This window comes from Diceros bicornis, chromosome 19, assembly GCF_020826845.1.
Source record: "Diceros bicornis minor isolate mBicDic1 chromosome 19, mDicBic1.mat.cur, whole genome shotgun sequence".
In the NCBI taxonomy this organism is placed as follows: Eukaryota; Metazoa; Chordata; class Mammalia; order Perissodactyla; family Rhinocerotidae; genus Diceros; species Diceros bicornis.
The window spans coordinates 29,627,277-29,698,794 of record NC_080758.1 but is presented as its reverse complement, the minus strand read 5'-3'; the positions used below and the strand labels follow the sequence as shown (position 1 = coordinate 29,698,794).

Genomic DNA, 71,518 nt, shown 5'->3' with positions numbered 1-71,518 from the left:
GTGCACCTAATTCAACCACTACGCCACAGGGCTGGCTCCAATACAGGTCTTTTGACATAAATATACATTAGAGAAAGAAGTAGGCAAGGAGGTAGCTCATCCTGTTCATAGCATCCTGCCTCCTGCTTTCTTCACCTAACAATGATTACATCACCATCCATGTCAGCCCACCTCCATCCTCCTTGCCATTTCTAACCTCTGCCTAGTCTCTTTTCCATCCTAGACTTTTCCATCCACTTCAGTAATGTCACCCCAGCACACGCCTGCACCTCCTACTCTGTGAAATTCTGGAAAAAGAGCCCTGAGGACATGGGGTGTGAGTCTGGACCAGTCACCTTGGTGACCCTGAGTGGTCACAGTACAGGCCTCCTTTGTTCCCTGATTTGTGACAATGGACCAGCAATAATCACAACCACTAGGGCACCTTTAGTATACGCAAATTCCAGTTCCTCTATGATCTCCTTTCCTGCTTCAACCACCCTGAGAGTTTGGAGTTTTACAGAAGAGACTTGGGGAGCAATGGGGGCGATATTGTTGAAAACATTTTGCCATTAGACCAGGTCATTGGACTAAACTAATCATGGTGATTCTGAGACCCTGATGACAGGGACCACCAGCCTGTACAGGACATATGTGCTAATTAGAGACACGTTCCCCTCAGCTGGCCATTGTCCCAAAGACCTACAGAGTCCCTCTTTCTATGAAGAAAATATGTCTTATTTCTCTCTCAGGTAACATCAGAAGAGAGTCGGGTCAGGTTTCCAGGAGTCTTTATGCCAGAAGACGATTCAAAGGGCCTGTCCCTTCCCACATGCCCTGTGGTGTTGTCCTCATCTGCTGGGTCCACCCACGACACTGCGTGTCCACGACCTTGCCTGGTAGAAAAGCGAAAATAGGAAATTATCTAATTTCCCTTAAAACAAAAGACATAACTGAAGTTGCATAATTGTGTCCACTAATAACTTAGTCTTGTAGGCACATCCAGGTGCAAATGGAGTTCACTACTGTGTGGTCATATGATTAAAGACATTGGTTTTTCTACAAAACCAATACCATTACACGCTTAATACAATTAACAATAATTCCTTAATACCATCTAAAATGGAGTATATATTCACATTTTCCCAAATTTCTTTTATAGCTGTTTTTGTCTCCCAACATTGGTTTTAATTCATCCATAAATGCTTGGTAGAATATTCCTGTGAAACCCTCTGGACCTGGAGAATCCTTTTTCAGATTTGAAAAAGAATTTGAAGAGGTTGGGGCTCTTTAAATTATTTCATTTCCTATGGGGTGAATTGTGGCAGGTTGTGCTTTTTGAGGAATTTAATCCATTTTCTCTTGTTTCTTGAGGCAGGAACTTAGATGACTGATGATACACTTCTCCTTTGTCTAATGCCATCCTGGTGTCCTCCTGTGCTGGGCAGTCAGGAGAGTGGGATCTAGACCCCTGGCCGCTGTGTTCTCCCTCCAGTCCTCAGAGCCCAGCCAGTCTGCTTCCTCTTCCTCCTGTCAGCGTCCTCCTGTGCTTGTACCTCCCATTGTTTCTAGGAGTCAGATTGTACTGAAGGGGGAGAGCAGGGAGAGGCGGGTCCACACCATCCTGTCTGGACCAGCCTGGGTTTGCTCCTTAGTCTCCATCTCCCGCGAGGCTCAGACCAGGGCTGTTACTTCTGGGTGCTCTCAGTGTGCCTGACCGAGCACCCTCGCTAATGTACTGAGGCGGGAAACGGTTTTTGTGTTGTCCGTGTGGGCGGGCTGGAGCAAAGTGCAAGATGCCTCTATGACCCTGCTGCAGCAGGATGTCCAGCCTGCCTCAGGCGTCTGAGGGCTCCAGCCACTGCAGTCCTGGGTCCAAGGGGTCTGGCGTGAGGATGCACATCTTTGTGTTCATTTCTACGGTGTTGGAGCACTTTACAATATTCCTGGCTTAATGGCCCTCTCTTCTCTTGGTACAGCATAATCCAGGCATGTTAATGGAGTTTGGGTTGGTTGTGGCCCCTCTAATGGCTCCTCCTGTCCCTTGATTTTCAGGTGAAGAGCTGTCTACTGTCCCTCTGGTAGTCCTCCTCCTAAGCACAAAGCTGCTGCTGGCCATCGGAGTCTCTGCCATCTACGTCCACAGGAAGTGGAGGGCCTGACTGTAAGTCGCGGGGCTGGGAGGGCAGGCCAAGGTCTGTCCCGTAAAGGGGAAGGTCGGTAACAGGGGCCATCCCACAGGTCACAAAGGGTCAGGACCCACGTGGAGTTAAGACAAGGTGACACACCTCCCTCAATACGCTCAGGAGTATTGTGGATCCCTCTCAGAGGTTCTCCATCCCAGGAACTGTGTGGGGTCCTGCAGGAGGAGGGCTGGATCAAGGGTTTTCAAAGGGTGTCCACAGAGTCCTTGTGGTTCTGTGGAGGAAGTGGGCAGTGGGAGGCTGAATGAAGGGGAGCTGAGTGAGTGATTCCCTTGGAGACCTTCTGTAGATTACTTGAACTCTGGGGCTCATGGGGCAAAAGGAACCCACACATTAGAGTAATGTTGAGAAGTCCTTGATGCTGCTCTGAGGGCTGTTCCTGCTCTGACCCTCTGAGTGACAGAGTGGAAGGGATGGGGAAGGAGAATCAGGCCTCGGGGAGGAAGGCTGAGGTAGCAGAGTCCTATCGCAGGGTCAACCTGTCGTCTCATGACAGTTCTCCCAGGAGAACAGCACTGGGGACATAGGAGGCACACAGGGAACGTTTCTGTAATGATGAGCAGATAATTAAATGTGGACATGTTTCCGACAACTCCTTCCTTCCTTCCCTACTATGTGCCACCCGCAATCTCTGCTGTCTCGTTCCTTAGCTGAGGGGCCCTGCCTAAGGGAAGGATCCTACCAGAAGCTTCCATGACTCTGCTCCAAATGCCTCCCCTCCCCAGAGACCTGCCTGCTCACACACTCCTGCTGCTCCATCTCCCAGTCCTTGATGCCCCCAGAGCTGGGTTTGCAAACATGGTCCTGAGGAGGGGCCATGGGACTTAGCTCTGGGGACTGACTCACAACACCCCCCAGAATGTGAGAAACTACTCAAGTCTACATCTATCAGGATATCTCTCATCCATTGCCTTGGGACTTGGCCATGAACTACACACTCATGTCCATGCATCAAGAGTTATTCTGTCTTCTGGATTCCTGTCTTGCCCAACTCCCCAGCCTCATTGGGTTGCTCTATTGCCTCTTGAGTACAAATGAACTCCCATTCTGATTTTCTTTTTTTTTTTTTTTCAGGAAGATCAGCCCTCAGCTAACATCCATGCCCATCCTCCTCTTTTTGCTGAGGAAGACTGGCCCTGACCTAACATCTATTGCTAATCCTCCTTTTTTTTTTTCTTTCTCTTTTTCTACCCAAAGCCCCAGTAGATAGTTGTATGTCATAGTTGCCCATCCTTCTAGTTGTTGTATGTGGGACGCCACCTCAGTATGACTGGACAAGCAGTGTGTCGGTGTGCCCCCAAGATCCGAACCCAGGCTGCCAGTAGCAGAGCACGGACACTTAACTGCTAAGCCATGGGTCCGGACTCCTCCCATTTGGATTTTAAGAAGAAAAATTATTCTCCTTCTTCTGTGCCTCAATGTCCTACTCCTCAAACCCAGAAAGAAGTTTTTCCTAATCTGCCTGTGATGAAAGTACTAATTCTACTATCATCTTGCATCCTTCTCAACCCTGTTGCTCATGGTACACATGGCATCAGTCCAAAAGCCGTGGAGTCATCCTTGATTTCTCTTTCTCTTATATCCTGTATTTAATTCTGCCTTCAATAGGCATATATCCAGAGGCGAGATGGCAATTGTTTGACAATTGATTCTCCAAAAGAAAAAAAAAAAGCCTCATTTGTAATGCCTTCCAATTTTTGTGGTGTAAACACTCCCAAGGTGGCCAGTTTCAAGCTACCAACAGTTTAACAACCAGCTTCCATAACTCCTGAAAATGTAGCAGTCAGCTCCCCTGAGCCTGTCCAAACCTTCCCCTGCACAGCACTGAGTTATCTCCATAATCAGCACACTTCTCCCCCACCACTGCTCCCTGATCCCAGCCACCATCATCTCTTCCTGGGCCACTGCAGGAGTCTCTAGCTGGCTTTCTTGTTTCAACCACAGTGGTTCTTTGGAAATATGAGTCAAATTGTATCACTCCTCTGCTTCTTCCCCCACCATATCCACATGGTTTACTCTCTCCTTTCTGTCAAGTCTCTGCTCAAATGTCACTCTAGTAAAGGCACCTTCCATAAACCACCCTACATAAAATATAAATTCCTCTCTCACCTGGCATTCCAATTCCTCTTGACCTGATTAATTTGTTTCCTTAGCACTTATTATTACCTGACATACTAAATATAGGAAGTGCTCACTTTGCTTGGCAGTGCAGGAGTGTAATAATGAGCGTGCAAACTGAAACCATGGAAAGTGATGTCAATAATCAATGAGATTACTAATAATTGTGCTGGGACCTTTAAAATTTTTTTCAAAACATTGGAAACTGTCAGTTTTAAATGTAGAGGAAAAAGAAAAAATAGAAAAACTAATATTTACGTAGCACACTGTCATTTGAAGATTAGCAACACTGAGAATTAAAGTGTTTTATATCTTTGTAAAAACTTATCAAGAGCAGTTTGAACAGTGTTTGCCGTCTTCTTATTGCATAATTTACGATACAGATCAAGGATCTTTTCTATGCCTTGGTGAATCATCATACTCGTTTCTAAGTTTGGACCAGCTTCCAATATTTTTATCCCTTGTGCTCTCAATGTTGTGAAATCTTTACAGAATTTCCTTTAATTTGAAGTGTTTGCTGGTGTCACTGCCTCCGGGACATTTCCACCCTTTTCCTCACCACCACTTTCCTCATTTATGTGGTAAGTTTGCCATCACTAAGTTCCTCTGGCTGCACATCTGGAATCTTTCTAACAGCAGCAGTGTTGTCATACCCACAGGGAGCTGTTTCTTCTATGACTCCACTTACATCTATTTGCATTTCACTTCCAGCTTTATCACTTTTCGTTTCTCCATTGCACTTTCATCTCTGCTGCCCATTCCCTTTTGCAATATCTCATTCTTGTAATATGTGATATGGGTTCATCACTGGGACACAAGGAGACAACACGACTACATGCTTTGCTGTCTGTGCATAAACTGAGTAACAGAGTCACAGTGATCAATCGCTGCAGACTGTGAAAGAAAGCATATAATTGGTTACTGATCATGATGAGTATCCATCAGTTACATGGTGATTTGTGGCCTGAAGAAGAGCTAGCAGCAAAGTTTGTACTTCTGCAATTGCTCACAGTAAATTTACTGTGGTAATTGGAATTTGAACCATGTGATGGGGCCTGATGTTATTTAACTGAGCCATGTTAACTAAAATTCATGCATATCAGCACCATGCAAAGTGAATCCTGCCTGTGTGTGTGTGTGTCTTCCTCAAATAGGATATCAGTTCTAGCAGAGAAGGGACTATCTGCATCCTCAGTTGTCAGAACAGTGACTGCCATATAGTAGATCATCATATTTTAGAAAAAATAAATGAATGACTACTTCAGTGAGGACATTAGTTTCTACTAGATGTTGGCTTTCGAAATAAAGTTTCTCTTCATTTCACCATCTGATTCTTGTCTTCCGAAGCCCTTTTGTTAAAGACTACTCTCTCTTCTTTGTGCTTAAAACGTCCCATCAAAAATTCCGCATCATCTTGGGGCGGGCCCGGTGGCATAGTGGTTAAGTTCACGTGCTCCACTTCACCCACCTGGGCTTCGCAGGTTCCGATTCCTGGCACGGACCCATGCACCGCTTGTCAAGCCATGCTGTGGCAGTCGTCCCACATATAAAGTGGAGGAAGATGGGCACAGATGTTAGCCCAGGGCCAATCTTCCTCAGCAAAATAGGAGGATTGGCAACAGACGTTAGCTCAGCGCTAATCTTCCTCAAAAAAAAAAAATTCTATATCACCTAGAAAATAAGGACGTACCAAAGGAAAAAAAAAAAACAACTCATTGATTGGAGTAGGTCAAAGTGGTGCAGGAACCAACTGAAAGAGCTCCCGAAGGCCAAATCTGGAACAATCTGAGCAACAAAAAAAATTGAATTATGCTGTGGTCTGAATGTTGTGTCCCCCTGAAATTCACATGTTAGAATCCTAAAGCCCAATGTGATCATGTTGGAAGGTGAGGCCTTGGAAGGTGATTAGTTCATGAGGGCTCCATCCTCATCAATGGGATTAGTGCTCCTATAGAAGAGACCCCACAGAGATTCCTAACCCCTTCCACCTTGTGAGGACACCATGAGAAATCTGTGAGCAGAGGAGGCCCTCACCCATTCATGCTGGTGCCCTGATTTTGGACTTGCAGCCTCCAGAGCTGAGAGAAATAAATTTCATTGTTTAGAGGGTTTTGTTATAGTACCCCAGCTCAAACAACATCTAAATAAACTATGGACTTTGGTTAATAATAATGTGCCAATATAGGTTCATTATTTGAAATAAATGTACCACACTAATATAAGGTATTAATAATAGGGGAAACTGTGTGCAGCAGTACATGGAACTCTGTATTATCATCCCAATTTTTCTGTAAATCTAAAATTGCTAAAAGGAATAAATCTATTAAAAAAATTCAACCTCCCCTCAGCTGGATCTCTGCTTCTTGCACCCTCTAGGGAAACAACACAAGGAATGGATAGTAGGAAGACTTCTATGTTAATATACCGAAGTTTCATCTCACTTCCCAGGTTTGAGGTTACCTTCTCTTCCTTCCTCTGTCCTCTGTCAGAGCTCACCCCAGACCCAGGCACTCACAGAACCCAGAGGAAGCTGCTTCTCAGTCCCCCAGGATATTCATCTTAAACTTCTCCAGTTAGTAAAGTCCAGTTCAGACCAAGTGGGGTCAGAGAACCTTGGGTTACATGGATGAGGTGAGGTAGCTCTGAGGATCTAACTGGAGGTGTTACTAGATGTCCTGAGTCCAAGGATTCCCAGGTGGAAGACATTCTGAAGTGCCTGGTGAATGCTGTGATGCACCAGGCTGGAGAAGATGGCCCTCAGCTGTCAGCCCTCTTTGGAATTGCCTCAGCTGAGGAGAGCCTCCTTACCCAAGGTCATGCCTGATAACATGCCACATCCAATGACTCATCAACATGGTGATGTAAAGGCCCAGGCTTCTCACTCCAGCTCAGGACACTCTGAAGGAACATCCTAGCACCAGAGCTCCATGGGAGGTCAGCTGAGGTCTTCGCTGAGACTTCATTGCAGCTCAACTTCTCCTTCTACCCAATCCTGCTTCCCTCTCCTCCCTTCCACAGATATTGGTCTTAAATGTACTCCCTCAAAAATGATCTGCTTGTTAATCTTCGATTCAAAGTCTGTTTCCCAGGGAACCCAACCTGGGACAAAGAGGCTGTGTTGAGAACCAGACAAAGTGGGCATCCGTTTGTCTCTAGGGGCCAAGCAGTCATGAAAGGAGGGATTGTTTATACTACCATATATCACAGACCATATAGTCTTACTATACTAAGAGCAAGGAGAGTCCACAAAAGTGTTTATGCAAAAAATGGATGTGATCAGACCCGTGTTGTCAAAGAGCACTTGGGTGAAGGAGGAGGAAGAGATGACAGAGGGCACAAGAAGAAGAAGGTTAGCCTAGGTAAGAGGTCATTGTTTTCTTCAGGCAATAGATAATGCTGGAGATGGAGAAATAGATTCAAGAGGTATTCAGGAGGTAAAACTAACAGGGTCTGGTAGGAGACAGATATGGATGGATGACTGAGGGTGTAGAACATGGGTCCCTTCTTGGTTTCACCCCATGAGCAGATGATGGGCCTCAAACTGAACAGGGTGGGGTGTGAGAAGTTATCTTTGAGTGCATATTATGAACTCTGTTTTGAATATTCGAGGCACACAAATGAACATTTCAAGGTCAAACAATATATAGGTCTGCGTGAGGAGCTCAAGATGACTCTGCTACTAGGATATGGAATTAAGATTTGAACCTAGATTGTATCTTGACATCGAGTTGGTGTCTGAAGAGGAGGCAGGCGTCACAAGGAAGCAATGGGGAAACGGCCATAGCAGCCAGTTCCTGGCTATGGAGGCTTGGACATTAAAGGGTCATCAGCTCAGTTGGGCCAAAGGTTCTTTTAAACAACAATTGTGCTTGAGTAGAGTCCATTCCAGAGGTGAAAAAGAAGGAGGTCCACATGCTGGTTCCTCTCTCTGAGAGTGTTTCTCCTGCTCCTCTACTCCCTTCCTCCAGAGCTGGCCCCAGACCCAGGACAGACAGGAAAGGCAGTCCTCACCTAACCAGGTGTATTTCCAGGTGTGTTGCTTTCCCTCTTGGAGAGTGTTCTCCCAGGCCCACCTTCCCTGGAAGCCCCCTCTATCCTCTAAAGCACAAAACATCACCATCTCCAAAACTCTAACCTCTCTCCCAGTCAAACACAATTCCTCTGCAGGAAGGAGAAAGAGGCAGCTTCCTGTATAGTATGCAGGCATCCATAGCAAACCCAAAAGCTCACAGCAGACGTTGCATCAGGACTCATTTTTACCTCTGACACCTCTGGAGTGGAGTAAGGGGTCTCTTGTCAAGTTCAACTCTATTTCCAAGAATGTGAGGCCATAGAGATCCAGCCTCCTCCCTGCAGCTTTGCTGCTCACTGAGGTCAGATGTTGGGCTCATGCAGAAGCTGGACCACACCTGCCCATCATGAGGTTCTAGAAGCCCCTGGCTCAGACCATGGCTCCAGGGCTCCTAGATAGGCAAGGACTATGGGGGTGGGGAGAACCTCAGATGGAATGAGGCTCGAGAAGAAGCACAAATCTGCAGAAGTTGTGTCCCTCCGCCTTGGAAACCCGGACATTTCCAGCAGCAACTTCTGAGCCTGTAGCAACCTTATCTCTCCAATTTATGATCACAAAAAATATGTGTCACAGTGCCACGGCCTTTCCTCTTATCACAGTCCCCTTCCTCTGACATCATGGAGGCAGGAACTGTCCTCTGTCCTCAGAGTACAGAGTCCTTGGCCTCTTCTGGACCAGATTAAACAGAGCAGGCTCCAACGGTCACCAGGACACCTGTCCCTGCCTCCTCCCCCTACCCACCTCTGCCATCCCTGCTGCTACCTATGCTGCTGGGACTCACAGGTGAGTGGGACCTCAGGTGTGCATGGTGAGGACTCCCTCTGCCTGTTTATTGTGTTCTCCCCACTGATTCCTCCAGAATTTCTTTTGGGAATGTTTTCTCTGTCCGTATTTCAGAACAGGTGGAATTTAGATAACTAGACTGGGATGGCCCCCAGCTCACAAAATCTCCCAGTGGCCGTGTCTGTTCCAGAACCTTTGTGCAGGTAATGGACTCACCCCCATGGTCACACGGCTGAGCACAGCACACATCACAGCTCTCATCCCTCAGCCCCTGGGAACTGAGGATCTGTCTTTTAAACTTATTACCACCACACAGATGCTACCTGCTCAGTGGAGAAAAACACGTTGAAGAACATGAAATTGTAAACCAAGAGAAGAACCCACAATGCCTCCTTCCAGAGATAATCACTGTTAAAATTTGTGGAGGTTTGAGTGCTCATGGAACACTGGCCAGAAGTGGTCACTAGAGACCCGTCTCTCTGGGTCAGTGGTGGAAGCTGAGCCCCGCAGGCTCCCCACAGAACTGCACGGTTCTGCCTCTACACCGTGAAGAGCTGAGCAGCCATGGGGAGCCCACTCCCCAAGGCCATTGGTCTATTGGCAGAGGCTGTGAGTCCCAATTGCCACAGCAGATGGCTTGAGGGTGTCAGACCAGATGAAAGAGGAAGGAAGATTATCTGATTAGGAGGAAGGAGGAGGAAGGCTTGGAGGTTTGAGGAGAAAATAAAATATATGAGACATCCAGGCCCACTGGAGAATTTTAGCAAACATTTAAAGAAGAATTAACACCAATTTTATACAATCTCTTCCAGAAAATAGAAGAAGAGGGACTACCTCCTTACTCATTTTATGAAGCCATTATTACCTTGATAGCAAAAACAGATACAGACTCTACCAAAAACAAAACAAACCTACAGCCCAATATCTCTTACGAACTTAGACACAAAAATCTTCAACAGAATATGGGCAAATAGAATTTAACAATGTGTAAAGCTATGTACCATGACTAAGTCATATTTATTCCAGGCGTGCAAAGCTGATTCTGAAAATCAATCACTGTAATCTACCACATCCACAGGTTAAAGAAGAACAATTGCGTGATATATCAATTGATGCAGAAAAAGCATTTGACAAAATCCAACACCCATTCATGACGAATGCTCGCAGAAAATTAAAAACAGTGGGGAACTTCCTAAATTTGATAAAGAAAATCTACAGGTATCGTTATAATTAATGGTGAAAGACTGGAGGTTTTCTCCCTAAGAGAAGGAACAAGGCAAGGATGTCCATTCTCAACCCCTATTCAACATAGTCCTGGAAGTTGTAGGACAGAGAGAGGGAGAAAGAGAGACGAAGTAGGGAAGGAAAGAAGGAAGGAAGGAAGGAAGGAAGGAAGGAAGGAAGGAAGGAAGGAAGGAAGGAAGGAAGGTAGGAAAGGGGGAAGGAAGGAAGGGATGAAGGAAAGAAGGAAGGATTGGAGAGAAGGAGGGAGGAAGGAAGAAAAGTGTGGAAATTAATAAAAGAAACTTAAATAAATTGGCACAGGGAAGGCCCGTAGGGGGAGCTCTCATGCCCTATCATACATTGTGGATTACTCCAAACACTAAGAGACTTACCTTTGTACTTTGCACAGGAAGTAAAACTACTTTACTTCTTCTTCTTCTTTTTACTTTGTGTGAGGAAGACCAGCCCTGAGCTAACATCCCCTGTCAATCCTCCTCTTTTTGCTGGGAAAGATTGGCCCTGGGCTAACTTCTGTGCCCATCTTCCTCTATTTTATATGGGATGTCCCCACAGCATGGCTTGACAAGTGGTGCGATGGTCCATGCCCAGGACCTCAACCTGCGAACCCCGGGCCCCCGAAGCAGAGCGAGCGAACTTAACCCCTAAACAACCGGGCGGGCCCCTACTTTACTTCTGCTGGAAGATTTCTCTCCCACCCAGCAACAGCCCAGCCAATGAGAAACTCCACAGCTCAGCCAAAGATAAAACATTGCCACCCCGAACTGTTACTTTCCCACAACAGACTTTAAAACATCCCCTCCCTGTTCTCCATTTTTCTCTATAAAACCAGCTCCCCTCCTTTATTTTCTGGATTTGTCTATGATTCTCCACGGCATGCACATCCAAAATTGCAATTCTTTTGTCTATTCAAATAAACTCATTTTGAGGACAAATTAACAAGTGAATTTGTTTTCAAGCTGAAATATATGGTGTCAGAAAACTGAGATCCAAAGGAGGAGACCCTGTAGAGACTATGACCCCAAGAATCAAGTGAGGTACCCCCACCGAGCCCCTTGTGCTCCTCGCTTCTGACAGTTACTCCCTGCTTTCAATTTGATGAGTGTCAACTCAGATTCTGAGCTCTGCTCTCCTTGTGTTTTGAGCTCTCAGACTTTATTCAGGATCTGAAGAGGCTTTGTCCTCTCTGGGGAGGACATTTGTCCTCCCAGTTCAAGCCTCTGTCCTTGGGCTCGAGGCATCGTCTTGGTGAGTACTCAGTTGTTTTCTGAAGGTAGCACAGTTCCTTTTGGGGCTCAGCCTTGCTAAATAACCAGGAGATTTTCTTTTTTCTATTGAATTTATTTTATTGAGGTTACATTGTTAATAACATTATATAAATTTCAGGTGGACATAATTATATTTTGACTTCTGTATAGACTGTATCTTGTTCACCACCAAGAGTGTAGTTTCCATCGGCCACCATACAATGTGCCCCTTTACCCCTTTCGCCCTCCCCCCACCCCCTTCCCCTCTGGTAACCACCAATGCGTTCTCCATTTCTACGTGTTTGTTGTTAGTTTATCTTTACACATATGAGTGAAGTCATATGGTAATTGTTTTTCTCTGTCTGACTTATTTCACTCAGCATAATACCCTCAAGTTTCATCCACGTTATTGCAAATGGGACAATTTCATCTTTTTTATGGCTGAGTAGTATTCCATTGTGTGTGTGTGTGTGTGTGTGTGTGTGTGTGTGTGTGTGTGTGTGTGCATGTATCCCTCTTCTCTATTCATTCATCCATTGATGGGCACTTAGGTTGCTTCCAAATCTTGGCTACTGTGAATAATGCTGCAATGAACGTAAGGGTGCATATATCTTTTCAAATTACTGTTTTCATATTCTTTGGATAAATACCCAAAAGTAGAATAGTTGGGTCAAACGGTATTTCTATTTTCCATTTCTTGAGAAATCACTGAACTTTTTTCCGTAGTGGCTGCACCAATTTGATTCCCACCAGCAGTGTATGAGGGTTCTTTTTTCTCCACATCCTCTCCAACACTTGTTATTTCCTGTCTTTTTAATAATAGCCATTCTGATGGGTGTGGTGATATCTCACTGTAAATTTGATGTGCATTTCCCTAATAATTAGTGATGTTGAACATCTTTTCATTGTCCCTGTTGGCCATCTGTATGTCTTCTTCGGGACAGTGTTCATCACTTCTGACCATTTTTTGATCAGCTTGTTTGTTGTTTTGTTGTTGAGTTGTATGAGTTCTTTACATATTTTGGATGTTAACCTTGTATCGGATATATGATTTGGAAATATTTTCTCCCAGTTGGTGGGTTGTAACTTTTCATTTTGTTGATGGTATCCTTTGCCGTACAGAAGCTTTTTAGTTTGAGGTAGTCCCTTTTTAAAATTTTTTCTTTTGTTTCCCTTGCCTGAGGAGATATGATATTCAAAAAGATACTGCTAAGACCAATATCAAGGGCATACTGCCTATGTTTTCTTCCAGGAGTTTTATAGTTTCAGGTCTTACATTCAAGTCTTTAATCCATTTGGACTTAATTTTTGGGTAGGGAGTTAGATAATGGTCTACTTTCCTTCTTTTGCATGTGGCTGTCTAGTTTTGCCAACACCATTTATTGAAGAGACTTTCCATTCTCCATTGTATGTTCTGGGCTCCTTTGTTGAAAATCAGCTGTCCTTAGATGTGTGGGTTTATTTCTGGGCTATCAGTTCTGTTCCATTGATCTGTGTGTCTGTTTTTGTGCCAGTACCATGCTGTTTTGATTACTATAGCTTTGTAATATATTTTGAAATCAGGGAGTGCAATACCTCCAGCTGTGTTCTTTCTTCTCAGCTTTGTCTGTTCAGGGTCTTTTGTTCCTCTATATACATTTTAAGATTCTTTGTTCTATTTCCATGAAAAGCATCATTGGGATTCTGATTGGGATCACATTGAATCTGTCAATTACTTTAGGTAGTATGGACATTTTAACTACGTTTATTCTTCCAATCTATGAGCACAGAATATCTCCATTTCTTTAGGTCTTCTTCAATATATTTCAAAAATGTCTTATAGTTTTCAGGGTATAGTCTTTCACCTCCTTGGTTAAATTTATTCCTAGGTATATTATTCTCTTTGTTGCAATTGTCAATGAGATTGTATTCTTGATTTCTCTCTCTCTTCCTTCGTGATTATTGTATAGAAATGCAACTGATTTTTGTATGTTGAGTTTGTACCCTGCAAGTTTACTGTATTTGTTAATTATTTCTAATAGCTTTTTGATGAATTCTTAAGGGTTTTCTATATACAGAATCATGTCATTTGCAAATAGTGACAGTTTTACTTCTTCTTTTCCCATACGGATACCCTTTTCTTGCCTAATCGCTCTAGCTAGGACTTCCAATACTATGTTGAATAAGAAAGGTGACAGTGGGCATCATTTCATTGTTCCTGTTCTTAGAGAAATAGTTTTCAATTTTTCACCAATCACTATGATATTGGCTATGGGTTTGTTATATATGGCCTTTATTATGTTGAGATACTTTCCTTCTATACCCATTTTATTGAGAGTTTTTATCATAAATTGATGTTGGATCTTATCAAATACCTTCTCTGCATCTAGTGAGATGCTCATGTGATTTTTATTCTTTGTTTCTTTATGTGCTCTATCACATTGATTGATTTGTGGATGTAGAACCATTGTTGCATCCCTGGAATAAATCTCATTTGGTCGTGGTGTATGATACTTATAATGTACTGTTATATTCAATTGGCTAATACTTTGTTGAGGATTTTTGCATCTAGGTCAGCAGTGATATTTGCCCACAATTTTCTTTTTTTTGTGTTGTCCTCGTCTGGTTTTGGTATCAGGGTGATGTTGGCCTCATATAGTGAGTTAGGAAGTGTCTCGTCCTCTCAATTTTTTTGAAGAGTTTGAGAAGGATAGGCATTAAATCTTTGAATGTTTGGGAGAATTCACCAGAGAAGCAGTCTGGGACCTGGACTTTTGTTTTTGGGGAGGTTTTTTATGACTATTTCAATCTGTTTAGTTGTGATTGGTCTGTTCAGATTCTCTCTTTATCTTTTTTTTTTTTAATTGTGGTAACACGGTGTATAATGTTATATAAATTACGAGTGTACATCATGTTTGATTTCTTTGTAGATTACATCATGTTCACCACCCAGAGACTAATTACAATCCATCACCATACACATGTGCCTAATCATCTCTTTCACCCACCCCCTCATCCCTTCCCCTCTGGTAACCACCAATCCAATAACTGTCTCTACGTGTTTGTTTGTTGTTGTTTTTATCTTCTATTTATGAGTGAGATCATATGATATTTGACTTTGCCCCTCTGACTTATTTCACTCAGCATATTACCCTCAACGTCCATCCATGTTGTCACAAATGACCATATTTCATCTTATTTTATGGCTGAGTAGTTTTCCATTGTGTGTATATACCCCATCTTCTTTATCCATTCGTCCCTTGATGGGCACTTAGGTTGCTTCCAAGTCTTGGCTATTGTGAATAACGCTGCAGTGAATAGAGGGGTGCATATATCTTTACACATTCGTGTTTTCACGTTATTTGGATAAATACCCAACAGTGGAAGAGCTGGATCGTATGGTAGTTCTATTATTAATGTTTTGAGGAATCTCCATACTGTTTTCCATAGTGGCTGCAGCAGTTTGCACTCCCACCAGCAGTGTATGAGAGTTCTCTTTTCTCCACATCCTCTCCAACGCTTACTATTTTCTATCTTTTTCTTGTCATAAGGACGGGAGTAATGAGCTTCGAGCTCTTTCTTGTCAGAGTTGAAAACAGAAGGCCCTGTTGTGGCCATTTTCATAGCATCTAACTACAGCCAGTGAGAGACATTAAGGGTCATGAAGTCAAAGGACTATAATCTTCTTGAAATCACAAAGACTTTGACACATAGACTCAGTCTTCAACGGGGAGTCAGAAATTCTAAGAATAAAACTTCCCCAGATTGAAACTCTCCATGGCGCTCTCCAGCTTACAAGATGACATCACATAAAGCCTTTTTGATTGTCTGGCCTGTTCCACCTCTCCAGCCTCATTTCTCACCACCTATGTCACCCCACCCCCATCCTGTCCCCACTGCCCCTCCCCCTAGAAAACAAACTCCGTGTCACACTCAGGGTTCCCGCCGTGTCCTAAACGCATTGAGATCCCCTGATGCGCCTTGAACATTGCCTAGAATGTGGCAAACCTCCATGATAATTTGTGGAACTAGTTAATGAATAAAAGTATAAAGCTCTTATCATAGCGTGTAGCACACAGAAGTATCAAAAGTGGCCAATCTCTGTCGTGCACCTGATTTGTGCCTGAAACTCTTCTGAGCCCTTCACAGGTATTGATTTATTTTATTTTCATAACCTTATGTGGTAGGTACTATTATTATTCCATTATAAACATGAGGAAACTGAGGCACAGAGAGGTTAGCAACTTGCACAAGGTTACCCAGATGGTAAGTGGCAGAGCTGGGAGTCAAACACAGGGCAACCTCATCAAAGAGTTGTAATTAGTATGAGGCTCCTACTATTTGCCAGGCACTGTGCTAGTGCTAGATGCATTACATCCGTGATCTCTAATTTCATGATAACTGCCATTTAATACATGAAGAAATGGAGGCCCAGAGATGTTAGGCAACTTGTCCAGGGTCACATAGCCAGGAAGAGCTAGAACTAATGATCAAGCCAGATCTGCCTGCTGTAAATCCCACACTCTCTCCTATTTTCAGCATGGCTTCTGGGCTGTCACTTAAGGAAAGGAAGCCATCAAACTCCTACTCTTCCTTTAAGATACAGCTCAAGGGTCCTTTCTGCGGTGACACTTCCCCTGACCTCTTCCTCACCCAACCCCAGTGCCCCAGTCAGTCCCTTCCTACTTGAGCCTCCACACTCCCAACCCCTGCCCTTCACACAGTGGTCTAGTGGTTAAGAATACTGCTCTGTGCACACGTGGTCTCGGGTTCAAATCATGGTTTCCCTGGGGAACATTGACTAACCCTGTGTGTGATCCCTTAAGGGTGATTATTTTCTCATATGCAGAATGGTGCTAAGAAAAGCACCTCCCTCACAGGGTGTGGTGAAATATGCACCAATCTTAGCCCAGGGCTGTGAAGCCCTTACCCCACTGTGCTGTAATTGTCTGTTTCAGTGTCTGTCTCCATCACTGACTTGATGGCAGGAACTGATTCTGATGATCTCTCTGCCCCTAGCACCCACCCTGGCTGAGAAGGGGTATTAAATAAATGTGAAGTAAATGAATGAAAAAGAAATAACTGAATCTTAGAATCCTGGTCTCACAATTTCATACATAAAATCTAAGAACCTGGCATCACGTAACTGCAAAGTTGAAAGAATCTTAGAGACCAACTTCCCGCGGATTTCAATCATTTTGACTATCACCCACAGTTAGTAACGCACTTTATGTTCCCATCCAGTGCAAACACACAAATACACACACACACACACACACACACACACACACACTGACAGTTTCAAGAAACAGTACCTTCCCTTACTGTGTGGAATAAACTAGGATATTTAGTTCCTCTTCTCGTCTCTTCTTTTCTTTCTCTTCTCTTCTTCTCTTCTCTTCTTTCTCTTCTCTTCTCTTCTCTTCTCTTCTCTTCTCTTCTCTTCTTTCTCTTCTCTTCTCTTCTCTTCTTTCTCTTCTCTTCTCTTCTCTTCTCATCTCTTCTCTTCTCTTCTTTCCTCTCTTTTCCAATTTTAACAGGCGCGGCTTTAGGTCCACGAAATTGATTGTGACCACGATTGTGTTGTGGCCTCTGGTTTGAAAAACACTTCTCCAGTCCAGCTGCTCAGCCTGCGCCTTCCTCCAGCGTCCCTGACCTGAGCCTGTACTTGCACACCCCTGGATAGGGAAGTGGCCCACAGAAGGTGAGAGTTTCATTGTGGGACAGCAGGAATTGTTAGAAAGTCCTTTCTCTGAAGTCAAAACGAGCCTGCGGTAACTTCCCGGTTGGTGCCGTCTGGCTTGCTGGTCTCTTTGGCTGCGTCTTCTGGAGCAGGTCACTTCCTCTCGCTGGGGTCACTTTCCTCCCCTGCCCCCACCCATGAGCCCCACCGAAGTGCGTTGTGCCTAAAAGCCCATCATCAAAGCCAGTCTTTGGGGTTAAGGCTTTGATCTTCACCCACCATCTCCCATTGTTGTGTTTGTGGGGGTCACTGGAGCCAATCCATCCGTAGTGGCTGAGTCTTCAGTTCCTGTACAGAGAAGTGTGGGGACTGCTGAGGTATCAGAGTCTGAAGGGTGGTGGGAGGGTGTTGCTGGTGATGTCAGAGACCCGGATGCCACAAAGGGGCCCTGCAGGGTCCTGGGTCCTGCCACACAGCAACCTGAGGTGGCTCCTACCCCCCGCATCAGACCTGCTCCCTCTGGAGTAGTTTGCCTCTCCTCACCTCAGAAAGGCAAGGGCAGGAGGCAGCACAAACCACATAATTAGCAGAACCTGGTGCAAACTGAGAACGCAGAGCTCTTGTTCAAAAATCAGGAAGTGTTTCAATACAGTGAGAGCAGAGCAGTAAATCAAGCACGAGCCCCTCTGAGTGTGGGCCCTGGGCAACTGCAGGGTCGGATACCCATGATGCTGACCCCGGCCCTGTGCCTGGGAGGCAGGCTCAGCGGCCGCGTGCGAGTGAGGCCTGGGACCCCCGAGTGCAGGAGAGGAAACCAGGCCCGTGAATATTCGGGGAAGAGGGTCCTTACAGACCTCCTGGGCCAAACCCTCCATGTCCAGTTGTAGAATCTGAGGCCCAGAGAGATGGCCCAAGGTCACCCTGCAAATTGGTGGCAGAGCCAGATCACAGCCCTGGACCCTCCCTCTGTTTCCTCTCCATTCCTTCTGGAGTTGGTCTCATCCCTTGCAGTATCTTTAGAAACCGTTCACATGATGACAATTTGCAAATGTCTATTCCCCCTCCCCACCACCCATCTCTCTCCTCACAAGCTCCAGACTCCCGTGTCCAGCTGTCCACACCTGCAGGGGCCTCAGGCTTCCTTTCCTCCCCCAGCTTCCTCCCTGACCCTGCCACCCACTCCCCCACAGCCACCAGAGTGAGTTACTAATTTATAAATTTATCCTGCCACACCTCTGCTCTCAGCCCACCGATGCGTTGCACACACGTCACAATTCAACCTCTTTACCACGGCCTACAAGACCAGGCCCTGTGGTTTCTCCCATGATTGTCTGCCTCCCTCCCCTCTGCTCCCAGACAGTGACCTTGCTGGTGCTCCGAAGCCCCAGCTCACGCCTACCCTGCGTGCCGCCTTCCTTCTCTGGAGCTCTTCCCCCAGATCTCCCCGTGGCTCCTTCATTCATTCAGGGCTCAGCTCACGTGTCTCTTCCCCCAGAGGTCTTCCTATGCACCCTGTCCCAAATACACCCCCGCACTCTCTCTCCCCTGCCTCCTTTATTTTCCTTCATACAGTTAACCCCTCCTTGAAATGACATTGCACATTTGTTCCTTTATTTTCAGTCTTCCCTCTACAATGTAGCTTCCTCAAGGGTCGAAATCTGTCTTGCTCTCTGCTCAGTTGCTCAGTGCCTTGAGTGGTGCCTGGCATATAATTAATGGTCTATCAAGAGCTGTTGTAGGAGTGAAGAAACTGATAATGAAATGAATTCATTTAGCAAAGCTGTTCAGAGGCTATTCTGTGTCAGGTGCTGTGGTGGGTCCCGAGGACTCAGACATGGAGCAAGTGGGCAGGAAAGGCTCCCTGCCCTCCAGGAGTTGGGTCGTCGTCTTGGGGAGAGATACGTCTTTGTTTGGGGAGCAGCAGAGTGACAGGAGTGGCCTGTCTAAGCTGGGGTAAGCCTGTCTAAGACGATGGGGTGAGGGTGAAAGATAATGGGTCCCTGCAGCAAAGCTTGGATTTTAGGGACAATCAATGTCCCTTTTTTGAAGAGCTAAGGCCTCTCTGTCCCTCTCTGTTCCTTCAGCCCATGAGGCCAGGGCTGGGGCCCACACTCATGATGAGGGATCTTGGGGCCCCTGACCCCGTAGGAGCTGGGGCTTACAGACTGGGTGAGACCCATTTCCTGCTGGCGCTGGAATCAGATAGAAGAATGGCTTGGCTCCACCCAGAGGAGATGAGCCTCCCCCAGTGTGCACGGGGCCCAGCCTGAGGGAGCCTGTGGGCACCTTGTCCCACCTCAGACCACCCCAAGAGGACTCCAATCTCCCCACTTCTCCCCAAGCCATCCAGCCTCACAGAGCAGGCCGCCCGTGGCTACCCAGCCCCTGTAGCCCCACCCTGGTGTGGTCACTCTCCTCCTTCCCTGCAGATGGGGTGACTGAAGCCCAAGGGCAGATGTGAGGGCCCTTGAAAGTAAAGTCACTACCTCTAAGTCTTCTCTGCTTTCTCATTGGTAGTGTTTGCTCCTTTTCCTTAACCCCATAGCACGCGTACCCTCTCTTGTTTATTTATCCATCCATCCATCCATCCATCCATCTATCCATCCATCCATCCATCTATCCATCCATTCAACAAACATTCATTGAGCACTTACTACGCTCCCGGCACTTACTTACAGTAGTGAATGAGAGCTTGGTCCCTGCCCTCACGTGCTTAGAGTCTAATGAGGGGAAGAGTCATATTGCAGACACAGTCATGCACTGCATAACAATATTTCCTTCAATGATGGTTGACATAAATGATGGTGGTCCCATAAGATTTTAATGGAGCTGAAAAGTTCCTATTGCCTAGTACCATCGTTGTCATAGTAACACCGTAGTGCAACACATAACTCACATGTTTGTAGTGATGCTGGTGTAAAGAAACCTACTACTCTGCCAGTCTTATAAAAGTAAATCACATACAATTATGTACAGTACATGATACTTGATAACGGTAATAAATGACTATGTTACTTGTTTATGTATTTACTACATTGTACTTTGTGTCATTATTTTAGAGTGTACTTTTCTACTTATAAAAAAAGTTTACGGTAAAAGAATGTGCCATATAACACTGCCAGCAGCCTCACACATCTCCTGTTTACTGCGTCTCTTGATTGCATCATTTTCTCTTGTGCTTGATTTAATCTCATGTTGTCTTGTTCATTATGTCCCCCAAGATTACAAAATCCACTGCCTCTGTTGCCAGTAAGAGGCCACATTGATGACTGACCTGGAAACAAAACTAAAAGGGATTAAGGACTACAAAGGTGGAAAATCAGTGATAATTATTGTTCACCAGTCAAGCACGTCCCATTCCACCCTAGCTACGACCTTCAAGAACAAGAACAAAGTGATGGAAGCTGTTAAAGGATCTGCTTCATTGAAGGCAGTGAGACTAACAAAAATTCATGAACGGTCTATATCAGACATGGAGAAACTTCTAGTGACCTGGATTGAAGACCAGTCACAGAAGCGTATCTCTCTCAGCACAGTGACAATCACAAAGAAAAAATTTTGTGATGTTGAAAGAAAAAGCTGGACCTGACTATAGTGTTGAATTTACTGCTAGCTCTGGGTGGTTTAAATGACTCAAGAATCATTCTTCATGACATAATGTGAGTGAGTGGTGAGTGTGCGAGTGCTGATGTGAAGGCAGCTGAAGAATTTTTGGAAACTCCAGATGAGCTGATTGGGGAGGAAAATTACTTTCCTGAGCAAATATTCGATATGGATAAAACTTCGCTATTCTGGGAAGGGAGGACAAAAGGACTTTCATCCATGAGGAGGTCAAGTCAATGTCAGGGTTCAAAGCTTTTAAGGACAAGATAACACTCTTTCTTGGGGGCAATGTCGCAGTTACAAATTGAAACTGTTTGTGATCTGGCACAGTGACAACCCCAGGGCCTTCAAGCATATCAGTAAATACACACTGCCAGTGTAACTGTACTACAGGAGCAGTAAGAAGTCATGGATGACCCAGCTCCTCTTCCAAGATGCCCTCCTCAATTGCTATCGCTGAAATGGAGAAGTACTGTTTGGAGAATAACATACCTTTCAAGATTTTGCTTATTGTTGACAATGCTCCTGGGCAACTTCCTTGTATTGGTGATCTTCGTCCCAAGGTCAAATTGGTGTTTCTCCCTCCAAACACCACCTCTTTGATCCAACCAATGGATCAAGGAGTTATAGCAGCTTTTAAGGCCTACTACTTGAGAAGGACCTTTGCCCAGGCTATTACTGCAACTGAGGAAGACACTGATGCAATTCTGGAAGGAATACAACCTTTATGACTACATCAAGAATCTTGCTTGGGCTTGGGGTGATGTCACTGAGGAGTGTATGAATGGCATCTGGAATAAAATACTCAAGAGGTTCATCCATGATTTCAAAGGATTTCCCAAAGATGAGGAGGTTGCAAAAATAGACAAGGCTGTAGTCGAGATGCCAAACAACTTTAATCAGGGTGTGGATGAGGATGACATTGAGGAGCTCCTAGAGGTGGTTCCGGAAGAATGGACTAATGAGGAGTTGTTGGAACTGGAACAGGAATGTACAGCTGAAGAAAAAGCAAGAGAAAAGGAAACTGCAGAAGAAGAGAAAGAAGAAACCCCAAGAAAATTCACAGTGAGGAGTTTAGCAGAAGCTTTGCAGACCTCAACCAGCTCCTTAAAAAGTTTGAAACCATGGACCCCAATACCAAAAGCTTTTCATTGATAGAAAGGAATGTTCATGGTGCGTTATCTGCTTACAAGCGAATCTATGATGAAAAAAGAAACAAACCAAGCTAACCACCACAGACATACTGCTGGAAAGAGAGACACTTCCTCAAGGAGAGCCTCAGGCAGGTCTTTCCGGAGGTGTTCCAGAAGAAGGCATTGTTATCACAGGAGATGACAGCTCCATGCGTGTTGTTGCCCCTGAAGACCTTCCAGTGGGACAAGATGTGGAGGGGGACGCCAGTGATATTGATGATCCTGACCCCGTGTAGGCCTAGGCTAATGTATGTTTCTCTCTTAGTTTTAATAAAAAGTTTAAAAAGTAAAAAACAATAAAAACTTTTAAAAATAGTGAAAAGCTTATAGAATAAGGATATAAAGAAAGAAAATATTTTTATACAGCTGTACAATGTGTTTGTGTTTTAAGCCGTGTTGATACGAAAGAGTCAAAAAGTTAAAAAATTTAAAAAGTTTATAAAGTAAAAAAGTTACAGTAAGATAAGGTTAATTACTGAATAAGGAAAAAATATATATATATTTTGTGTGTGTGTGAGGAAGATGAGCCCCCAGCTAACATCTATGCTAATCTTCCTCTTTTTGCTGAGGAAGACCAACTCTGAGCTAACATCTATTGCCAATCCTCCTCCTTTTTTTCCCACAAAGTCCCAGTAGATAGTTGTATGTCATAGTTGCACATCCTTCTAGTTGCTGTGTGGGACATGACCTCAGCATGGCCAGAGAAGCGGTGTGTCAGTGCATGCTCGGGATCTGAACCCGGGCCGCCAGTAGTGGAGTGCGTGCACTTAACCGCTAAGCCACGGGGCCGGCCCTAAAGAAAATATTTTTTATAAATTTAATGTAGCCTAGTGTACAGTGTTTATAGAGTCTATAGTCGTGTACAGTAATGTCCTAGGCCTTTACCTTCACTTACAACTCACTCACTGAATCACCCAGAGCAACTTCCATCCTGCAGGCTCCATTTGTGGCAAGTGCCTTATACGAGTATACCATATTTTACCTTTTATACTGTATTTTTAGTGTACCTTTTCCATGTTGAGATACACAAATACTTACCATTGTGTTACAATTGCCTATGGTATTTAGTACAGTAACATGCTCTGCACGTTTGTAGCCTAGGAACAATAGGCTGTACCATAGCCCAGGTGTGTAGTAGGCTATAACATCTAGGTCTGTGTAAGGACACTCCAGGATGTTCACACAATGATGAAATTGCCAAAGACATTTCTCAGAACGTATCCCCATCAGTAAGTGTCACACAACAGTAATTGCAAATTAAAAATTAAATACAGCCGTGATAACTGCTATGGAAGAGAAGTATCTGAACCCCTGGGGGCGTCAGGGTGGGGAAGGCTTTCCTGAGGGAGAAACTTTCACCCAAGACCGTGCTGTCCAATACGGCAGACACTGGCCACACGTGGTTATTGAGCACTCGAAATGTGGCTGGGGCCACAGAGGAGCTAAATTTTTAATTGTATATATTCTTAATTAATTGAATTTAAATTTAATAACTGAAGCAGTGTAACATAGATATATAGTTTTTGTTAAACACAACTTTATTGTTTTGGTAGGAGTACATTTCACTTTGTTGAAAATTTCAAACACTAAAGGAAAAAATAATGTGAAATAGCACAATATTTTTTATATTGTTTACATGTTGATGATATGATTTCAGATATTGGGTTAAAGAAAATATATTAGTTGAAATTAATTTCACCTCTTTCTTTTTACTTTTTCAGTGTGGACACTAGGAAATCTAAACTCCCTCTGTGGCTCACACTGTGTTTCTATGGATAGAGCTGAGCTAAGAGCAGAAGGGTGTGGGAGGAGTTAACACACAGCAGCAGCGTGAAGGGTACGGGGGGCACGTCACATTTCTTAGGGTGGAAACTCACATTTATTTGGCTCCTGTTTTATGCTCAGGACTTTAGACTTCATATGCACAAGACCCAGTCACGGTAGATGTCACTAGCCTCTTGTGACAGATGGGGAAACTGAGGCTCGGGCTTGACCAAGGTCCGGTGGCTGGTGTGACCGCTTCATTGAACTGTCTGCACTGTGCAGGGGGTCAACCTGACCTGGTTCATTGGTCTCTGAGCGCTGCTTTCACCTCGGCTCTGTCAACTTTCCCCTTCCTGCCTCTCTCTGGTCTCTCAGGCAGAGCCCACGTCTCTGGACACCTGCAGAATGGGACCACGGATGAATCATTTTATCAAACTTTTCTGAAAAAGCTATTCTGTGTCAGGCCCTGTTTAAAGGCCAGTCCAAACCAGGCTGGTTCCCAATGTCAACATCACGTCCAGTGCAGAGTCAATTCCACACCCTCCTTCCCTCACCACAGCCAGCGCTGCCCTCAAGTCCCCACCGAGGGATCTGGAAGGGGTGGAGGCGAAGCGTTCTTCTGTTCCCCCTCCCTTCCCTGAATTGGGTCACAGGTGTGGATCCTTTGGCGGGCCGTGTGTGTGTGTGTGCATGTGTGTGCATGTGTGTGTGCATGTGCTGTGTGTGTTGTAGGGCTGCCTGCTGCACAGCTCTCTCGTGCGTGATCTGATCCAGCTCCACAGCTCCAGCCCCTGGAGTCCATGCTGCCATCTTGATGGGCTGTCGACCATATGCTCTGAGCTCTCCGAGGACCTCGCCCCCTGCCACTCTGCATGGGGGAAGTTCAGGCTGCTCCCCTGCCACCCCATCCCTCTGCCCTGCCCTCTCTCTTCAGTTCCTTTCTCTCGTGCTCGGGGCAGCAAGACCACTGTCTTCCTCAGAAGACACCTGGGGGTGAGAGGCTGGCCTCCTCCTCCTGCAGGCACCCCGATCTCTAGGATTTATCTTCTCGGGGTGCCTTGCTTGGCTGAGGCAGCAGTGGGGGTTGTGAGGGAAGAGATTCCATAGCAGTCTCGCCCAGGCAGACTAGTCCCCCCACAGTTAGCTGAGTCTACAGAGCAGGGGGGCAGATGGGATGGCTGGGGGTGCAGGCCAGACTTTGCTGCTTTTTATCAGCCCTGAGAACATACCTGGTCTCAAAGGTTCATTCATTATGACTCAGTACCTACTCTGTGCCCAGCACAGAGCTGGGTGCTGGTTACAACAATGAATGAAAGACAGCAATCCTCATGGCCAATCATTTTTCATGGGGAAACAGATAAAACAAAGAGGTGTGTATGTCAGCTCTGGCCATTGGGGAAGTCAAATTGAGCAGAGTAAGGGGATGGAGAGGCCAGCGCAAGGGCTGCTGCGTTTAACATTCATCTTCCCCTAACTCAGAGCCTGGTAGACAGTTCTGGGCAACAGGAGCAGCCCTGGCCGACGCTCTGCAATCCTAGTAAAGTGGTGGGGCAGGGGCTGGGTTTCCAAGTTTATGCTCTGTCTTTGTTTTATTTGGTCGTATATGCCCGGGCCACTTCACCAACTCTTCCTAGACCACATCCCATCCACTCTGTGGTCTCAGAAGCCCTCCCTGGGCATGGGCCAGAGCAGGCTCTCCATCACATCTGTTCATCATGAAGGAGGCTCACCACATCAGAGGGAGCTCTGTTGCTTGAAGCTGTAGGTGGATCCCAGCCCTTGCCATTGTGGCTTGTGGGGCATCAGAGACAGTCAGCACCCAGTCCAAAGGCAACAGACGCATCCCAGGCTGAAGACATCCGGCCTGAAGTTTTGGGGTATAGAAGGAAGCCTGGGCCACAGTGACCACTTCTCTCACTGTGGCTCCAACCACTGCTCCAGGCCTGGGGGTGGATGGATGGCCAGGAAGCACGTGGCCCTCCCCAGGCTGTCAGGAGAACAGGCAGTGCCCCGGGCTCATGTAGAGCCTCATCAGGGGGTTGGTGCGCATGGCCCTCCTGGGCTTCTACCCCGTCTCCCTGACATCAGCTCTGGTCTGGGTGGCTACCAGATCTAGGTCAGAAAGGGCATGAGGGTGGGAAGACAGAGGGAGAGAGGAACCCCCTGAGTGATGACCCTAAGTCAGTTAGACCTGCTTAACATCCCTTCTGAGCCACTGACAGGTCATGGTGTGACCTTGTGCAAGTCCTTAAAACTTTCTGAGTCTCTGTTTCTTCTTCTGGTAAGTGGGGACAATAAGACCAGCCTCCCATGGTTGAGATGCAGATGAAAATGAGCACCCACACTTGAAAGTGCTTTATAAATCACAGGTGCTATGTAGGGGTGGGGTGATGGTTACCAGAGGAGGGGAGAGCACGATGCAGAAGGTACCAGAGCTGTGTGCTAAGAGGCCATGCTCCCTTGGCCTCCAGAGCTGCCCTCATCACCCGTGACTCTGTGTTGTCAATGCTGGTTTATTCCCCACACACCTGACCAGATGCTCCTCAAGGGCAGGGGTCCCATCTCACACATCTCTGTGTCTCCAGCACTCAACTCCCATACTGGCTCAGAGCAGGTGCTCAGGAGATGCAGTGAAGACTTGGAGAGGTCCCTGCTGTCAGAACTCTGTCCTTAGGAGAATGGAAGAGTCTAGTCCTGCAGTTGTCTTGGGATGACTCCAGAAGACAGATCCTAGGGGAGCAGAAGAGGTACTTTGTCATAGTCCCAGCTTTGTGAGGATGGAGGAAGCTGCCTCAGGTGGAGAGCTCCCCGTCACTGGAGGTGAGAAAGCAGAGGATGGAGGCCTGATGAGTTGTTGATGGGAAGGACCTGATTAGGAAGGACAACCATCAGGGTCTGCAGTGCTTCTTGACTTCACACTTATGTCCAAAGTGGAAACCTTGATTCCTCAGCACACCTCTCCTATCCCAAAAGGGTCTAGTTTTCCCCATCTCAAAAACTAGAACCACTGTCCACCCAGATGCTCAAGAGAAGAACCTAAGAATTATTTACCCATAATTATTGCGTCCCTCGTCCCACAACCAGTCTATCACCAAGTCCTGTTGGGTGTATCTTCCAAATGTCTCTAGGGTTCCTCCATGTCTCACCACCCTAGTCCAGGCACCATCACCTCACACCTGGACGTCTGCGCCAGCCTTCCCACTGGTCTCCGTTCTCCCATCCTGCCAGCCTCCTTTCCACTCTCCACAAGGTAACCCCATTTATGTCACCAAACATGTCAATGAGATCCCCTTGCCCCTCTGTTTAAAGTCTCTGATGGCTTCCCATCACACCCAGAATAGAGTCAAGAGTGTCACCATGTCCCACAAGGCTCTTCTTGATCTGGACCTCTTTGCCCACGATGCTGGAGTCCTGGAGACCTGTCAGTTTCCAAGTCCACCAAGCTCTTCCTATCCGAGATGCTTCTCATCTGCTGTTCCCCCTTTCTAGAATGTTCTTTGCCTGCCCCTTCCCATGGCTGCCATTCCTCAGTTTCAGCTCAAAATGTTACCTCCTGCAGGAATGCTTCTTCCCCCACGCTTCTAGAATAAGTCCCCCAGCATTTTCCATCTCTACACTCTTTGGGTTTCCCCGAAGCCGTTGAGATCCAGATGTAATGATTTATTTGCTCGTTTGCTTGTTATCATCTGTTCATACACTATTCAAGGCTGGAGGCAGACACGGCACACAGTAAGTCCACAGGGCCCGACCCGCCATGGGAATCTCGTACAGGCTGTTGGTGTTGGATGTGTCCCACTCTGTGCAGTCACAAGTGCCCTCTTTCGTAGCTGGTCAGCCCTTCATCTCTCTGACGGGCACGTCTCGGAGGACAACCCCTGGACATTCGGTGCCTTTCAAGAGCACTGCTGGCCCCTTCAGCTCCAGGGATTTCAATATCGACTGGATGAAGGACAGACATGAGCATCAGCCTCAGCTCAGCACCTGGTGACTGACAACAAAGGCAATTACTCCATCACATCCCTAGCAAGGTGTGAGTGACACTGGCCTGACGAGATGTCTCATCAGAGGTGACCTATGAAGTCACTCGCAGGCTCTGGCAGAGCCCGTCCCAAGTGCTCTAAGGTGAGCAGGTGGTGTGGTGGGGTGGGGTGCGTCGTTTCCCTGGCAGCATTGGCTTTCAGAGTCTTTCGCCCGAAGCCCCATCTTACAAATGGGATACAGGAGTTCCTCATTGCCGTGGCTGATCTCGTAGGACAGCGGTGAAGGCACAGCTTCCAGAGCCGACCACCTGGTTCAATCCTGGCTGCCCCACTTCACAACTCGTGTGATCTTGGGTAAGTTACTTAACCTTTCTGTGCCTCAGTTTCCTGTTAGAGTGGGGAAAAAATTAAGACCTACCTCATAGGTTTCACGAGAGGATTAAAAGAGTTATTCCTTATAAGATGCCTAGAACACTGCCTGGCAACAGGGAGTTCTTTATGAATGTTTGATCCTATTATCATTATTATCTGGCTCTGATCTTCCATTCCAGGAATCTTTATTCTATTAATATCACTATTAGTTTTTAATTTTAAATATTTATCATTTATTCAACATACAATGAATATCTACCGTGTGCCAGGCACTATTCTAGGTGCTGGGGATACAGCAATGACTAAAATTAAGTCCCTGTCCTCACGGGCATCATATTTTAGTAATTCTTGAGGGTATATTTCATGATATGAAATATTTCAAACATACAGAAAATAAGATACCAGACACCCGTGTACCAGGATCCATATTAATGAATATTAACATTTAGCTCTATTTGCCTTACACTGAGCATAGAAGAAAAAGTTATTTCTTTCTTTAAAGAAAAGGTAACTGATGAGAGAGTGAGAGATCTTGTGCTGGTTCCTGAGAGAGGAAAACTTAGGGGCAGGCGGGCAGGGGTAATTTCATCAGCTGTTTCTTTCTGTCCCTCTGTCTAGTTGGCCCCACCCTGAAGATCACCAGGCCCTCAGGGACACACGTCCATGTGCATCAGAGAGTGAATCACACTCGCCACACGAGCCGCTTCTATCCCTCGTCCCTGCACCTCACCTGGATGGAGAACAGACACAAGATTCAGACCGTGGAGTCCCCCCAGGTCATGATAAACGAGACGGGTTTGCTCTCTGGCACACGTGCCAGGCAGAGGCCATGCTGGACGGGAGCGAGTTTGCCTTCTGGGTGGTCCAGGATGAGCAGCCCCCAGTTCAGGCCAACATCACCCTGCTCAGGCATCAGGCTGGGGAAAGGTGAGTGCGGCCTCTCACCCAGCCCCTCTGGCAGCATGGCTGGCAGGGTCAGGGTGGAAACCCGAGGCTTCTGCCTGGGGTGTAGACAGCTGTAGGTCAGGGACTCAGGGCAGCACTGGATGAAGGGGAAGGGAGGGAGGATGCCCTAGGCTGGAGATAAAACTCTCAGGCATTCCCTCCTAAATTCCACTCCTCCCTCCCTCCCCCAGACCCTCACTTAGAAGAAGGAGCGGCACCTCCCTTCCCCAATTCCATGCACTCTTCAGGTTGAAAGATCTCCACCTTAACACTTGACTGCAGGAAATGGCAGAGAGTAAGGACTTTTGGGCACCACAGTGCCTTCTGGGAGGGCTAGTAATGAAGACTGGTTCAGCTGGAAGTTCCGGGAAGTCTATTTTAAAGAGAGACCAGAATTCCTGACTCAGCCAGGAACAGGGTGGGTGCAGGTGCAGGATTTTCATTCTTCTACTGCTAAGTGTGCTCTCTCTCCCTCTCCTTTCTCTGCCCTTTTTTTCTCAGCTCCTCCTACTCTTCCCCCTCCTCATCCTCTTTCTCCCCCTCCACCACCCGGGTCCTAATCCTCTTTCTCTTCCTCTCTCTCACCCTTTGTGGCCTCAGATGACTTTCTCCACTAGGGGGAGCTGCTGGCTAGCAGTTCAGACCCAGAGGCGCGCACTGCTTGGTTCAGCAGGATCGGCTGGAGAGAAAGAATGACTGGCTGGGAGGAGAGTGGGTGGAGAAGGGAGGGTTATGATTGGCCAGGCCTGGGCGACAGGGGTAAGCCAAGTGTGGACTGACAGCTCTCCAGAACCACCTGAAGTGGGGAAGGACAGCTTCCCACAGGAATGTGAGCTTCTGTGCCTGCCTGTGTGTTTTATAGCCCATGTCACTACCAGTGAGAGGGTGAGGGGAATGCCAGGCTGGCAGAACCACATATCTTCACAACAGGGGCTCTGACCTGCATTCTGTCTGTCCCTGAGAGAGCTGGCCTTCAGCTGCCTGCTGTAAGAATTCTCAGGGGATGATCCCACTTACCACTCAATTTCTCTATGCCCTTTTTTTTTTGTTGTCCAGCAGAAATAATAAAAACGTTCACCCAGCGGGATATGCAGATCTGGGTGAAAACCTCCAAAGTGGTCCTTTCTGATGGGAAGCAAGCTACATTATTTCTGCAGTGGCAGTGCCCCAGTCTTTACCCTCCTTGGCTTTGGTGGCTATTACCTACCACGTGCAGAGATTCTATCCACAGAGTGTGCATCTCGCGTGGCTGAGAAGTGCCATATGTTCAAGATAGCTGAGCAACCCACGTCCAAGCAGAATAGCGATGGGACCTCCACCCTGGAAGGCTTGCAGTTGGTGAGTTTCTTGGTGCAGGGATCTGAGCGGTGCTAGAATGTAAGGTGCATTATGAGGCATAGACTCCCATTCAGGCCAACCTCACACTGTCTGCAGCAGCCTACACACACACAAGCCCATTGGGAGCCCAGGTAAGCTCGCGTCTACTCCTGTGATCAGCTGGTTCCCCTCTGTCTCCTGAGTGGAGTGAGATATTTATTAGTTATCTATTTATTTTTTAAACTTTTTTTTAACTTTTTTTGTTTCTTTATTGCAGTAACATTGGTTTATAACATTGTATAAATTTCAGGTGTACATCATTATACTTCTATTTCTGCATGGATTACGTCATGGTCACCACCCAAATACTAATTACAACCCATCACCACACACATGTGCCTAATTATCCCTTTCGCCCTCCTCCCTCCCCCCTTCCCCTCTGGTAACCACCAATCCAATCTCTGTCTCTATGTGTTTGTTTGTTGTTGTTATTATCTACTACTTAATGAGGGAGATCATATGGTATTTGACCTTCTCCCTCTGACTTATTTCACTTTGCATAATACCCTCAATGTCCATCCATGTTGTCACAAACGGCTGGATTTCATCATTTCTTATGGCTGAGTAGTATTCCATTGTGTATATATACCACATCTTCTGTATTCATTCGTCCCTTGATGGGCACTTAGGTTGCTTCCAAGTCTTAGCTATTGTGAATAACGCTGCAATGAACACAGGGGTGCCCGTATCTTTACGCATTGGTGTTTTCAAGTTCTTTGGATAAATACCCAGCAGTGGAATATCTGGACCATATGATAGTTCTATCCTTAATATTTTGAGGAATCTCCACACTGTTTTCCATAGTGGCTGCACCAGTTTGCACTCCCACCAGCAGTGTATGAGAGTTCCCTTCTCTCCACATCCTCTCCAACACATGTTGTTTCCTGTCTTGTTAATTATAGCCATTCTGATGGGCATGAGGTGATATCTGGAGAGAGATATTTAAACTCACAGAGCCCCATTTGGTGTCTCCTTCTGCCCATTGGTATGAGATCCAGAGATGTCTGCACTTATCTTTGCTCCTGGACTTCAAGGTGCTGCTGGGTTAGGGTTAGGGTACCTACAAGTGTGATCCAGCCTCAAGAAAAGGTGGTGAACACTCATAGTTTCTCCAAATGTCTCTTGGAATTCTCAGAGGCTTCCAAACTCATGCATGGTGTAGTGCCCTGGAATTTCAAGATTTTCAAATGAAGGTGGGAATCCAAGATATGCAAGTGGGGTGAAGGTTAAAGTTTTGAAAGCCAAACTCCAGAGTCCCCCCGGCCCATAAATTGTTACATAATTCAGTTTTCATGTGATATATCTTTGGATTGGATAAAGAAAGTATCACTAAAATCAACTCATAGAACCTATCTCACGGACTTGGAGGCACTGACTTGTGGCAAAGTGAATATGGTCTTGGGGAAGAGGGAGAATCCCCCTCTGCCCTTTCCCTTAAGGTTCTTATGGCTGGCCAAATGATTAAGACAGGTTAGCAGGGAAAACCAGGGAAACTGAGTTTCTCAACACAATAGCAGCGATTTTCATCTTAAATACCATCTTCAGCTAAAGACAAAGGAGGATGTTGGAGGGGGGTAGGTTGGGATTTCAGAGGGGAAAAAGATAATTTACATGGAGAGGGAAATGTAAATGTTTGTCAGACAATTCTTTGCAGGGCCACCTGTAAAGAATGTGGCCGGAGAGACAAAAATTATAGTAATCAAGAGTATGTAGACTTAAGGCTTCTCCTTCTGTCCTGATAAGAGTTTCCACAGATAAGGTCATCCCCACCTCTTCTCAGAAGACAGAGGAAGATACCTTTACAAATGAAGAGTTCCCTTCTAAATGTAAATGTTTAGTAAACAAAACTTTGTTAAAAATGGGCTTAGCGAGAACCCTGCTAATCTGTCTATACCCAGAGTTAACTTCCTTTAGACAGTTAATGGGAGAGGTCAAATGTCCGTCAGAAAAAATAATTAAAATAAAAAAAAACATATTTCAGCGTGGCCAATTTTGATCTCAGACAATGGGTATGGGAGAGAGTTCAGAACTCAGAGAGAGGTGTTGGGGTGTCATGAGTAGGGTCCTTATTTCTGATCTGCTCCATGAACCCAGGAGAAACAGAGTGCCTGCCACATAGTAGGTGCTCAATAAATATTCATGGATGACTGAATGAATGAATGAATGCCTGTTTTTCCCTACGGCTCCTGCATGCCCTGCGATGCATTGCCTCCTGCCCTCCCCAAGGGACTCAAGCAGGGACAAGAAGCTGCAAGGACCTGTAGGTTTCCCCAGACCCCTGCCCTTCACTCTGTCACCCCCACCTCCACCACAGACACGCTTCCTCCACACACCCTCCCCGTGTTCCTTCTCTCTGGCACTTGGAGCTGAGTCAAGGATGGACTTTGGTCATGGGGCCTCGGGGATGTCTGGACCCTGATGCACTGAGCTTCAGACTGGCCCTGCCTCCACCCAAAGAGAATCAAGCACGTGAAGAAAACATGTCTCCATCCTGCCCCTGATCATGACCAACCCTTCATTTTCAGAGCAGTTTGTACTTTTATCCAGAGCTTTTGTTGTATGATTTCTTTTTAACACATATGCATTTTGAAATCACTAAGTTGCAGAAGCATTTTTCTCTCCTGAAATATGTAAAGAATAATATAAAAAATATCCATGGGCCTACCATCCTGTCTTTGCAAAATATTAACATTTTCCCATTATGTTCTTCTGTTTCTTTTAAAAACACTGTCCTGAATTGGTGTTTATCATTCTCAAGCATGATTTTATACTTTCACAACATGTATAAATCCTTAAGCAATATTTGATATTACTTTGCTTGTTTTAAATTTTATATAATTGCAGTTATACTGTCTACAGCCTTCTGGAACTTGATTTTAATTTTTATGCTTAGTAGTTTGTGGCATTTATTCATGTTTACATATGAAGCTCCACTTTCTACTGTAAGGATATGCCACTGCTCTGTAGGTTTCTATTGTAAGAATATGCCATGATTTATCTATTCTTCTCATGATGGATATTGAGGCTTTATCTAGTATTTTCCTAGGACAACTTTGCAACAAACATTCTTACCTTTGTTTCCTTGGGCACATACGGGGGAGTCCCTCTTATTCCTGTAGCGTGGTCCCCAGTGCAGCAGTGTTGGTATCATTTGGGAGTTTTTGTTACAGAAAAAGGAGTTTTTAATTTTTGGTCAAGTTTTGTTCTTTCCATTTATACCTTTGATCTAGTTATACTTTTCAGCTATGTGTGTCTGTGTGTTATAGGTGGAAGAGGTCTTATTTTTTCTTCCACAAGGATAAATTATCCAGCACTCACTGATCTGTACTCCCACTTTTGCTATATATCAAGTTTCTGTAAATTTGTGGGTTTTTTTAATGAGGTCTTTGTTCCATTGAGCTTCTTGTTTATCTCCCTGTCAAGACTACACTCTATTAATTAGAATCGCTTTATGATAAATTTTGATTCTTCTTTTGGGAAAGTCTTCCCACATTTTCTTGTTTTCAAAACTATTGTGGCTATTCTTGGCCCAAATGCTTTTTTTTTTTTTTTTTTTGGTGAGGAAGATTGACCATGAGCTAACAGCTATTGCCAATCCTCCTCTTTTTGCTGAGGAAGATTGGCCCTGGGCTAACATCTGTGCCCATCTTTACATGGGATGCCGCCACAGCATAGCTTGATGAGTGGTTCATAGCTTGATCCAAACCAATGAATCCCAGTCCACCGAAGCGGAGCATGGGAACTTAACCACTATGCCATTGGGCCGGCCCCCCAAATGCTTTTTTGAATCACTTTGTCAAGTTTCATGAAAACGCTTTTCAAATTATTATTTGACTGCATTGAATTTATATATTAATTCAGGCAAACTGACATCTTTCCAATATTGAGGATTCCCTTTCATGGATATGATATACCTCTATTTATTTAGGTTTGATTTTGAGCTGTTCAACTCACAATTTTCTAGTTTTTTCCCCCCATAATGGTCTTATGCATCCCTAGTTATAGCTGTCTTTAATGTTTCCTCATTTATGGAATCTTTAAAAATTATTATTACTGTTTTCAGTGGTTTTTGATTAGTAAATAGAATTGTAATTGAGTTTTAAACATCAATCTTAGATCCAGCAAAATTATAACATTCTCTTACTGGTGTTAATAGGATGGGCATTCTTTTCATGTGTCACTCTGCTAACATTAATCTAATTAACTAAAATGAGTTTCCACCTTTGCCACAGTTACGGATGCACGTGTTCTATGAGTGGTATAGGTCTACAGGGTCTACGTATGAAAACCGGAGTCTCCCTGACCTCCCACCATTCTCCACCTCCCAGGGGACACCATTTTCAACCCTTTAACTGATTATTTTATATTTTACTGCCCTACTATTGCATACAGTAGCGTTTATATTGCTACTTCTTGATTTCTGACTCTTAGGCATTATTTATTGACTTCCCACTATGGAAGGGGGGAAATAACGTTCTGTTACTCCTGACCTCACGCCGCACATGCACACTTTCTATTCTCCATCACCCTAATATAATCATAGTATAATTTTGGATAACTTACTAGTCAGCGTCTATGTCATAAGGACTATGAGAGTGTTATTTATGCTGAATCTTGTATCACTCCCAGGTTTTGCTTATGCTGGTCCTTTCATGTGTGTATCTGTGTAACCACCACCATATCAGGATCAGAACAATTCCATGACCACAAAGGTCTGCCTTGTGCTGGCCCTTTAGAGTGACACCCATCCCCACCGTACCAAACCTCTGGCAAATGCCAATCTGTTCTCTATCTCTGTAATTTCAAGAATGTTCTGTAAATGGAATCATACAGTACATGACCTTTTGAGATTGACTTTATTCACTCAACACAATGCCTTCAGGAAACTGACGAGTCATTGCCCACATAAGTAATTCATTCCTTCTTATTGCTGAGTGGTATTTCCCTGCAATGCATGCAGCACAGTTTGTTTAACTATTCTCTTATTATTGAACATTTTGGTTGTTTCTAGTTTTGCTATACAAAGAAAGCTGCTATAAACTTTCATGCACAGGTTTTTGTGTGGACATCAGTTTTCATTTCTCTGAGACAAACACTTGAAAGATTAATTGCTGGGTCATGTAATCCACTTCCTCTCCTGAAAGAAGTCAGGAAATGATTCCTTCTGTTGGATACATTCACATGCAAGTTCTGAGGTCCACATTGCTTGGTGCATTTGGGCTAAGTTTTACAAGTTACATCAATAAAGGGTTGGAATAGGGAGTCATCCAGGAACAGACCTGGTTTTGTCCCAAAGCTGAGCAGGCCCTGGAAAACCCTCTTCCTTCCTCCAGCTGAGTAGCTCTTGGTTGAGGCTGGTGCAGAATGAGGTCACAAGCCAGCCACATCCTAGGATGCTGGGCTTTGGAATTTGGGACCCAGCCCACAGCCACAGATCCTTCTTGGCCTGGGGCTCCCAAGTGGGGAATCACCATGAAGACCTCAAGATGGAGTGAGGGGCCAGGTGGAGAGAGCAGAGGCCCCACGCAGGGAGGAAGCATTATTTCTGTTAGGCCTGTCCAAGTCTCTCCAAAAACAGAAGATGAGCAACTCCTCAACTGTAGCCACCTTTTCTGCCTGATTCCTATTTCACAATCTAGAAGCAGGAACTGTCTAGAATCTGGAAGAAGGTTACTGTCACAGCCATGTCACCTTGTCATAGGCACTTCCTCTTATATCACGGGAGGCGGGCCTTCCCTCCTCTTCACAGAGCACAGAGGTCAGGGTTCTCCCCAGCACACACACTGGGACAGAGCAGGCTCCTCAGGCCTCCAGGATGCCTGTCCCTGCCTCCCGGCCCCGCCCCCCTCCTCCTTGCCTGCTGCTGACTCTACTGCTGGGACTCACAGGTGAGCATTCCTTGGGGTAGAATCCTCTCCCTCTGTCTGGGGACTTTTAGGGTCTCCAGGTAAATACACGTACACCACCCAGAGCTACCACAGAAGGCCCAGACTGGGGACTAGCTGAGAGCATGAAATCGGGGATCTGAGTGCTTTCTCTGTGGATCCATCACCTGCTGGTCACCAGAGGCGTCAAAACAGATGGTGCTTCAAACAGCAACAAGGACAACTTTGTGCTTGTTAACTTGTCTAATCCTCACAATGACCCTTTGATAGCTATGACCATTATGCCTGATTTACAGATGGAGAAACTGAGGCAGAGAGAGTAACTTGTCCAGTGTCCTCTACCCTAAGGCCGGGGCGGAGCCAGGATTCAAGTCTAGGCTGACCAACTCCAGAGTTCATTCCTTTAACCATGTTATGCTGCTCAGCTTCTCAGAGGAGGCTAATTGCAGAAAAATCAGAAAGTACAGAGAAGCGAACAGAAGGATACTCACCACCATCACGCCACTGAGACATCACCACAATTCCAATTCTGCTGTGTGCGCTTGCAAACCTTTGTTAATGATGTGTTGGGTGATTCCCATGTGCCCATTGTTTTCCTGAGCTTTTAGTATGTATTATAATTTTGTTTAATCCCCCCAAATCCTGTACACTACCATGCTAGGCCACATTTTTATATCTATGTGTGAATGCGTATATTTATGTCTGTGTGTATGTATGAGTGGGTGTGAGGAAGTGTACACTCACACACAGGAATTTTTAAAAGACTTGCCTTACAGTTTTCTTCAAATCATTTTCAGTCTACATGAAATGCACATTGAACAGATGTTTAACTTTCTCTGTCTCTCAGCCAACATCCCTCATTTCTGCTTCCCTAAATTTACCCCTTACCCTGCCTAAACTCTTAAGAGAAGTAAACTTCTCTCTTCCGTGTGTTACTATCTTGGAGTCCCTCTTGCATGCTGGATAGAGGTCAGGTGGAGAGAAGGGGACACAACATACAGAGATTCCTGCCTATCTGATCTGTATCTATAATTATATCCATATCTGTATGCATATCTACATCTATACCCTCTAAAGTGAGATGAAGTCTCCTTGCCTCAGGAATCTAATGAGTAATAACGTTAATTTCTTGAACACTCCCCATGTCCAGACACTGTTAGAAATGCCTATGCCTGTTATCTCATGTGATCACTATTTCCAAGGCAGAGACTCTTGTCCCTTCTACCTTACAGAAAGAAAATAGAAGCACAGGGAGCTTCAGGGTCACTCAGTGGTCAACGGTAGAGCTGTGGTTTAAACTCAGGCAGTTGACTCTAGAGCTCATGGGTTTAACCGTTACCCTACTTCTATCCCATGAGATTTCTGCAGTTTCTGCCACTGGGTGTGGGGAAGGGTGGGTGTGGGGAAGAGGGTTTGTGGTTTTCTTCTCCTGGGCTTTTCTGCTTCCTGAGTAAATGCAATTTGCTTTTGTTTTTCACCAAGTCATCTGCACGAGAAACTCAGGTTATGACACAATTTCCACAGAGATTACCCACTTAAAATAGACTTCAGAGTCTCAAGGAGGTGCCACACTGGGCAATTCAGATATCATACAAACATTTTTTGGATACCTACTATTTACCGGGAGCTGCTATTGGAAGTTGGGGTGGATTGGTGAATAAAAGCGAGAAATTAGTTGCCCTCATGGAGCTTATATCTTAGTGGGGAAATGACAGTAAACAATAGACATAATGAATAAGTAAATAATATAGTGTATTAGAAAGTGATAACTGTTAAGGAGAAAACTAAAGTATAGCTGGATAAGAGAATTGAGAACAGACTCTGTAGGCTGGGATGTATTTTAAACAGAGTAGAGGAATCACGGAGAAGGGCAAATTTAAACAAAGAGAAAAAGAAGGTGCAGAAGTGAACCACGTGGTGATCTGGAGGAGGAGACTTCCTGATACAGAACAGCGTGTGCAAAGGCCCTGAGAGTAGGATCCTCCTGCTGTGCTCAAGGATTTGGGCTTTTGCTCTGAGTGACGTGGCTGCCATTGCGAGGTTTTGAAGAGAGAAGTGACATGATCTGACATGAGTTTTAAATTATTCTAGCATTTGGTTAAGAATAGACTATATCAGGACATAGGTAGAGGAAACTAGAGCACGTAAGGTCACTGCCTCCCTGCGAACAAGAAGAAGCGGCTTGCACCAGGACAGTAGCTGGTAGAGGCAGGGGAAAGAGGCCAGATTTTGGAAGCATGCTGGAGTGGAGCCAACAGGATTTCCTAATGCATAGGATTGGGATGGGAGAGAAAGTCTCTAATGGTTTGGGGCCTGAGCATCTGGAAGAGTAATGGCGCCTCAGCTGAGACACAGAGGGCTGTGGGGGACATTCAGGAGTTCACTTTGGGTCATGTTAACTGTAGCTGTTTATTTCCATCCAAAGAACATGTCCAGTGGGTGGTTGGACATACAAGTCCAGAGTTCAGGGGAAAGGTCTGCACCAGAGAAGTAAATACAAGAATTACAGATACACAGACGGCAAATGGATCTCGACCCTCTGCTCCTCTTCTCTCCTCCGTCCTCTATTCCTTCCATTTCTCCCTCCAAGATTCATCCATATTTCTCCCCATTTTTGTCTTAGCAGTTCCCATCTTCTTCTCCAGACTTACAAACCCAAACCACCTAATGCTCTGGGCGCACCAAAGGACCTGCCCTGTAGTAGCATGTGCTGTCCTTAGGAGGCAGATTTGGTTACAAGCAGTGCTAAGTGGATGGGATTCGCCAGCTCACCCTCTGCAAAGGTGAACACAAATATTCTCCCTGAGGAGTAGCTAAGAAATAGAAAAGAGCACAGGATTTATTTGTGGTGTCACAACAGCATTCTCCCCTGATTTATATCCCTGCCACCAGAATCTATGACTGTTTTTTAGGACACCTCAAATAAGTAGGAATGCTTTTGTATTTCTCTGTGTGTCCAGAAACTGGCTAGTCACTGAGGCAGTGAAATGGAACTGGAAAGTCACGCCCCTGCAGTGCAGTGATTGGCCCAAAGGTGACTCGTGTCCCTTCAACTCATAACTCATTGTCCAAACACAGTCAACCACCCACAATTCTTTCAAAACACAAGTTTGAAGTCTGCTGTTTCCTTGCTTGCTCCCATGGTTCTATCTCCCCATTCAAGTTTAGGTTTCTCCACTCTATCAGCCTTTGGGACCACACATTTTATCTTTCTCCTTTAGCCATTTCATCCAATCCCAAGGCTCTACATGGGGCGATCACCTTGTGTTAGTACTTATTTTTGATTGTGGTAAAGTGTACATAACATAAAACTTACCATTTTAACAATCTTTAAGGTTACAATTCAGTGGCGTCAAGTACATCCACAATGTTGTGAAACAGTCACCACTATACATTTCCAGAAATTTTCAACATCCTAAGCAGAAACTCTGTTCCCATTAAACAGTAAGTCTCCTTTCCTCCTTCCCTCCAGCCCCAGTAATCTCTGATCTACTTTTTCTATCTATGCATTTCCCTGTTCTAGGTACTTCATATAAGTGGAATCATAGATTTGTGCTTTTCTATCTGGCTTATTTCACTTAGCAAAATATTTTTAAGGTTAATGCAGGTTACGGGACGTATCTGAATGTCATCGCTTGTTAGTGCTGAATGACATTCCATTTTATGTATATACTAGCTTTTGTTTATCCCTTAATCTCTTGATGCAAATTTGGGTTGTTTCCACTACCTTTTTGTTATTGTGAATAATGCTGCTATGAACATTGATGTACATGTGTCTGTTTGAGTCCCAGCTGTTAATATTTTGGGATATATACCTAAGAGTGGAATTGTTGCCGGCATATGGTAGATACTATGTGTAACTTTTGAAGAAACCTTCACTGTTTCCACAGTGGCTTCCGCATTTTATATTCCTACCAGCAATGCACAAGGGTTTCAATTTCTCCACATCTTTGCCAACAATTATTTTCTGTTTTTTATTTTGTTTTTCATGATAGCCATCCTAAGGGATGTGAAGGAATATCTCATAGTGGTTTTTGCTTTGCATTTTTCTAATGACTAGTGATGTTGAGCATCTTTTTATGTGCTTACTGATCTTTGGCATAACTTTTTTGGAGAAATGTCTATTCAAGTCCTTTGTCCATTTTTTAATTGCGTTGTCTGTTATTTTGTTGTTGAATGGTGAGAGTTCTTTATATATTCTGGATATTAATCCCTTATCAGATTATGCTTGGCAAATATTTTCTCTCATTCTGTCAGTTGTCTTTTCACTATCCTGATAGTGTCCTCTGAGGGACAAAATGTTTTAATTTTGATGAAGTCCAATTTATGTGTTTTTTCTTTTGTTGTGTATACTTTTGGTGTCATAGCCAAAAAAATCATTGCCAAATCCAATGTCAGGAATAGTTTCACTTCTGTTTTTTTCTCAGAATTTTATATTTTTAGCTCTTACATTTAGGTCTTTGATCCATTTTGAGTTCATTTGTTTATATGATACAAACCAAAGGTCCCACTTTATTCTTTTGTATGTGGATATCCAGTTTTCCCAGCATTATTTGTAGAAAATTTGTCCTTTCCCCATTGAATGGTCTTGGTACCCTAGTTGGACATCACTTGACCATATATTTAAAGGTTTATTTCTAGGTTTTCTATTCTATTCCATTGGTTTATATATCTGTTCCAATGTCAGTTCCACAGTACTTTGATCATTGTAGCTTTGTAGTAAGTTTTTTCTTAAGGAAGTGTGAGTCCTCCAACTGTGTTCTTCTTTTTCAAGGTTGGTTGGTTAATTGGGGGTCCCTTGAGATTTCATATGAATTTTGGAATGTATTTTTCGATTTATGCAAAATATTTCTGCCATTATGATTTTGACAGGAATTGTATCAAATCTGTAGATTGCTTTAGGTAGTAGTCAGTACTCATCCTAATAATATGAAGTCTTCCAATCCATGAACAGGGATGTTTTTCCATTTATTTATGTCTTCTTTAATTTCTTTCAGCAATGTTTTGTACTTTTGAGTGTACAAGGCTTTCATTTCCGTGGTTAAATTTATTCCTCGGTATTTTATAATTTTTGATGCTGTTGTAAATGGAATTGTTTGCTTAATTTCCTTTTTGGATTGTTCATCACTAATGTATCGAAATGCAACTGATTTTTGCCTGTTGATTTTTTATCTTGCAAATTTGCTGAATTCATTTATTAGCTCTAACAGTTTTGTGTGTGTGTGTATGTGTAATCACTAGAGTTGCTACATATAAAATCATGTCATGTGCAAACAGAGATAGCTTTACTTCTTCCTTTCCATTTTGGATGCCTTTCATTTATTTTTCTTGCCTAATTGATTTTTCTGGAATTTCAAATATTGCCTTGAATGGAAGTGGTGAAAGTGGGCATCTTTGTCTTGTTCCTGATCTTCAGGGGAAAAACTTTCAGACTTTCTCCGTCTAGTATGTTGTTTGCTGTGGGTTTTTTATCGTTTTGTGGAAATTTCTATCTATTCCTGGTATACGGCCTGTTTTTATTATTAAAAACATTGACTTTGTCAAATGCTTTTTCTGCATCTAATAAGAGGATCATGGGGTTTTTTTTCCTTCATTCTATTAATGTGATATATTACATTGTTTGATTTTCGTATAGTGAACCATTTTTGTATTCTGGGAATAAATCCCAGTTGGTCATGTGGTAAAACTCTTTTAATATGCTGTTGATTTTGGTTTACTAGTATTTCATTGTGGATTGTTGCATCAATTTACATAAGAGATATTGGTCTGTAGTTTTCTTATAGTGCATTTGTCTGGCTTTGGTATTAGGATAATGCTGGCCTGCAATTGAGCCTAGAATGACTCTGAATAAGATAGAAAGACTTCCTTCCTCTTCAATTTTTTGGAAGAATTTGAAGAGGATTAGTGTTAGTTCTTTAAATGTTTGGTAGAATCCACCAGTTGAGTCAAGTTTTCCTTGGCTTTTGTTTTTGGGAGATTTTTGATTATTGATGCAATCTCCTTCCTAGTTGTAGGTCTATTCAGATTTTCTTGTTCTTCTTGATGCAGTCTTGGTAAGGTGTGTGTTTCTAAGAATTTGCCCATTTTATCCTGGTTATCCAATTTTTTGGTGTACAATTGCTCATAGTACTCTTTTATAATCTCTCTTACCTCTATAAAATTTTATTAGTGTTCTTTAATTTCTGATTTTAGTTATGCAGGTCTTCTCTCTGTTTTTCTTAGTCAATCTAGCTAAAAGTTTGTCAGTTGGGATGATCTTTTTGAAGAACCTCTGTTCGTTTTGTTTATTCTCTCTTTGGTTTTTATATTCACATTTTATTTATCTCTGCTTGAAAATAGTAATAATAAAAATTAAGAAATTTAAAAAAATAATCTTTTTTATTCTCTTCCTTTTGCTAGCTGTGGGTTTTAGTTTTATTTTTCTCTTCTTTTTCTAATTTCTTAAGGTATATAGTTAAGCTATTAATTTATGATCTTTCCTCTTTTGAAATGTATCCATTTACAGCTATAAATTTCCCTCTAGCACTGCTTTCGCTGCATCTTAAGTTTTGGTATGTTGTGTTTATGTTTTCACTTGTCTCAAGGCATTTTCTAATTTCCCTTGTGACTTCTGTGACTATTGATTTTTTAAGAGTGTGTTGTTTGATTTCTATGTATTTGTGAAAATTCCATTTCTCCTTCTATTATTGATTTCTAGTATTGTTTTTCAAACTAGTTCACTGGTTCACTGCTTGGATAGCATGTCTTCCAGTTTCCAATCAGTTTCCTTTTCATTCAACCTGTGTGACAATGCCACATACACGGGCGTTCTGTTGTGGCATCAGGTTTCTGAAACAGTCAGAAGGGATCTGTGTGGTAGACAGAACAATGATCGCTCATTGTTCTATGCATTTGTGAATATTCCGTTTTTCCTTCTGTTATTGATTTCTAGTTTTATTTTTCAAACTGTTTCACCATTGCACTGCTTGAGTAGCCCTTTCTCAGATTCTCATAAATTGCTTTGTCATTCAAACTATGTGACAATGCCACATATATGGGATTTGTTATGGAAACTGGTTTCTGTAACAGGCAGAAGAGATCTATGTGGTAGACAGAACAATAGCCCCTCGAAGAGGTCCAATTCCTAATACCTGGAACCTGTGAATATTTTACTTTATAAGGCAAAGGGATTTGGCAGGAGTGATTAACTTAAGACTCTTGATATGGGGAGATTATCCAAGATCATCAAGGTGGGCCCAGTGTGATCACAAGGGTCCTTATAGGAAGGAGGCAGGAAAGTCAAAGGTAGACGAGGCCAAGACAACGGAAGCAGAAGGCTGAAGTAATAGGAGTAAAAAGAAGTAATAGGAGTAACAGAACCATGAGGAAAGGAACGTGGCAGCCTCTAGAATTAGGAAAGGCAAGGAGGGAGCTTCCACAAGAAATGCAGCTCAGCTGACACATTTAATTTTAGCCCAGTAACACCAGTTGTGGACTTCTGACCTCCAGAACTGTAAGATAATAAATTTCTGTTATTTTAAGCCACTAAATTATTGGTAATTTGTTACAGCAGGATTAGGACATTAATATAACATGATTACGCTATGGAAAAAAATCCCAGGAACTTGAAACAATGTTTCACTTCTTATTTAAACTACATATTCATTGTGTGTTGGGAGCTCTGCCTGTCAGTGTCACTCAAGTATCCAGGCTGAAAGAGCAGATGCATCATGAGCATGTGGAAGAGGGAAGTTGATCCATAGAGGTTCTGAGAGTTAAATGCATATCCCACAAAATACATCCATCACTTCTACTGCAACTCAACGATCTAAAGATGTCTCCAGGCCCCGTTCAACGCAATGGTCCAGAAATGCAACCCTCTGTGAGGACAGAGAGTGGATATGCAGAATTATTTGGTGAAGCATGACATCTAGAGAGGGCTCAGGCACTCAAAGTGGCTCTCTGCCACATCACTTAACCTCTCTGTGCCTCAGTTGCTCATTTGTGATACAGTCTCACATTACATACTTGTTGTGAGAGTTACATGCAGGGTCCGTGCAATGTGCTGAGCTCAAGGCCCGCCTGTGCTGTGCACTCAGTTAGTGACAGCTGTTATTGATCAACGCTTGAGAAAACCTACAGGATCACATAAGACTAAATAAACGATTGGTTTGTTTTTCTCCAGGAGCAGCAGGTGCGGAGGAGCTGCAGGTGCTTCAGCCTGAGAAGTCAGTGTCTGTTGCAGCAGGAGAGACGGTCACTCTGCACTGTATCATGACCTCCCTCATCCCCATTGGGCCCGTCCAGTGGTTCAGGGGGACAGGGCCAGGTCGGGAGTTAATCTACAGTTTCAAAGGAGGCCACTTCCCCCGAGTAACAAATGTTGCAGACACCACAAAGAGAAACAGCATGGACTATTCCATCCGCATCAGTAACATCACCCTGGCAGACACTGGTATCTACTACTGTGTGAAGTTCCAGAAAGGGAGCCCTGATGACGTGGAGTTTAAGTCTGGACCAGGCACCCAGCTGACCGTGAGTGGTGAGTACAGCGTGGGCCTCCTTCATCCCCTGGTGTGTGACAACAAGTCAATAATAACGCCCCCCATTCTTTGAGCAACAGCAAGAATCAGGTGTGGCTGTGGGTGCTTATATTCATGATCTGATTTCACCCCCTTCCACTGATCAGGAAAGTTGAGGCCTGGAGAGGTCGTGCTTGTAGCTCAAGACCCCACAGCTGGTAAATGGGGGGGAATGTCTGAACCCTGGTCTGCCTGGCTCCACAGTCTTTGCCTTTTCCATCCTGTCCAGCCCTTTGTTCCAGGGAGGAGGGAACTGAAAGTCTGAGTGACTCGCCCAGTCACAGGGCCAGACCTTGCCCCTGCCCCCAGAGAGTGCCCCTCAATGTGGCCGAGTCTTCCTTTACTCAACACTTACTGAGCACCTACGGTGTGCCAGGCTCTGCTCTGTGCTATGGAAGCAGCAGTGGACACAGCAGGCAAAGGCTCTTCTCCCAGGAAGCTCACGTCCTCTTCCCTTCCTGTGAGGAGCAATCCAGGCAGGGCAAGGAGGGAGAACGTGTGTTTCTTCATCTCATCCTCTGAAACATCACACTGAGAGGAACCCCTAAGAGGCCCAGACTCTGTTTACTCTGACAGCTCGGCTGGAGGAGACGCGCACAGGTTGGGTGTTTGCTGTGTGTCTGTCCAAAAAACCCTCGAGTGATTCAGAGACCAACTCACACAGTCCCTGAAGGCTCCCGGCAGACTGGGCCATCTCAGAATGTCCCTCACCGAGGGAAGAGGTTCCCCATGTGTGTGACTTGGGTGTTTCCTGTTGAGGCAGCAAGGATGGTAATTTAGGGTTTTCTGCCAGAGGCCCAGGATACTGAATCCTGAAATGTCTGCACAGAAAGCACCGTTAGACCCATCCAGCCCAAACCCCACATGTACAGATGGGGAGCCTGTGGCCAAGAGATGACGGGGGACTTGCCCACGGTCTCAAGGCCAGTGAGGGAGGGGATCATTCCAGAATCCAGATCTGATTCCAGGCAGGACCCTTCCTGCCCTGGCATTTTACACTCTTTCTCTGGAAGAGCCTGGCCCATAGTAAGTGATGAATAAATTTGCTAACCAAACCACTGAACAGGAAGCCAGCATTACTCCTTTTCATCGGTTTTTCAAAGGTTCAGAATGCCCCTTGCATTCAGCCCCTGAGGCCCAAGCTGATTGGGAAGCTCTCCTCATCTTCAGCCACATCATCTGCAATCAAGCATTCCATGTCAGCACCCAGAGGTGCCCATTGTTTCAACAGCTACATCACATCCACTGTATGGAGACAGCATCCTTCATTTTAGTCTTCCATTTATGGATACAAAGTTGTTCCCAACCTTGGGATATTAAACCAGTGCTGCACCACTCTAATCAAGTGGGAGGTGCCCACTGGAGGTGGCATTGCTAGGTCAGCAGATACGTGTATTTTAATTTGTTGGATATTGCCAAATTTCCCGCCTAGAGGTGGTAGCAATTGAGTATCCCCACAACCCTGCCCCTTCCTCAGAGTTCACCTCTGGGAACCAGTGTGTCCTCCTCTGTAAGATGAGGATGATGACCCGCCCTCCCAGCACTATTAGAAGGATGAAAAAATAACATATGTAAAGGGTCTTAACAGTGTCACACATTTATGGTCAGTGATGATAATCACAATCATGTTTATTGTTTATAAATGTTCCTTTTTTAGCCAAACCCTCTCCCCCCGTGGTATCGGGCCCCATGGCGAGGGCCCCACCTGAGCAGACAGTGAACTTCACGTGCGAGTCCCACGGCTTCTCCCCCAGAAACATCACCCTGAAGTGGTTCAAAAATGGGAATGAGCTCCCAGCCTCCCAGATCAACATGGACCCAGAGGGAGACGGCGTTTCCTACAGTGTCTCCAGCACAGCCAAGGTGGTGCTGGCCCCGGGGGATGTTCGCTCCCAGGTCATCTGCGAGGTGGCCCACGTCACCCTGCAGGGGGGCCCTCCTCTTCGTGGGACGGCCAACTTGTCTGAGACCCTGCAAGGTAGACGCCCCTCACCCCAGCCCAAGCCCACACCTGCCCCCACGCCCCCAAGCCCCCAAGCCCACTCCTCCCCCTGCTGTTTGTTCCAGGCCTGAATTTCCTGGAATCTAGTTCCTGACCATCCTTCCCAATCACCAGGCACCTGGATGTGCTGGTCACTCACCTGTTTTAACGGCAGCTGCCAGGTGAACACCTGCCCCGTGCCAAGCTCTGTGCTAGATCGTGTCGTCCACTTTACCAATAGCAGTTCCAGTTACTGAGCACCTACTCTAAGCCCAGCCCCTACCTGCTTGGTGATTTCATTTATTTTGCTACAGTTATGCTCCCACTGTATGCCAGGGGCTGTGCTTGTTGATTTCACTCATTATGACCCTAATAGGAGCTAGCAGTCCCTGAGCACCTACTGTGAGCCTGGCACTGTGCTTTGTGATTTCATTCATATGCAGAGAGTCCTCTCAGTGTTTGAGCGCCTGCTGCATGCCTAGCACTGTCCTGGGTGATTCCCATCTGGGGTGGTGGGAGCTAAGGTATGGAGCCCTCCTCTGTGATCTGTCTGTTCCATAATGTCAGAGCCTCTGCCCTGTGCTGTTTCAGTTCCGCCCACCTTGGAGGTTTCCTAACAGCCCACGGCAGGGAACCTGGTGAACGTCACCTGCCAGGCAAACAAGTTCTACCCCCGGCCCCTAAAGCTGACCTGATTGGAGAATGGAAACGTGTCCCGAACAGAAACGGCCTCAACACTCATAGAGAACAAGGATGGCACCTTTAACTGGACGAGCTGGCTCCTGGTGAACTCATCTGCCCACAGGGAGGATGTGGTGCTCACCTGCCAGGTGGAGCATGACGGGCAGCCGGCGGTCACCAAACACCATACGCTGGAGGCCTCTGCCCACCAGAAGGAGCAGGACACAGGTGGAACCCCTGGTGAGGCCTCCACTCCTACTGACTTGGCTCCTTTTAAATTGTATCTTTTTTAGATATTAAATGTAGTAATTAATGCGTATTAGAGAATAATCTAGAAGTCTATAAATATAAAGCAGAACTTGGAAGTGAGCTCCCCTCCCCCACATCCCACAGCCCAAGAGTCACCACCGGTAAGAGTTTGGTGCATATCTTTACAGATGTTTTGACATAAATACATATTAAAGAAAGAAGTAGGGAATGAGGAGGGTCATCCTGCTCATCCTGTTCAAGCATCCTGCTTCTTGCTTTCTTCACCTGACAATGATTATGTTCACCATCCACATCAGCCCACCTCCCTCTTCCTTGCTGTCTCTAAACTCTGCCTAGTCTCTATTCCATCCTAGACTTATCCATCCACATCACTAATGCCACCACAGCAGACGCCTGCCCCTACTAACTACCCTGTGAAATTCTCAGAAGGGAGCTCTGAGGACGTGGGGTTTGAGTCTGGACCAGCCACCTGGGTGACCCTGAGTGGTCAAAACACCAGCCTGCTTTGTTCCTTGATTTCTGACAATGGTCCAGCAATAATCACAACCGCTCACTGCACATTTACTATATGCAAATTCCAGTTCCTCTGTGATCTCCTTTCCTGCTGCAACCACCCTGAGAGATTTGAGTGTTACCAATGAGACTTGAGGGGCAATGGTCAGTATGTTGTTGAAGAATTTTTGCTGTTAGACCAGGTGATTGGGCTAAATTAATCAAGGTAAATCTGAGTCCCTGAGGACAGGGACCACCAGCCTTTACAGGACATATCTGCTAATTAGAGACTCATTCCCCCTCTGCTGGGTATTGTCCCAAGGACCTACAAAGTCCCCCTTTCCGTGAACAATATACGTCTCATTTCTCTCTCATGTAACATCAGAAGGGAACAGAGTCAGGTTTCCAGGAGTCTTGACTCCAGAAGAACTTTCAAAGGCCCATGTTCCTTCCATCTGCCCTATGGTGTTATCCTCATCTGCTGGGTCAACTCTTGGACACCAGTGTCCATGACCCTGTCTGCTGAAAGAGTAAAGATGGGAAAAGGAAGACAATTTCCCTTAAACCAAGAGACAAACAGAAGCTGCATAACTGTGTCCACTAATAACTTGGTCAAGTATGCACATCCAGATGCAAGTGGCGTCCACTATTGTGTGGTCTATGATTAAGGACATTTGTTTTCTACAAAGCCAATACCATTACACACTTAATAAAGTTAACAATAATTCCCTAATATCATCTAAAATGGAGTATACATTCACATTTTCCCAAATTTCTTTTATAGCTGTTTTTTGGCACCAAAATGGTTTTAATTCATCCATAAAGGCTTGGTAGAATATTCCTGTGCAACCATCAGGGTCTCAAGAATTCTTTTTCATGAATATTTAAATTATGAGTTCAATTTCCTTAATAGTTTAGGGCTATTCAAATTATTCATTTCATGTTGAGTGAATTGTGGTAGATTGTGCTTTTTGAGGAATTTGGTCCATTTTCCCTAAATTGTCAAAGCTGTCTGTAAGATTGCACACAATCTTCCCTTATTATCCTTCTGACATCTGCAGGGTCCATAGTGATGTCCTGTCTTTCATTCCCGATTTCTGAAATGTGTCATTTCTCCTTTTTTTATTGTCAGTCTTGCCAGAAATTTTTCAATGTTATTGATCTTTCCAAAGAACCTGCGTTTTGTTTCAGGGATTTTTCTCTATTGTTTCTCTGTTTTCAATTTCATTGATTTTTCTCCTCTTTTCTGTACTATTTCCATCCTTCCTTCTGCTTTGGGTTTATTTTGCTCCTCCTTTTCTAGTTTCCTGAGGCAGGAGCTTAGATGATTGGTTTTATGCTCCTCTTTTCTCTAATGCCATCCTGGTCTCCTCCTGTGCTGGGCAGTCAGGAGAGTGGAATCTTGACCCCTGGCCGCTGTGTTCTCCCTCCAGTCCTCAGGGCCCAGCCAGTCTGCTTCCTCGTCCTCCTGTCAGCGTCCTCCTGTGCTTGTACCTCGCGTTGTTTCTAGTGGTCAGAGTTGTACTGAAGGGGGAGAGTAGGGAGAGATGGGTCCACACCATCCTGTCAGGACCAGCCTGGGTTTGCTCCTCAGTCTCCACCTCCCCCGGGGCTCAGACCAGGGCTGTTAGTTCTGGTGCTCTCAGTGTGCCTGACCGAGCACCCTCGCTAGTGTACTGAGTCTGGAAATGGTTTTTGGGTTGTCCAGGTTGGCGGGCTGGAGCAGAGTGCAAGATGCCTCCATGACCCTGCTGCAGCAGGATGCCCAGCCTGCCCCGGGCATCTGAGGGCTCCAGCCACTGCAGTCCTGGGTTCAATGGGCCTGGCGTGAGGGTGAGCATCTTTGGGTTTGTTTGTATGTTGTTGGGGTATTTACAATATTTCTAGCTTAATGACCCTCTCTTCTCTCAGTACAGTATAAGCCAGGTGTGTTAATGGAGTTTGGGTGGGTTGGTTGGTTTTGACAGTGAGACAAAGGTTCTGAGGCCTCTGAGTTTTTTGGTTCTCTTTTTCTTCAGGATCTTAAATTTCCCTCCCCCCGTTTCCTTTTTCCCTTCACCACTCAATTGCCAAACAGCGCTTCTTCCTTTTTTTCTGCCTTTTTGCCCAGAAGTTACGCCCTTTAAATTGAGCCCATCCCTTTTGTCACATCTGTCCTTTGAAATGTCCCAGCCTCCTTGTATTAGGTATCTGTTGCCACTGTAAACAATTACCACACTTTCTGTGGCTTTAAACAACACAAATGTATTACCTTACAGCTCTAGAGGTCAGGGGTCCACAGCGGGTGGCAGGGCTGCGCTCCTTCTGGAGGCTCTAGGGGAGAATCCGTGTCCTTGTCTTCTCCAGCTCCTAGAGGCCGGCTGCATTCTTTGGCTAAGGGCCCCACCTCACGCTGACCTCTGACTCTGCCATCACATCTCCTACTCAGACTCTCCTGCCTCCCTCTTTCACTCTCAAGGATCTCTGTGATTACCCTGTCTCCACTCAGATAACCCAAGATGATGTCCCCATCTCGAGATCCTTAACTGAATCACCAAGGTGAGTGTCTTTTGCCATGTAAGTAACATATTCACAGATTCGGAGGATTCTGTGCCAACCCTTTTCAAACAGGCATACTTTGAAACCCCCTCTGTGCTCTAACCTGCAGGACAGACACTTTTTCAGTATTCTCAAATTTAATGTGGATTTACTAGTGATGGTGGGATTTCTAAATAACTCTCAGGCTCACCTTTTAGCTGCCCTTGTCACTTTTCTTATGGCTGAGTGAGGCTGGGATGGCAGCCTTGTGACAGACGGCGTACTAGGGTGTGTTGATTTTTCTCTTTGATTCAGTTATTTGGCAGTTTTAGCATTTTCTCTTCAGCTAATACTGGGCGCCAGTTTTGTGTGCAATTTACTTTCCCCTCTTTGTGTTTTCTTGTGGTTGGAGAGGTCGCTTTTGAGGTAAGGAGCTGTGCTGCTGCCATTGTCCTTGGTGCCCAGAAGTCACTGAAGATTCCTGAGTGCCTTGGCCCATGTGTCCCTGTCCCACATCTCATGGCCCATACGTCCCCATCAGGGCCCTATTCTGGCAGACAGGCCCACTGCCCTTGAGAGTTCAGACTCCTCAGTAGCTCTGCTAATATAATCGTGTCCTGGGCACATCCTCAGTTCTTCTGCCCCCTGGCTCTGGGAGATGAGACTCTGCAGTGCCACCAGGAAGTCCTCTGGCTTTCACACTTCACCTTTCACTTGTGATTAATCTCTCTTACTTTTCATTGTCTTTCTCCAAAGGATTGATCCCCAGCAACAGGCATCCAATTCCATAGTCCTTATAATTACCATTTCCTATTCAGTTTCAAATGCTGGACACCAAGGTATTCTCTTGCTCTGGTTACACCCTCCCAGTTCACCACTGGTGAAGTTTGAACACTCGCTCCACTAGGAGAAGTAAGGGCCTCCCCTGCTCCACCTCCCGCCAGTGATGGGGTCCTCTTGGCCAGCCAGCCCAGTCATCCAATTCCAAATTTGCATTTAGAGTTTGCTTTCCAGACCACTCCCAGTTGGACACCCATATGTCAGTTATGGTGGGAAGAGACCCTGAAGTGGACATGAGAATGTGGAAGCTTATCGTGGAGTGCAGCCAGGGTCAACATGCCTGTGGGAGTGAGAGCAGGACTGGGACAGGGAGCTGGTGACCTACATTCCAGGCACAACACAGACTCGTGATCTCACAGAGCTGTGGAGCCAAGGTGGTCTTTCAGAGCTGTTTTCAGTGGAGGGGAGAGGGCTGAGCCTCTGTACTCTGGTTCAGCCAGTCTTCTGATGCCAGCTGCCCTCCAGAAGGAGGTGCAAACTTGGGCAACGCAGCTCTCTTCACCTGAGAGAAAGTCCCAGAGAGCCGCTCATGAGAACTGTCATCCTCCAGGACCCCAGGAGCAAAAGAGGGTGAGGTCTCCTCTCCTTCCTTAGGAATAAATTCATTTATAAAAAATTATTTTAATATATTTCTTTAATTTTAAAATCAAAAACTGCCCATTATAAAAATGCAAAGAACTCAAACGTACTTCCCCAGATAAAATTTTCTGAGTCTAACAGAAAGATTTCAGCTGACACATGACCTGGGGTCAAGGTGGGCCGGCTATTGTTTGAAGCCCCTCCAAGCATGAGACCCCATTTCCTAGACTTACCAGGCTGTTCTCCAGACAGCAGTTCTCATGAGATCAAGCTACTGTGAGGGCTCCCTCAGCTCCTGACAACATGGGGTCATCTAGCCTCACCCCTGCTATGAATGAGGGCAGCCTTGCATCTCTCTCACCCACTGTGAAACCTGTCCTCACTCCACTTGCATGCTGTGTGGACATTCATTCCTAGGACCCTGAGAGTATGGACTTGTCCTGGTCCCAAAGGCACAGTCTCCGGTCATTCTACAGAAAACAGTGATGGATTTCCCTAGGATTGAATCCCACTAATCTTGTGACCCTCCCTAAACTCTCTGAGCCTCTGTTTCCTCATCAAAATGAGGATAGTAATACCTGCTCCAGAGAGGTATGAGGATCAAGTAAGTAAACCAGGAGGCACACTTACAGGTCACTGAGTACACCTTCTCCACCCTTCCCTCCTGGGGGACAACTCTCACATCCTGACAGTGGGGTGAATGAGAATGAGGAACATCTTAACACTAATTTCTGCCTCAAGGTTGAGCACAGGGCAGGATGTAGGTTCAAAAGCTTCCAAATGTTGATGGACCCAGGTAGCCTCAGAGGGAGTAAGTGGAGGCCCTGAGAATGGCTCCTATGTGGCCCCTCTAATAGCTCCTCCCGTCCCTTGATTTCTAGGCCGAGAGCTGTCTACTGTCCCTCTGGTACTCCTCCTCCTGAGCACAAAGCTGCTCCTGGCCATCAGTGTCTCTGCCATCTACGTTCACAGGAAGTGGAGGGCCTGACTGTCCTTGTGGGGCAGGGAGGGCAGGACACGGTCTGTCCCATAAAGGGGAAGGTCGGTAACAGGGGCCATCCCACAGGTCACACAGGGTCAGGACACACGTGGAGTTAAGAGAAGGTGACACACCTCCCTCAATATACTCAGGGGTATTGTGGATCCCTCTCAGAGGTTCTCCATCCCAGGAACTGTGTGGGGTCCTGCAGCAGGAGGGCTGGATTAAGGGTTTTCAAAGAGTATCCACTGAGTCCTAGGGGTCCTGTAGTAGAAGTGGGCGGAGGGAGGCTTATTGAGGGACAGCAGAGTAGGTGGTTTCCTTGGAGACCATCTCTCGATTATTTGAACGCTCGGGCTGTATGAGGCTAAAGGAACCCACATTTTAGAGTAATGCTGAGAAGTCCTTGATGCTGCTCTGAGTGCAGTACATGCTCTGACCCTCTGAGTGACAGAGTGGAAGAGATGGGGAGGGGATCAGGACTTGGGGAGGAAGGCTGAGGTGACAGAGTCCTATCACAGGGTCAACCTGTCCTCTCACTGCAGGTTTCTCAGCAGGAGAACAGCCCCGGGGACGTAGGAGGCACACAGGGAACGTTTCTGTAATGATGAGCAGATAATTAAATGTAGACATGTTTCCCACAGCTCCTTCCTTCCTTCCCTGTTGTGTGCCACCCCCAATCTCTGCTGCTCCCCTCTCTCTGTGAGGGGTCCAGCCTAAGAGAAGGAGCCTACCAGAAGCTTCCATGACTCTGTTCCAAGAGCCTCCCCTCCCCGGAGACCTGCCTGCTCACACATTCCTGCTGCTCCTTCTCCCAGTCCCTGATGCCCCCGGAGCTGGGTCTTCATACATGGCCCTGAGCAGGGGCCATGGGACATAGCACTGGGGACTGGCTCACGACATCTCCCTAGAAAGTGAGAAACAAGTCAAGTCTACACACATTAGGATATCTCTCATCGATCGCCTTGGGACTTGGCCATGAACTACACACCCATGCCCATGCACCAAGAGTTATTCTGTCTTCTGGATTCCTGTCTAGCCCTGACTCCCCAGCCTTTTTGAGTTGCTCTATTTCCTCTTCAGGTCAAATGAACCCCATTCTGATTTTAAGCAGAAAAATTATTCTCCTTCCCCCTTGCCTAAATGTCCTGCTCCTCAAACCCAGGAAGTTTTTTCTAATCTCTCAGTCACGAAGGCACTCGTTCTTCTATCATCCAGCACCCTTTTCAGCCCCTTGCTCATGGTACACATGCTGTCAGTTCAAAAGCCTAGGAGTCATCTGTGATTTCTCTTTCTCTTATGTCCCATATTCATTTCTGCCTTCAACATGCTCATGTCCAATGGTGAGACGGCAAATATCGAACAATTGATTCTCCAAAAGAAGAGAGAAAGCCTTATTTGTAGTGCCTGCCAATTTCTGGGATGTAAACTCTCCCCACATGGCCAATTTCAAGCTACTAACAGTTTAACCACCACCTTGCAAAATTCCTGAATATGTAGCAGTTTGCTCTCATGAGCCTATCCAAGCCTTCCCCTGCACACCACTGAGTTATATCCATAATCTGCACACTTCTCACGCCACCACTACGCCCTGTCCCCAGCCACCATCATCTCTTCCTGGACCATTGCTAGAGTCTCTAGCTGGCTTTCCTGTTTCAACTACAGCAGTTCTTTGGAAATGCGAGTCAAATCCTATCACTCCTCTGCTTCTTCCCCAGCATATCTGCATGCTTCACTCTCTCCCTTCTTTCAAGTCTCTGCTCAAATGTCACTCTATTAAAGGCACCTTCCAAAAACCACCCTATATAAAATATAAATTCCTCTCTCACCTGGCATTCCAATTTCTCTTGACCTGATTAATTTGTTTCCTTGGCACTTATTATCACCTGACATACTAAATATAGGAATTGCTCACTTTGCTTGGCAGTTCAGGAGTGTAATAACGAGTGTGCAAACTGAAACCATGGAAAGTGATCTCAATAATCAATGAGATTAATAATGACTGTGCTGTGACCTTTAAAATTTTTTTCATTTTGTTGGAAAATGTCAGTTTTAAATGATTAGGAAAAAGAAGAAATAGAAAAACTAATATTTACTTAGTATACTGTCATTTGAAGATTAGAAACATTGAGAATTAAAGTGTTTGATTTCTTTGTAAAAACTTATCAAGAGCAGTTTGAACAGTGTTTGCCTTCTTGTTGCATAATTTACGATACAGATCAAGCAGCTTTTCTATGCCTTGGTGAATCATCATACGCCTCTCTAAATTTTGATCAGCTTCTAACATTTATCCCTTGTGCTCTCAATGTTGTGAAATCTTGACAAAAGTTCCTTTAACTTGAAGTGTTTGCTTGTGTCACTGCCTCACGGACATTTTCACCCTTTTCCTCACCACCACTTTCTTCATTTATGTGGTAAGTTTGCTGTCACTCAGTTCCTCTGGCTGCACATCTGGCATCTTTCTAACAGCATCAGTGTCGTCATTCCCACAGGCAGCTGTTCCTTCTATGACTCCACTTACATTCTGTTTGCATTTCACTTCCAGCTTTATCACTTTTCATTTCTTCATTGCACTTTCATCTCTGTTGCCCATTCCCTTTTGCAATAATTCATTTTTGTAAAATGTGATGTGGGTTCATCACTGGGAGACAAGGAGTCAACCCGACTACATGCTTTGCTGTCTATACATAAACTGAGTAACAGAGTCACAGTGATCAATCGCTGCAGACTGTGAAAGAAGTCACGTGATTGGTTACTGATCATGATGAGCATCTGTCAGTTACCTGGTGATTTCCGGAGTAAGAAGAGCTAGCAGAAAAGTTTGTGCTCATGCAAATGCTCAGAGTGAATTTACTGTGGTAATTGCAGTTGGAACCATGTGATGGGGACTGATGTTATTTTACTGAGCTGCGGTACCTGAAATTCATGCATATCAGCACCATGCAAAGTGAACCCTGCCTGTATGTGTCTCTTCCTCTAGAGGATGTCGGTTCTATCAGAGAAGGCACTATCTGTATCATCAGATGTCAGAACAGTGACTGCCAGATAGTAGATCATCACATTTTTAAAAGATGAATGAATGAATATTTCATTGAGGACATTAGTTTCTACTAGATGTTGGGTTTCAAACTAAAGTTTCTCTTCATTTGACCATCTGATATTTGTCTTCTGAAGCCCTTTTGTTAAAGACTACTCTCCCTTCTTCGTGTTTAAAAAGTCCCATCAAAAATTCAACATCATCTTGAGGCTGGCCCAGTAGCATAGTGGTTAAGTTCGGTCACTCCACTTTGGCAGCCTGGGGTTCACAGATTCAGATCCTGGGCACGGACCTCCGTGCTGCTTATCAAGACATGCTATGGCAAGCGTCCCACATGTAAAGTAGAGGAAGGTGGGCATGGATGTTAGCTCAAGGCTAATCTTCCTCAGCAAAGAGAGGAGGATTGGTAAGAGATGCTAGCACAGGGCTAATCTTCTTCACCTAAAAAAAAAAAAAAAAGTTCAACATCACCTAGAAAATAAGGAAGTACCAAAAAAAAAAACCTCATTGATTGGAGTACACGAGAGTGGTGCAGGAACCAAATGAAAGAGCTCCCGAAGGCCAAAGATGGAACAATTTGAGCAAGAAAATAAAATTGTATTATGTGATGGTCTGAATGTTTGTGTCACCCTGAAACTCACGTGTTAGAATCCTAAAGCCCGATGTGATCTGGTTAGAAGATGAGGCTGTTGGAATGTGATTAGATCATGAGGGCTCCATCCTCATCAATGGGCCTAGTGCTCTTATAAAAGAGACCCGACAGGGATTCCTAGCCCCTTCCACCTTGTGAGGACACCATGAGAAATCTGTGAGCAGAGGAGGGCCCTCACCCAACCATGCTGGCACCCTGATTTTGGACTTCCAGCCTCCAGAATGGGGAGAAATAGTTTTCTACTGTTTAGAGTGTTGTACCCCAGCTAAAACAAAATATGGATAAACTATGAACGTTGGTTAATAATAATGTGCCAATATAGGTTCATTAATTGAAATAAATGGACCACACTAATATAAGATGTTACAAATAGGGGAAACTGTGTGCAGCAGTACATGGAACTCTCTATTGTCATCTCACTTTTTATGTAAATCTAAATTTCCTAAAAAGAATAAATGTATTAAAAAAGCCAACATCTTCTCCTCAGGTGGATCCCTGCTTGTTGCACCCTCTAGGGGAACAGCACAAGGAATGTGTGGTGGGGAGACTTCTGTGTTAATATACCCAAGTTTCATCTCACTTCCCACGTCTGAGGTTCCTTCTCTTCCTTCCTCTGCCAGAGCCCACCCCAGAACCGGGCACTCAGAGATCCCAGAGGAAGCTGCTTCTCAGTCCCCCATGATATTCATCCTAAACTTCTCCAATTAGTAAAGCCCAGGTCAGACCAAGTGAGGTCGGAGTACTTTGGATAGCTGGGTGAGATGAAGTAGCTTTGAGGATCTAACTGCAGGGAGTTAATACACGTCCTGAGACAAAGGACTCCCACCTGGAAGATGTTCTGAAGAGCCTGGTGGATGTTGTGATGCACCAGGCTGGAGAAGATGGCCCTCAGCTGTCAGCCCTCTTTGGAATTAACTCAGCTGAGGAGAGCCTCCTGGCCCAGGGTCATGCCTGATAACATGCCACATCCAATGATGAATCAACATGGTGATATAAAGGCCCATCTCTCTCACTCCGGCTCAGGACACTCTGAAGGACCAGCCTAGCACCAGAGCTCCATGGGAGGTCAGCTGAGGACTTCATTGCTGCTCAACTTCTCGTTCTATCCTGTCCTGCTCCTTCTCCTGCTTTCCACAGATATTGATCTTAAATGTACTCTCTGAAAAATGATTTACTTGTTAGTTTTCATCTCAGAGTCTGTTTCCCAGGGAACCCAACTTGGGACAAAGAGGCTGTGTTGAGAACGGGAAGAAGTGGATATCCCTTTGTTTCTAGGGGCCAAGCAGTCAGGGAAGGAGGGATTGTCTATACTACCATGTATCATGGACCATATAGTCTTACCTTGCTAAGTGCAATGAGAGTCCACAGTAGTGTTTATACAAGAAAGGGTGTAATCAGATCTGTGTTGTCAAAGACCCTCTGGGTGAAGTAGGAGGAAGAGATGACATGGGGCACAAGAAAATGGGGGTAGCGTAGTTAAGAGGTAATTGTTTTCATTCAGACAATAGATAATGCTGGAGATGGAGAAATAGATTCAAGAGGTATTCAGGAGGTAAAACTAACAGGGTCTGGTAGGAGACAGATATGGGTGGATGAGTGAGGGTGTAGAACATGGGTCCCTTCTTGGTTTCACCCCATGGGCAGATGATGGGCCTCATACTGAATAGGGTGAAGTGGGAGAAGAGAATGTTTGAGTGTAGATTATGAACTCAGTTTTGAATATGTGGGGCATACAAATGAATATTTCAAGGTCAAACTGTATATAGGTCTGCATGATGAGCTCAAAATTACTAAGCTACCAGGGAATGGATTTAAGATTTGAACCTAGATTGTATCTTGACATCCAGTTGGTTCTGAGGAAGAGGCAGGGGTCACAAGGAGGCAATGGGGAAATGGCCATAGCAGTCAGTTCCTGGCTATGGAGGCTTGGACATTAAAGGGTCACCAGACCAATGTGGACTGAGAGTCCTTTTAGACAACATTTGTGCTAGGGTAGAGTCCATTCCAGAGGTGAAAAAGAAGGAGGTCCACATGCTGGTTCCTCTCTCTTTCTGAGAGTGTTTCTTCTGCCCCTCCACTCTTCTTCTAAAGCTGGCCCCTGACACAGCACAGACAGGAGAGGCAGCCCTCACATAACCAGGTGTATTTCCAGGTGTGTTGCTTTCCCTTTTGGAGAGACTTCTCCGAGGCTCTCCTTCCCTGGAGGGCCCCTCTATCCTCTAAAGCACAAAACATCACCATCTCCAAAACTCTAACCTCTTTCCCAGTCAAACACAATTCCTCTGCAGGAAGGACAAGGAGGCATCTTCCAGTATTGTATGCAGGCATCCATAGCACAGCCAGGAGCCCATAGCAGACATTGCATTAGGGCTCATTTTTAACTCTAACACCTCTGAAGTGGGGGTAATGGTCTCTTGTAAGGTTCAACTCTATTTCCAAGAGAGTGAGGCCGTAGAAATCCAGCCTCCTTCCTGCAGCTGTGCAGCTCAATGAGGCCCAGATGTTGGGTTCACGTAGTATCTGGACCACATCTGCCCATCACGAGGTTCCAGAAGCCCCTGGCAGAGACACGTCACTGGGGCTCATAGACAGGCAAAGACTATGGGGTTGGGGAGAAGCTCAGATGGAAGGAGGCTCAAGAAGAAGCACTAACCTGCAGAAGTTGTGTCCCTCCACTCTGGACCCTGGACATTTCCAGCAGCAACTTCTGAGCCTGTAGCCACATTGTCTCTCCAATTTATAATCACAAAAAAAGTGTCACAGTCCCACAGTCTTCCCTCTCATTACAGTCCCCTTCCTCTGACCTCATGGCAGGAAGAACTGTCCTCTCTCCTCAGAGCACAGAGTCCTGGGCCTCTCCAGAACCACATCGAGACAGAGCAGGCTCCACGGGCCACCACGATGCCTGTCCCTGCATCCTCGCCCTGCCCACCTCTGCCATCCCTGCTGCTGGGACTCACAGGTGAGTGGGACCTCAGGTGTGCATGGTGTGGACTACCTCTGCCTGTTTATGGTGTTCTCCCCACTGATTCCTCCAGAATTTCTTTTGGGGGTGTTTTCTCCGTCTCATCCCAGAACAGACAGAATTTAGAGAACTAGACTGGGATGGCGTCCAGCTCACAAAATCTCCCAGTGGCCGTGTCTTTTCCACACTCTTTGTGCAGGTAATGGACTCACCCCCATGGTCACAGGGCTGTGCCCTGCACACATCACAGCTCTCATCCCCCAGCCCCTGGGAACCGAGGATCTGTCTTTTAAACTTATTACCACCACACAGATGCTACCTGCTCAGTGGAGAAAAATATGTTGAAGAACATGAAATTGTAAACCAAGAGAAGAATCCACAGTGCCTCTTTCCAGAAATAATCACTGTTAAAATTTGTGGAGGTTTGAGTGCTCATGGAACATTGGCCAGAAGTGGTCACTAGAGACCCGTCTCTCTGGGTCAGTGGTGGAAGCTGAGCCCTGCAGGCTCCCAACAGAACTGTGTGGTTCTGCCTCTACATGGTGAAGAGCTGAGCAGCCATGTGGAGCCTACTCCCCAAGGCCATTGGTCCTTTAGCAGAGGCTTTGAGTCCCAATTGCCACAGCAGATGGCTTGAGGGAAAGAGGAAGGAGGACCATTATCTGAGCAGGAGGAAGGTGGAGGAAGGTGTCGATGTTCGAGGACGGAATAAAATGTTTGAGACATGCAGGCCCACTGGAGAATTTTAGCAAACATTTAAAGAAGAATTAACACCAATTTTATACAATCTCTTCCAGAAAATAGAAGAGGAGGGAACGCCTCCCTACTCATTTTATGAAGCCATTATTACCTTGATAGCAAAACCAGATAAAGACTGTACCAAAAACAAAACACAACGACAGACCAATATCTCTCATGAGCTTAGATACAAAAATCTTCAACAAAATATCAGCAAATAGAATTTAGCAATGTGTAAAGCTATATGTCACGACTAAGTCAGATTTACTCCAGGTATGCAAAGCTGTTTCTGAAAATCAATCACTGTAATCTATCACATCCACAGGTTAAAGGAGAACAATTGCATGATATATCAATTGACGCAGAAAAAGCATTTGACAAAATCCAACATCCGTTCATGATGAAAACTCTCAGCAAACTAGAAATGGTGGGGAACTTCCTAAATTTGATAAAGAACATCTACAGAAAAACCTACAGCTATCATTATCCTTAAGGGTGAAAGACTGAACATTTTCTCCCTAAGATATGGAACAAGGCAAGGACGTCCATTCTCAACGCTTATTCAACATAGTCCTGGAAGATGTAGGAGAGAGAGAGAGAGGAAGTAGGGAAGGAAGGAAGGAAAGAAGGATGGAAGGAAGAAAGAAACAAAAGATTGAAGGAGGGGAGGAAGGAAGGACAGAGCAAAGAAGGAAGGAAGGATTGGAGAAAAGGAAGGAGGAAGGAAGAAAAGTGTGAAAATTAATAAAAGAAACTTAACTAAATTGGAGTAGGGAAGGCCTGTAGAGGGAGCTCTCATGCCCTATCAGACATCATCAAATACTGCAAAGTCAGAGACTTGCCTTTGTACTTTCCACAGGAAGTAAAACTACTTTACTACTGAAGGAGAATTTCTCTCCCACCCAGCAACAGCCCAGCCATGAGAAACTTCGCAGCTCAGCCAACGACAAGCTGTTGCCACCCTGAACTGTTTAAGCTGAGGATGAAGGAATTCAAGTTTCCCTGGATTAGGATGAAACTGTGCCTGTACCCACAAGGTTAACATGGGAAACAAAGCAACCAAAGTTTCTAAACTTGCTTTGCAGAACATCAGGAGGCTCGCTGATAAAGAGAGTAGCTTGCTGGCAGCCCTCTGCCTGACTAAGCATCTCGCAGGAGCATTGAGCAGTTCAAACTTCAGCCCCAAAGGCCACATGCTCCCCTCCCCGTCTTATTCTCACAATGTGCTTTGGAAAAACGCTTAGAACTGCACGTAGGCAAGCTACTCTGCGACTGGTAGAAAGAATAACGTGTCCTCTGCCCAAACTGTTCCTTCTGTCCCAGATAAAGAAGTAATTGAGATTTTCTTCGATTCCTCAGATCTGCTACAGAGAAGCACTCAACATTCTGTGGTCATCCATCGCCTGACGTTTTGAGCCCCTCCCCAAACCCGTTTGCCTTAAATACGTCATTTCCAAATCAGTTCTCCCTGGGATGGGTTTTTTGAGGACGATAGTCCACCGTCTTCCGATGTGCTAGCTTATTGCTTATTAAAGTTCTTTCTCTACCACTGCCTGCTTGGCCATTTATCTTGCCATGAGCAGATGGAGCCCGTGCCCAGTTTCACTGTTACTTTCCTCCAATGGACTTTCATTAAGAACAGCCCCTCCCTGCTCTCCCTTGTTCTCTGTAATGGCAAGCTCCCCTCCTTTGTTTTCTGGATTTGTCTATGATTCTCCATAGCATGCACATCCAAAATTGCAATTCTTTTGTCTATTCCCAAATAAACTCATTTTGAGGATAAATTAACAAGTGAATTTGTTTTCAAGCTGACATATATGGCGTCAGAAAAGTGACATCCAAAAGAGGCGACCCTGGAGAGACTGTGACCCCAAGACTCAAGTGAGGTACACACACCGAGCCCCTTGTGCTCATCACTTCTGAGGGTTGCTCCCTGCTTTCGGTTCAGTGAGTGTCCTCTCAGATTCTGAGCTCTGCTCTCCTCGTGTTTGGAGCTCTCAGACTTTATTCAGGATCTGAAGAGGCTTTGTTCTCTCGGGGGAGGGCCTTTGTCCCCCCAGTTCAAGCTTACATCCTTGGGCTCAAGGCATCGTCTTGGTGAGTACTCAGTTGTTTTCTGGAGGTAACACAGTTCCTTTTGGAGCTCAGGCTTGCTAAATAACCAGATTTTCTCTTTTCTATTTAATTTATTTTATTGAGGTTATATTGTTAATAACATTATGTAAATTTCAGGTGTACATAATTGTATTTTGACTTCTGTATAGACTGTATCTTGTTCACCACCAAGAGTGTAGTTTCCATCGGCCACCATACAATGTGCCCCTTTACCCCTTTCCCCCTCCCCCCACCCCCTTCGCCTCTGGTAACCACCAATGTGTTCTCCGTTTTTATGTGTTTGTCAGTTTATCTTTATACATATGAGTGAAGTCATACGGTAATTTTCATTCTCCGTCTGACTTATTTCACTTAGCATAATACCCTCAAGTTTCATCCATGTCGCAAATGCCATGATTTTGTCTTTTTTATGGCTGAGTAGTATTCCATTGTGTGTGTGTGTGTGTGTGTGTGTGTGTGTGTGTGTGTGTGTGTCACATCTTCCTTATCCATTCATCCATTGATGGGCACTTAGGTTGCTTCCAAATCTCGGCTACTGTGAATAATGCTGCAATGAACGTAGGGGTGCATATATCTTTTCAAATTACTGTATTCATATTCTTTGGATAAATACCCAGAATTGGAATAGCTGAGTCATATGGTATTTCTATTTTCAGTTTCTTGAGTAATCTCTGAACCGTTTTCCACAGTGGCTGCGCCAATTTGATTCCCTCCAGCAGTGTGTGAGGGTTCCTTTTTCTCCACATCATCTCCAACACTTGTTATTTCCCATTTTTTTTAATAATAGCCATTCTGACGGTGGTGGGTGATATCTCACTTCAAATTAGATTTGCATTTCCCTAATAGTCAGTCATGTTGAACATCTTTTCATATGCCTGTTGGCCATCTGTATATCTTCTTTGGAAAAATGTTCGTATCTTCTGCCCATTTTTTGATCAAGTTGTTTGTTGATTTGTTGTTGAGTTGTATGAGTTCTTTACATATTGTGGATATTAACCCCATATTGGATATATGATTCAGAAATATTTTCTCCCAGTTGGTGGGTTGTCTTTTCATTTTGTTGATGGTGTCTTTTGCCGTACAGAAGCTTTTTAGTTTGAGGTAGTCCCTTTCTAAAATTTTTTCTTTTGTTTCCCTTGCCTGAGGAGATATGATATTCAAAAAGATACTGCTAAGACCGATATCAAGCAGCAAACTGCTTATGTTTTCTTCCAGGAGTTTTGTAGTTTCAGGTCTTACATTCAAGTCTTTAAACCATTTGGACTTAATTTTTGGGTATGGAGTTAGATAATGGTCTGCCTTCATTCTTTTGCATGGGGCTGTCTAGTTTTCCCAGCACCATTTATTAAAGAGACTTTCCTTTCTCCATTGTATGTTCCTGGCTCCTTTGTTGAAAATTAGCTGTCCTTAGATGTATGGGTTTATTTCTGGGCTCTCAATTCTGTTCCGTTGATCTGTGTGTCTGTGTTTTTGTGCCAGTACCATGCTGTTTTGATTACTATAGCTTTGTAGTATATTTTGAAATCAGAGAGTGCAATACCTCCAGCTGTGTTATTTCTTCTCAGCTTTGTCTGTTCAGGGTCTTTTGTTTTTCCATAGACATTTTAAGATTCTTTGTTCTATTTCCGTGAAAAATGTCATTGGGATTCTGATTGGGATCGTACTGTATCTGTCGATTGCTTTAAGTAGTATGGACATTTTAACTATGTTTATTCTTCCAATCTATGAGCTCAGAATATCTCCATTTCTTTATGTCTTCCATATATTTCAAAAATGTCTTATAGTCTTCAGGGTATAGTCTTTCACCTCCATGGTTAAATGTATTCCTAGGTATTTTATTCTCTTTGTTGCAATTGTAAACGGGATTTTATTCCTTTTTTTTTGTGAGGAAGATAAGCCCTGAGCTAACATCCATGCCAATCCTCCTCTTTTTGCTGAGGAAGACCGGCTCTGAGCTAACATCTATCGCCAATCCTCCTCCTTTTTTTTTTTTTTTTCCTCAAAGCCCCACTAGAAAGTTGTATGTCATAGTTGCCCATCCTTCTAGTTGCTGTATGTGGGACATGGCCTCAGCATGGCCAGAGAAGCGGTGCGTCAGTGCGCGCCCGGGATCCGAACCTGGGCCGCCAGTAGCGGAGCACTCGCACTTAACCACTAAGCCACGGGGCCGGCCCCCTGGGATTGTATTCTTGATTTCTCTTTCTACTCTTTCATAATTAGTGTATAGAAACGCAACTGATTTTTGTATGTTGATGTTGTACCCTGCAACTTTGCTGTATTTGTTAATTATTTCTAATAGCTTTTTGATGAATTCTTAAGGGTTTTCTATATGTAGAATCACATCATCTGCAAATGGTTACAGTTTTTCTTCTTTTCCCACATGGATACCTTTTATTTCTTTTTCTTGCCTAATCGCTGTGGCTAGGACTTCCAATACTATGTTGAATAAGAGTAGTGAGAGTGGGTATCCTTGTGTTGCTCCTGTTCTTAGAGAAATAGCTTGCAGTGGGACTTCCAGTACTATGTTGAATAGGAGTGGTGAGAATTGGTATCCTTGTGTTGTTCCTGTTCTTAGAGAAATAGCTTTCAGTTTTTAACCATTGACTATGATGTTGGCTATGGGTTTGTCATATATGCCCTTACTATGCTGAGATACTTTCCTTCTATACCCATTTTGTTGAGAGTTTTTATCGTAAATGGGTGTTGCATCTTGTCAAATGCCTTCTCTGCATCTATTGAGATGATCATGTGGTTTTTATTCTTCGTTTCTTAATGTGGTGTATCACAGTCATTGATTTGTGGAGGTTGAACTGTTGCTGCATCCCTGGAATAAATCCTATTTGGTTGTGATGTATGCTTATAATGTACTATTGTATTCATTTTGCTAATACTTTGTTGAAGATTTTTGCATCTATGTCATCAGTGATATTTGCCTATATTTTGCTTTTTTAGTGTTGTCCTTCTGTGGTTTTGGTATCAGGGTGATGTTGGTCTCGTATAACGAGTTAGGAAGTGTCTCGTCCTCTTCAATGTTTTTGAAGAGTTTGAGAAGGATTGAGAAGAGTTTGAGAAGGCATGAAATCTTTGAATGCTTGGTAGAATTCACCAGAGAAGCCGTCTGGGTCCTGGACTTTTGTTTTTGGGGACGTTTTTTATGACTGTTTCAATCTGTTTACCTGTGATTTGTCTATTCAGATTCTCTCTTTCTTCATCTTTTTTTTTAATTGTGGTAACACAGTTTATAACACTATATACATTTTGACTGTACATCATTATGTTTCAATTTCCTTGTAGATTACATCATTTTCACCACCCAAAGACTAATTACAATCTATCACCATACACGTGTGCCTAATCATCCTTTTCACCCTCCTCCCTCCCACCTTCCCCTCTGGTAACCACCAATCCAAATCTGTCTCTATGTGTTTGCTTGTTGTTGTTTTTTTCTTCTATTTATGAGTGAGATCATATGGTATTTGACTTTGTCCCTCTGACTTATTTCACTCAGCATATTACCCTCAACGTCCATCCATGTTGTCACAAATGGCCAGATTTCATCTTGTTTATGGCTGAGTAGTATTCCATTGTGTATATATACCCCATCTTCCTTATCCATTTGTCCCTTGATGGGCACCTAGGTTGCTTCCAGTCTTGGCTATTGTGAATAACGCTGCAGTGAATAGAGGGGTGCATGTATCTTTACACATTTGTGTTTTCACTTTCTTTGGGAAAATACCCAGCAGTGGAAGAGCTGGATTGTATGGTAGTTCTATTCTTAATTTTTTGAGGAATCTCCATACTGTTTTCCATAGTGGCTGCAGCAGTTTGCACTCCCACCAGCAGTGTATGATAGTTCCCTTTTCTCCACATCCTCTCCAACACTTACTATTTCAGGTCTCTTTCTTGTCATAAGAACGGGAGTAATGAGCTTTGCGCTCTTTCCATGTCGGAGTTGAAACCAGAAGGCCCTGTTGTGGCCATTTTCATAGCATCTAACTGCAGCCAGTGGAAGACATTAAGGGTCATGTAGTCAAAGGACTATAACCTCCTTGGAATCACAAAGACTTTGACACATAGACTCAGTTTTCAACTGGGGAATCATAAATTCTAAGAATAAAAATTCTCCAGATTGAAACTCTCCATGCCTCTCCCCTGTTTACAGGATGACATCACATAAAGGGTTTCATTGTCTGGCCCGTTCCACATCTCCAGCCTCATTTCTCACCACCTATGTCTCCCCACCCCCATCCTGTCCCCACTGCCCCTTCCCCTAGAAAACAAACTCAGTGTCACACTCAGGGTTCCTGCCGTGTCCTAAACGAATTGAGATCCCCTGATGCACCTTGAACATTGTGTAGAAGTTGGATAACCTCCATGACCATTTATTAATCTAATTAATGAATACAATTATAAAGCTCTTATCACAGTGTGTAGCACATAGAAGTATCAACAGTGGCCAATCTCTATCATACACCTGATTTGTGCCTGAAACTCTTCGGAGCCCTTCACAGGTATTGATTTATTTTATTTTTACAACCTTATGTGGTGGGTACTATTATTATTTCCCTTTTCAAGATGAGGAAACTGGGGCACAGAGAGGTTGGCCTCTTGCCCCAGGTTACCCAGATGGTAAGTGGCAGAGCTGGGATTCAAACTCAGGGAAACCTCATCAATGAGTTGTAATTAGCATGAAACTCCTACTATTTGCCAGGCACTGTGCTAGTGCTAGATGCATTCCATCCATTATCTCTAATTTCATGATAACCCCCATTTAAAACATGAAGCAATGGAGGCCCAGAGACGTTAGGTGACTTGCCCAGGGTCACATAGCTAGGAAAAGCTAGAACTAAAGATCAAGCCAGGTCTGCATGCTGTAAATCCCACACTCTTTCCTATTCTCAGCATGGCTTCTGGGCTGTCACTTAAGGAAAGGAAGCCATCAAACTCCTATTCTTCCTTCAAAACACAGCTCAAGGGTCCCTTCTGCTGTCACACTTCCCCTGACCTCTCCCTCACCCGACCCCAGTGCCCCAGTCAGTCCCTTCCTCCTTGAGCCTCCACACCCCCACCCCTGCCCTTCACACAATGGTCTAGTAGTTAAAACTACAGCCCTGTGCTCACGTGGTCTTGGGTTCAAATCATGGCTCCGCTGGGGAACCTTGACTAATCTTGTGTGCGATCATTTGAGGATGATTATTGTCTCATCTACAGAATGCGGCTGAGAAAAGCACCTCCCTCACAGTGTCGGGTGAAATATGCACCAATCCTAGCCCAGGGCTGTGAAGCACTTACCCCGCAGTGCTGTAATTGTCTGTTTCAATGTCTGTGTCCATCACTGACTTGAGGGCAGGAACTGATTCTGATGATCTCTCTGCCCCTAGCACCCACCCTGGCTGAGAAGGGGTATTAAATAAATGTGAAGTAAATGAATGAAAAAGAAATAACTGAATCTTAGAATCCTGGTCTCACAATTTCTTACATAAAATCTAAGAACATGTCCTCACATTACTGCAAAGTTGAAAGGATCTTAGAGACCAACTTCCCGAGGATTTCGATCTTTTTGACTACCACCCACAGTTAGTAACGCACTTTATGTTCCCCTCCAGTGTAAACACACACACACACACACACACACACACACACACACACACACACGCATGCTAAAGTTTCAAGAAACAGTGCTTTCCCTTACTGTGTGGGATAAACTTGGATATTTATTTCCTCTTCTCTTCCCTTCCCTTCCCTCCCCTTTCTTTCCCTTCCCTTCCCTTCCCTTCCCTTCCCTTCCCTTCCCTTCCCTTCTCGTCTCTTCTTTCCTCTCCTCTCTTTTCCAATTTTAACAATTGCTGCTTTAGGTCCACTGAATTGATTCGTGACCATGATTGAGTTGTGGCCTCTGGTTTGAAAAACACTTCTCTAGTCCAGCTGCTCAGCCTGCGCCTTCCTCCAGCGTCCCTGACCTGAGCCTGTACTTTCAACCCTTGGAAAGGGAAGTGCCCCTCAGAAGGTGAGAGTTTCATTGTGGGACGGCAGGAATTGTTAGAAAGTCCTTTCTCTGAAGTCAAAACGAGCCTGCGGTAACTTCCCGGTTGGTGCCGTCTGGCTTGCTGGTCTCTCTGGCTGCGTCTTCTGGAGCAGGTCACTTCCTCTCGCTGGGGTCACGTTCTTCCCCTGCCCCCACACATGAGCCCCACCTAAGTGCATTGTGCCTAAAAGCCCATCATCAAAGCCAGTCTTTGGGGTTAAGGCTTTGATCTCCACCCACCATCTCCCATTATTGTGTTTGTGGGTGTCACTGGAGCCAATCCATCCGTAGTGGCTGAGGTCTTCAGCTCCTGTACAGAGAAGTGTGTTGGGACTGCTGGGGTATCAGAGTCTGAGAGGTGGTGGCAGGGTGTTGCTGGTGATGTCAGAGACACGGATGCCACACAGCCACACAGCCACACAGCAACCTGAGGTGGCTCCTACCCCCCGCATCATGCCTGCTCCCCCTGGGGTGGTTTGCCGCGCCTCACCTCAGAAGGCCAAGGGCAGGTGGCAGCACACACCACATAATTAGCAGAACCTGGTGCAAACTGAGAACGCAGGGCCCTTGTTCAAAAATCAGGAAGTGTTTCAAGACAGAGAGCAGAGCAGTGAATCAAGCATGAGTCCCTCCGAGTGTGGGCCCCGGGGCAGCTGCAGGGTCGGATACCCATGATGCTGGCCCTGGCCCTGTGCCCAGGAGGCAGGCTCAGCGGCCCTGTGTGAGTGAAGCCTGGGACCCCCGAGTGAAGGAGAGGAAACCAGGCCTGTGAATATTCGGGGAAGAGGGTCCTTAGAGATCTCCTGGCCCAAACCCTCCATGTCCAGTTGTAGTATCTGAGGCCCAGAGATGGCCCAAGGTCACCCTGCAAATTGGTGGCAGAGCCAGATCACAGCCCTGGACCCTCCCTCTGTTTCCTCTCCATTCCTTCTGGAGTTGGTCTCATCCTATGCGGTGTCTTGAGAAACCATTCACATGATGACAATTTGGAAATGTCTATTCCCCCTCCCCACCACCCATCTCTCTCCCCTCAGCTCCAGACCCTGTGTCCAGCTGTCCACAGCTGCAGGGGCCTCAGGCTTCCTCTCCTCCCCCGGCTTCCTCCCTGACCCTCCCACCCACTCCCCAACAGCCACCAGAGTGAGTTACTAATTTATAAATTTATCCTGCCACACCTCTGCTCTCCTTCTACCGACGCATTGCACACACGTTACAATTCAACGTCTTTACCACGGCCTACAAGACCAAGCCCTGTGGTTTCTCCCATGATTGTCGGTCCCCCCCACATCTGTTCCCACACAGTGACCTTGCTGGTGCTCTGACACCCCAGCTGACGCCTACCCTGCGTGCCGCCTTCCTTCTCTGGACATTCTTCCCCCAGATCTCCCCGTGGCTCCCTCCTCCCTTCATTCAGGGCTCAGCTCACCTGCCCCTTCCCTCAGAGGTCTTCCTATGCACCCTGTCCCAAATGCACCCCAGCACTCTCTCTCCCCTGCCTTCTCTATTTTTCTTCATGCCAGATAACCCTCCCTGAAATAACATTGCACATATTTCCTTTATTTTCAGCCTCCCCTCTAGAATGTAGCTTCCTTGAGGGTCGAAACCTGTTTGCTCAGTTGCTCAGTGTCTTGAATGCTGCCTGGCGCATAATTGGCGCTCTATCAAGAGCTGTTGTAGGAGTGAAGAAACTGATAATGAAATGAATTCACTGAGGAAATCAGTTCAGAGGCTACTGTGTGTCAGGCACTGTGCTGGGCTCTGAGGACTCAGGGAGCAAGTGGACGTGAAAGGGTCTCTGCCCTCAAGGAGTTTTGTCATCAACTTGGGGACAGATGGATCTTTGTTTGGGGAGCAGCAGAGTGACAGGAGTAGCCTGTCTAAGATGATGGGGTGAGGGTAAAAGATAATGGGTCCCTGCAGCAAAGGGTTGGATTTTAGGGACCATCGATGTCCTTTTTCTGAGGAGCTAGGTTTTCTCTGTCCCTCTCTGTTCCTTCAGCCCCTGAAGCCAGGACTGGGGCCCATATTCATGATGAGGGCTCTTGGGACCCCAGACCCTGTAGGAGGCAGGGCTTACAGATTAGGTGAGACCCACTTCCTGCTGGCGCTGGACTCAGGAAGAAGACTGGCTTGGCTGCACCCAGAAGATGAGCCTCACCCAGTGTGCATGGGGCCCAGCCTGAGGGAGCCTGTGAGCACCTGGGCCCTCCTCAGACCAGCCCAAGAGGACTCCAATCTCCCCACTTCTCCCCAAGCCTTCTAGCCTCACAGAGCAGGCTGCCCATGTCTACCCAGCCACTGTAGCCCCACCCTGGTGTGACCAGTCTCCTCCTTCCCTGCAGATGGGGTGACTGAAGCCGAAGGGCAAATGCAGGGGCCCTTGAAGGGAAAGTCACCACCTCCAGGGAGTCTCCTCTGCTTTCTCATTGGTAGTGCTTCCTCCTTTTCCTTACTCCCATAGCACAAACCCTCTCACTTATTTATCCAAGCACCCATCCATCCATCCAACAAACATTCACTGAGCACCTACTACGCTCCCAGCACTTACTCACAGTACTGAATGAGAACACGGTCCTTGACCTCTCACAGCTTACAGTCTAATGAGGGGAAGAGTCCTATTGCAGCCACAGTCACGCACTGCATAATGACGTTTCCATCAG

At 45.3% G+C, this 71,518-nt stretch overlaps 2 protein-coding genes and 1 long non-coding RNA gene across 4 annotated transcripts in view; all 3 read left to right on the top strand.

Moving 5' to 3' along the window:
* LOC131418589 (signal-regulatory protein beta-1-like) overlaps positions 1–2,415 on the top strand; it is a 14,665-nt gene extending 12,250 nt beyond the window's left edge. The window contains exon 5 of the mRNA XM_058563053.1: positions 2,035–2,415. Within this exon, the coding sequence (XP_058419036.1) occupies positions 2,035–2,141 (107 nt within the window). The 3' untranslated portion in view covers positions 2,142–2,415. The remainder of the gene's footprint in view (positions 1–2,034) is intronic.
* Positions 2,416–27,224: 24,809 nt separating this feature from the next.
* On the top strand, positions 27,225–50,198 carry LOC131418200 (signal-regulatory protein beta-1-like). The gene is made up of 9 exons (XM_058562196.1): positions 27,225–27,288; positions 28,838–28,995; positions 29,040–29,146; positions 30,599–30,633; positions 44,591–44,947; positions 46,645–46,965; positions 47,692–47,889; positions 49,845–49,881; positions 50,120–50,198. Exons 1-9 carry the CDS (start codon positions 27,225–27,227, stop codon positions 50,196–50,198), a joined length of 1,356 nt encoding a protein of 451 aa, XP_058418179.1.
* Positions 50,199–50,644: 446 nt separating this feature from the next.
* LOC131418592 (uncharacterized) lies at positions 50,645–62,301 on the top strand. 2 transcript variants are annotated; one of them, XR_009222927.1, is made up of 3 exons: positions 50,645–53,337; positions 59,853–59,977; positions 61,578–62,301. It is a non-coding gene; the product is annotated as an uncharacterized LOC131418592 (long non-coding RNA). The 2 variants fall into 2 exon arrangements; XR_009222926.1 differs by lacking the exon at positions 61,578–62,301 and adding an exon at positions 60,778–61,461.
* Positions 62,302–71,518: the final 9,217 nt, after the last annotated feature.

What these genes read in the sequence shown, in the direction of transcription:
- LOC131418200 (XM_058562196.1), top strand. Translation starts at nt 27,225, where the DNA reads ATGTCCCACAAGGCTCTTCTTGATCTGGACCTCTTTGCCCACGATGCT. An exon ending in CAAGCCCATTGGGAGCCCAG is followed by an intron (nt 30,634 to 44,590) that starts GTAAGCTCGCGT and finishes GTTTTTCTCCAG; the next exon opens with GAGCAGCAGGTGCGGAGGAG. An exon ending in CTTGTCTGAGACCCTGCAAG is followed by an intron (nt 46,966 to 47,691) that starts GTAGACGCCCCT and finishes TGTCCCGAACAG; the next exon opens with AAACGGCCTCAACACTCATA.